At 46.7% G+C, this 72,089-nt stretch overlaps 2 protein-coding genes across 5 annotated transcripts in view; one reads left to right on the top strand and one right to left on the bottom strand.

Moving 5' to 3' along the window:
• Positions 1 to 8,624: 8,624 nt before the first annotated feature.
• On the bottom strand, positions 8,625 to 30,044 carry EMSY (EMSY transcriptional repressor, BRCA2 interacting). Of its 4 annotated transcripts, none has more exons than XM_069969545.1 (19): positions 29,748 to 30,044; positions 27,918 to 28,017; positions 27,627 to 27,701; positions 26,420 to 26,595; positions 25,959 to 26,111; positions 25,005 to 25,264; positions 24,051 to 24,312; positions 22,601 to 22,852; positions 22,347 to 22,496; positions 21,986 to 22,156; positions 20,789 to 20,925; positions 20,342 to 20,515; positions 19,526 to 19,712; positions 19,037 to 19,201; positions 17,449 to 17,601; positions 15,508 to 15,737; positions 14,705 to 15,250; positions 13,623 to 14,156; positions 8,625 to 12,634 (listed from the first exon to the last, which is right to left on the bottom strand). In XM_069969545.1, exons 1-19 carry the CDS (start codon positions 29,815 to 29,817, stop codon positions 12,443 to 12,445), a joined length of 3,987 nt encoding a protein of 1,328 aa, XP_069825646.1. In that variant the 5' UTR covers positions 29,818 to 30,044; the 3' UTR covers positions 8,625 to 12,442. The 4 variants fall into 4 exon arrangements, with proteins under 4 accessions (XP_069825646.1, XP_069825645.1, XP_069825644.1 ...); XM_069969544.1 differs by having other exon boundaries at positions 14,717 to 15,250; positions 19,505 to 19,712; XM_069969543.1 differs by having other exon boundaries at positions 19,505 to 19,712.
• Positions 30,045 to 54,836: 24,792 nt separating this feature from the next.
• The window catches only part of THAP12 (THAP domain containing 12), a 17,547-nt gene continuing 294 nt past the window's right edge, over positions 54,837 to 72,089 (top strand). The window contains exons 1-5 of the mRNA XM_069969547.1: positions 54,837 to 55,083; positions 55,597 to 55,717; positions 58,639 to 58,743; positions 59,288 to 59,324; positions 69,958 to 72,089. The exon at positions 69,958 to 72,089 is cut by the window's right edge and continues 294 nt beyond it. Coding sequence (XP_069825648.1) covers positions 54,995 to 55,083; positions 55,597 to 55,717; positions 58,639 to 58,743; positions 59,288 to 59,324; positions 69,958 to 71,882 — 2,277 coding nt within the window. The 5' untranslated portion in view covers positions 54,837 to 54,994 and the 3' untranslated portion in view covers positions 71,883 to 72,089. The remainder of the gene's footprint in view (positions 55,084 to 55,596; positions 55,718 to 58,638; positions 58,744 to 59,287; positions 59,325 to 69,957) is intronic.

The following is a 72,089-nucleotide window of genomic DNA, read 5'->3' on the forward strand; positions in this document are numbered from 1 at the left end:
CTCCTATTCAAACCCTTTGTAAAAGTCTGTACTTTTGTGTGGTCTTATTGCAGCTACAGTATTATTAAAGATGACCACTAGATGTCGCTGTATTGTAAAACTAAAGTGTGGAAGCTACACGGCTGAAGTGTCTCAAAAGGTTATTGTATGTGTGTGTGTACCAGATTCTGTTAGGCAGTAGGATCTTTCCTTTCTTCTGTCCTATCACCTCTCCCCTTTCCACTCTTCTATTGCACTCTTTCCACCCAACCACAGTGCACCTCACACGTTGGACAGGAAGGGGAGGAGTTCAAAAGTTGTAGTCACAGTCAATATCCTGCACGGGTAGGACGCAGGACAGAGCCCGCTTACAAACCTCTTTCTTAAAGCCTCAAACATGCTGTATGATGCGCTGCTAAACCCTTCCAGAGAGGACTAACCAACAGGTCACCTCAACCCACACCATGGACTAGCAGTAACTGCAGTGCAGGACAGTATGCCTAAAAGAGTTAAAGAGCTAGAAACTGATCCAGGTGGAGCAAAGTTACGGAAAAGGTCTATGAACTACATCTTGCAGCACTGGTGTACTGAAAATTCTGACAATTCCGCTCATCCAAGGTAACAAGGTCTGGGGCCTGTGTCAACCATTGGTACGGTTCTACCAAAGCTAGTGGGCATTAGGTGGTGTGAAAACTATAGGAAAGGTCAATACACAGGCACAGGTTGTTTCTTCTTCTTCTACAAGTATTCTTCTATACCCTCCAACCTCCCGGCAGAGCACATTGCTACATGGGTTGAGACTCTCACGGCACTCTCCTCTCTACTACGCTACCTCAGTACAACTCTACCGACTCCACTATATCCTACGCAGCACTTATCCCACAGATCTGGTGGTTCTATGTTCGAGTATTTATTGGAACTGTATCAAGTGTATATTAAGATCCGTTGTATTACCTGCTGCACATTTACAAGTAGTAACCAAGTAAACGTTATCAGCTGAGCCTGTGATTATTCACTACCACCTGCACAGCATATACACCGCAATCTTGGGACATCTCCCCTTTCTGTGAGTGCTGGGGGGAGGAGTAGGTAGGGTGGGAGGGCTGTGCATTTTGGGGATTGTAGTACTGAGCAACTACTCATCCAGAAAGTACTAAAGTGAATGTTTGTGGTTTCAGACCTGGGGCAGACAGGTAAGCAATGCTATATACTCCTGCATTATTTTCAGTTTTTTACCTGATGTTGGAGTACCCCTTTAAGGGAATATTTGCTGAACATCTATGATCAGCTCCTCCAGAGCAATGGATCAGCTGTGAGGCAATTACAAGCAACTTCCCCAAACAGAAAGGTGCCCTATGGATATCAGTGAGATAGTGACAATCCAGGGACGTTATTGGGCACTGTATGATAGTGACCATAGTCCGGCTCTATCTGTACAGTAAGGAATGGCAGCGCCCCCGTGTGGTAGACCTCACCTACTGCGCTCGTCCTGGAGAATTACTTTACCAAAAAAAAAATCTATTCTAATGGATTCCAGATGCCTGTGTGTACAGAAGGGAGGTCTCCGAAGGCCCAGACCGGGGTCCTGCCTAATCCACTGCAATGTGACAGGTCAGTTGGTCACCTCTCCCGTCTATGGTCAGATGGTGGAGGGTGGGGTCAGCAGAGTCATCACATTATCATTAGAGGGCGGGGTCAGCAGGGTCATCTCATTATTATTAGAGGGCAGGGTCAGCAGTGTCATCTCATTATTATTAGAGGGCGGGGTCAGCAGTGTCATCTCATTATCATTAGAGGGCGGGGTCAGCAGTGTCATCTCATTATCATTAGAGGGCGGGGTCAGCAGTGTCATCTCATTATCATTAGAGGGCGGGGTCAGCAGTCATCTCATATCATTAGAGGGCGGAGGAGTGGTCTCATTATCATTAGAGAGCGGGGTCAGCAGAGTCATCTCATTATTATTAGAGGGCGGGTCCGCAGGGTCATCTCATTATCATTAGAGGGCAGGGTCAGCAGTGTCATCTCATTATCATTAGAGGGCGGGGTCAGCAGTGTCATCTCATTATCATTAGAGGGCGGAGGAGTGGTCTCATTATCATTAGAGAGCGGGGTCAGCAGAGTCATCTCATTATTATTAGAGGGCGGGTCCGCAGGGTCATCTCATTATCATTAGAGGGCAGGGTCAGCAGTGTCATCTAATTATTATTAGAGGGCGGGGTCAGCGGAGTCATCTCATTATCATTAGAGAGCGGGGTCAGCAGAGTCATCTCATTATTATTAGAGGGCGGGTCCGCAGGGTCATCTCATTATCATTAGAGGGCGGGGTCAGCAGTAATCTCATTATCATTAGAGGGAGGGGTCAGCAGTGTCATCTCATTATCATTAGAGGGTGGGGTCAGCAGAGTCATCTCATTATCATTAGAGGGCGGGGTCAGCAGAGTCATCTCATTATCATTAGAGGGCGGAGGAGTGGTCTCATTATCATTAGAGGGCGGGGTCAGCAGTCATCTCATTATCATTAGAGGGCGGAGGAGTGGTCTCATTATCATTAGAGGGCGGGGTCAGCAGTCATCTCATTATCATTAGAGGGCGGGGTCAGCAGGGTCATCTCATTATCATTAGAGGGCGGGGTCAGCAGTCATCTCATTATCATTAGAGGGCGAAAGAGTGGTCTCATTATCATTAGAGGGCGGGGTCAGCAGTCATCTCATTATCATTAGAGGGCGGAGGAGTGGTCTCATTATCATTAGAGGGCGGAGGAGTGGTCTCATTATCATTAGAGGGCGGGGTCAGCACTCATCTCATCTTTCATGCCCCCAGTGTTGTTCTCTTGTCATCTCCTTGATCATCATCACATACATGAACAGGTAATTTCCCCTTCCATCCTGAAATACTCTGTGCTGCTGGGGGACCTGCTCTCTCTTTTTTATTGTTCCTGTGCCTCAGCTGTTATGAGCGTCATAGTGGTCACTACCCCTATAAGACCAGCACACTCCTCCTGAAACACTCTGTGCTGCTGTGATTATCCCCATGATCTGGCTATTATTCATCCTCCTTATACAACTGTATAATATAATAATGAGAGGCCAGATCTATGACTCTGTATTCCTGGGGGGTATGACATACATCCTTATTGCCTCAGTCCGGGGGTCCACATGCCGGACCGCTGACTCCAGAGCGCTGACCTATACAGAATGTGAATAATTAAAGGGAAAAGTGAAGAGAAATGAAGAAATCTCCGCAGAATGTGAATCATTGCCGTCAGAATCCCGACTGCTGGAGGAGGCCGACTCCTCATCACTAACACAATTACATTAACTGCTTCCATATGATGGGACCATGTGTCCGCCATAGAGAGGAGAAGCCGAATGTAAGAGGTCACCGGGGTCACCCAACAGATCCAGCCGGCCGTGCTCTATTATCTCAGCTTATATGTATGAGGAGGCCAAAGCAAGTCACCACCACTTACATGTGATATACACCATCCCTATGGCACTCTCACAGAGCACGGCCCTCCAAGAGCTAAACAGCCCCGACCCCAGACGGATACATTGTACATAGCTAGTCCTGCTCCCAGCTGTATCCAGTGTAGACAATGCTCTGTGAGCTCTACAGCCTGGACCCCAGACTGATACATTCTACATAGCTAGTCCTGCTCCCAGCTGTATCCAGTGTAGACAATGCTCTGTGAGCTCTACAGCCTGGACCCCAGACTGATACATTGTACATAGCTAGTCCTGCTCTCAGCTGTATCCAGTGTAGACAATGCTCTGTGAGCTCTACAGCCTGGACCCCAGACTGATACATTGTACACAGCTAGTCCTGCTCCCAGCTGTATCCAGTGTAGACAATGCTCTGTGAGCTCCATATCCTGGACTCCAGACTGATACATTGTACACAGCTAGTCCTGCTCTCAGCTGTATCCAGTGTAGACAATGCTCTGTGAGCTCCAGACTGATACATTGTACATAGCTAGTCCTGCTCTGAGCTGTATCCAGTGTAGACAATGCTCTGTGAGCTCCAGACTGATACATTGTACATAGCTAGTCCTGCTCTCAGCTGTATCCAGTGCAGACAATGCTCTGTGAGCTAAATGCAGCATCACCTGTACTGGATGTTTCTCCATAGTGAGGAGAAGCCAGGGCTGTAATGGAGTCACATGCTGTGGTTTAGTTACCTATGCAGGATCAGCAATGATGCTGCGGCAGCTTACTGCCCTCTAGTGGGGAGAATAGCAAACTACATTTAACAAACCTGATAAACGATTCTGACATTATTGCACAGAAGCTTTTTTTTTAATTATTTTTGTTTCTTAATAAAATATGTCAGAACTTTGTAGATCGTCTCCACTTACACTGTCCTACCATACTGCTGCTGTAGATGCCTGTGTAACCCCTCCACATAACTGGCTGCCCTGCTGCTTCTCACATAGATCTGAAGAGATCAGTCTGTCAGCACAAGGTGTGGTGTCCCACTGTTAAAGGGGTTATCCAGCGCTACAAAAACATGGCCACTTTCCCCCTACTGTTGTCTCCAGTTTGGGTGGGGTTTTGAAACTCATTTCCATTAAAGTAAATGGAGCTTAATTGCAAACTGCACCTGAACTGGAGACAACAGTAGGGGGGAAAGTGGCCATGTTTTTGTAGTGCTGGATAACCCCTTTAAGTGCCTTAGGCACCTGTCCTAAAGTTCTCACTCCAGGTTAAGAGGATGAGGGTAGTATTCTATAGTTTCACCACTATATGTCAGTGTTCTTTATACACCTCTGTTCTTGGTTGCACAGCTGAAGTTAGCAATGGGATAATGTTATTGTTGTATCAGGTGTCCTGTGATAGCCAATAGGAGATACTCTCTTTTCTTCTACCTATCCTTGCTCTCCACACACACAGCCTAGTAGGAGTTAGCTCTGTGGGGAAGTCAGTTCAGTTCAGTCTGGAGTAGTCTAATCTAAGACACATGTGTATACAAATGCAACTAGAGACAACCAGTTCTTTCAGTACTCATATTATTTCTACTATGCAGTGCTAAACACTACAAAGGGAGAAGAGTCTGGGAACATCCTAGCCGACGCCGCAAACCAGTCTAAGAAGTTCAGGCCAGTATCCTGATACACAAAGAGGAACTAGCCTGGATAGGACAAAGCTACCACAGGGTCTACGTATCCTATCGCGCAGTGCAGGTAACTGGGACACCCCTGAGAGCTTAGCTTCACCCAGGTAGCCACGACTGGGGCTTGTATCACCCTAGGAGGACAAGTCACTCCACACTGTAGGGCAGAAGGTGGTCAGACCAAAGTCTATGCACAGGTACAAGCTTATTACAGTATATTTCTTTTAAGTTCCGTCAGAGTACATGGCTACATTGGGTTAGGACTCCCTCCACCAACTCTTCTCCTCTATGCTACTCTACTCTCAACTCTTCAAGCACTGCTACAACTACCTCTCTTCTACTCCTTCAAGTATCTCCTCAACACAAAGATTTATCTATTTTTGCAAAAGTGTATTGTATTCCTAAGAGACTGCACAGTAAAGCTGTTATATTTTTATATCACTGGGACTCGGTCATCCTCTCCTCCGCACCAGCACCTATACACACTAGCCGCACACCTTGGGTTATTTTTCTTCTTTCTGTGGGTGGCGGTATCAATAGTCCGAGAGGGTCAGTTGCCGCTCAGGACTACCGTGACAAGTGCCCAAGGTGCCCACTACAGTCCGGTAGGTCACCGACCATTTTGGGGAGTACAGCCAGCCACCACATAAAGCAGGTACTACCACCATACCTGTGTGCTGCACTAGCACTGGTGTCACAACTATACCACCTCTGGCTGATACCATCCATCAGTGCCCACCACACAAGGGGGAGGAGATGACTCCCAGAGATGAGGATGAGCAGACACAGGAGAGCTGGCAGAGGCGGCAGCATTGTTCTCTATCATTGCCCTGTGTACAGTGATGTCTCTAGGCCTCAGCAGTGATGTAGCAGAGCTGTGCGTGCGCTGGCACTGAGGTTACGATGTGTAATTGAGGAATGCCTCCTCCGTATCACATCCCCAGCATGGAAGTCACCAGACACTACATCGGAAGGCGTCACATCTGTTTTCCCAGAGTAACATTCATTCCTGAACATTTTTTCCCAGAAAACAATGTCTGACGCTCGCCATACTCTTCCCGTCATATTTTCACTTTAACATATTCCAGATTATTGTTCGGTTATGTGTTGTGATACATATATGTAGCTACTACATGGGCAAAAGTATGTGAAACACCCCCCCCCCGTTAGTGAGCCCAGCCTGACAGGTGCACCCAGCTCTATACTCCCCATAGACATAGTAGGAATGGGTATATTCCCCTAGAGCGCCCCCCCATACCTCCAGGACAGCGCCCCTCACTGGTCAGTATGCACACAGCTCTTCATGATCCCTATCTCAGTAAATTTAGGAAAAGATATAGAGGTCTTGGAGAAGATCATGTCCGTGGCTTGTAGCCAGCAGAATCTGTGAGAAAATGCGTGACCCACGACCCCAGGACACCCGTCCTAACATAAACAAGGTCATCTCTAAAGACGAGCAGTGATTTCCCACAGAAAACCTCAGATACGTCCCCCATTACTATTAACCCTTTCATCTAGCGTAACCATAAATGTAATATGTATATTGTATACATCATCTTTACTGAGCCCATGATAACCGGCAATGTTCAGATTAGAGATGTACATGGTACATAGGCATAAAGGGGTACTACAACCCCCAATATGACCAGACGAGTGGACATGACCAAAAAAAAAACTATATTATTATTGATATAATGCACGGAAAGCAACTAGAACAAGCAAGACCCGACCACTAGAGATGAGCGCAACTCCAGCCTGATCATTTGGCACTTGTGCCAGAGATTTGTAAATTACTTCTAAAATTGTTTTTCCAGTCTTCCAGTACTTATCAGCTGCTGTATGTCATGCAGGAAGTGATGTATTCTTTCTAGACTGACACATTGCTCTCTGCTGCCACCTCAGTCCATGTCAGGAACTGTCCAGAGCAGCAGCAAATCCCCATAGAAAACCTCTCCTGCTCTCCAGACAGCAGGACACCACTTCCTGCAGGACATACAGTAGCTGTACTGTAATAGAAGTAAATTTCTGGCACCAGTTGATTTAAAAGAAAAACATTTTTTGGTGAACAATCCCTTTAAGAACAAGTATACCTTTGACCCACGTCGATAGCACTACAACAGGCAATATGACACATCTGGACCGTGCGTCTATAGGAATGGTAGATTCTGTAGGAAAACAAGCTGGTGATCTGCCGTGTAGATCAGTGATGATCCTCAGGATAGAGTAAAGATGGTGGCAGGGAATCAGAACATGTCAGATTGTAACATAAAGGGGCATCATGTATCATTGCTTGCCTGATATGGAGTTTTTGCGCATGTATATTTTTTCATGTAAAATTTTTCTCAAAATTTTTTCTGTGCTATTTTTGAGCAGTTTGCACCAGCTGTGCCTTTTTAAAAAAAAAGTTACATGCAGAGGGGGCGCACTTTCCTGTTAGCTACTTTTAGACAGTTTTATAATGTGTGAATTTTTTTGCTCAAAAACAATGCACAGCAGTACTCCACTAGTTTTTTAGCCAAGCTGTTTAGCCAAAAAATTGCGCAAAAATTGTGCAAGATTCCTCAAAGCCAGTGCTGCTAATGAGAATTTTTTCGTTCCACATAAAAAAGTGCGCAGTTGCTAAATGTGCTCCAAAAAGTTCATCTGTCATCAGTTGTTCATGTCTGGTTTTGTGGAATGATACATTGTATCAACTGGAATATTACGGAGATTCCATGGTCTTCACCTCCTGTCAATCACAGGGCTCCAGGATGCGGAGATACGAGGAGCTGTTTGTTGTAATTCTACAGTTCTACAAATGGATATCCTCCTAATAAACAGAATGAAACCATCCATACTTTACACTGCAGGCTGCCTGCAAACTGATTTAGGTAAAATCCCTTTAAGAATCATGGGAACATGCACAATGTCCTGAAAACCAGGTAACGTGTGTGTGTGAGCCAGGAAACCATTTATTTTGGCAGCAAATGATAAATATCTTAGTGTCTGATTCATATACGTGTAAGAAATTGGGGAGGGGTCATGGAGTCTCTGAGGATCGGGGCTGAGGTCAGGCTTCAAGTAACATCTATACAATGAGTCACAAGGGACCCCACAGGGTGAAGCCTGTAACCTCCCGTCCCCCATACCATAGACTAGTGGTGGGGAACCAGCAAAACTACAACTCCCATCATGCCCGGACAGTCACAGCAAAGCTCAATGGGAATTGTAGCTTTGCAGCAGCTGAAGGGCCGCAGTTTCTTCATTCCTGGAATATATTGTATATGCAGGAAGACCCATTGCTGCTCTGGGGCGTCACATAGCCCCTCCACAAGTGTTGGTAGCCACATACACTGGATGTTGTAGGCTCTTGATATACTCCACACCATCCCTCCTCCTCGCTGTCAATATAGTGGTGGCAGGGTGCAGTTGTCATGGTAACACTAATGTCCTCCTTTCTCCCATTTCACTGAAACGAGCCAAAGCCCCGCCCCCGAGGAGCGACCAACAGGCCAGAGACCCAGATTACTCACAGACAGAGAACGAGAAGCAGCAAGTTTGATGACGGATCTTTAATAACCTGGCAGCCCGTCTATTATCTGAACCCACATTAGTTGTCTGGGGGTCGGGAAGCCATGATGGATTCTACAATATGGTGTTCAGCAGATATGGGGCGCAGGTAGCAGGGAGGAGAGGATACGGCCATGAGCCATACAGGAAGAGCACCAGAGTTATATACACATTATATACAATACACAGCGAGTGATCAGGAAACCGTTATTTATAATCTCTGTACAAAAGCCGCTGCAGAAACCGCAGTCCTTATACATACTATGTACACGCTCGCTAAAAACACCATTAAATAGTCGCATCTCCTTCGGGGGTTTTTTAGCTTTTTTTTTTTTTTTAAAAAAGTCTCAAAGTTCTGAGAAATCTCAGCAAGTTCTCACAAAGTCCTTGAAGTCTCCGACAGTCCGTGTATATACAGTGGCGTCCATGTGCTTCCTTGCTGTACACTCCGCAACTGAAACCGACCGTATACGCAGCACTGGTAGCCAATCAGCTAAGCCGTCAAATTCATATAAACCCCACCATATCATCAAGTTACTTATGTTAATAAAAATGCTGGGTTATTCCAATATGGCTAACACATCACCCAGCTTTCCTAGCATCCTGAATGGCACGTTTCCTTGCAGTGTGATGCCATAACTAGGTGTGGCATTGCAAGCAAGAAGCTAGGGAAGGATGGATGGGTCTTTGTCATTCAGCAAGTGAGGACAGCTCGGTGGGTGACACTTCATAGACCCACTCAGCTGTCCCAGGCTCCTGATTGTAATGTCGCCATATTATGGAATTATACTGGAAAGGAGCAAGTATGACATTCAGGACACTGTAAAAGCTGGGTGACTGAATTCAAATGAGCTTTTCTTTGTAATATTTTATAACCAGGCAGCATTGCTAGAAGCAGTCATCCAGGGAAAGCTGAGTCTTTGAATCATCATTCACCCAGCTTTCCTTCCCAATACTGCTAATAACGAGGCAGCTTTGCTTCCAGTAAAACTAAGTCTTTGCCATTCAGGGCACTAGGAAAGCTGGGTTTCATGGCATCCTCTCTGCAGAACAAGGCACTGTCACAACCACTAGGGTACTTTTCTTTGAAAACCACCAAGCTTTCCACATGTCTTGAACGGCAATCCACCTTTAGCCACCTCCAACACAAGGTGGTCTAGGAAAGCCATGTTCTTGTTACAGTAGATATAAAAACTGCGTGTACACAATGGGAACATGCGCCATAGCGCGTACCACGATTTACACTGTACGCAGCTGGTGTTTGGCAAAAGGATCGGTGTCAGTGATCGAGGCTGAGCTGCTTCCAAAAACACGGCGGACGGGGATGGAGAGATTTCTGCTGTACATTCACTTCCCAATTTTCTGCGTCAGAAGAACACACCACAGCAACATATCCATAAAAAAAATTAACAAAAAAAGAAAAACATTGTGTAACTCCCAAAAACTAGGATACAAGTGGAGCAGTAACCCAGTAGCGCCACCACGGGAGGTTGTACAGACATGGTGGATCCTCGAGATAAATCAGCTCACAGTCATAGTTTAAGAAGCTTTAAAAAAATTTTTTTAAAAAGCTCCACCCCTGTCCACAGGTTTGGTGGTGTATTGCAGCTCAACCCTATTCTCTTCCACGGCATGAAACTGCAATACAAAAAGCAACCTATGGGCAGGGGTGGTGCTATTTTGAATAGAATACAGCCATGTTTATGTCAAAGCTACAAGACAGGACTAATAACCAGCGCCCTTGGTCACGAGGGGTGGGTGCGTATATACGGCCGGCTTCAGTATGCAAAAGTCATCTTATACTTGATTGTGAAGCAATAAAAACAGGATTGGCAAATCTCATGTGAAGGCTGGGAGTGAAGACGAGCAATCTCACCGATTTTACAAGCCATCTACATAAGAGAGTGGTCACTGCTAAAACATGGCCGCCTATTTAAAGCACAACATGTGGGTTATGTCTGGTACAGCAGCTAAGGGCCCTATTTCACAGGACAATTATCGCTCAGATTATCGTTAAATCGTTCGAATCTAAACAATAATCGTTCGGTTGAATAGCAGTTAATGACTTAATGCGTAATCGTTGATCGTTTAATAAAACCTGGACCTATTTTTATCGTTGCTCGTTTGCAAATCTTTCGCATTGAATAAGACGTCGATCGATCGTTCGCAGTAGTGACGAACACAATAGCGACAACAAGACGACCGCAAGAACGATCATAAGTAACGATTATCTTTCCATGTAAATGGGTGAACGATTTCAGGTCTTTCGCAATAGCGGTCGTTTGGATAGTTTATCGTTAACGATTATGCAAACGATAATCGCGCCGTGGAATAGGGCCCTAAACCTCTTCAGTCCTATAGTGCCAAACCTGACCACAGGTTGAGGCTAGTATTGCATCTCTGCTCTAATGTAGCGAAGGAGGCTTAGCTGCAATACCACATCCAACCTGGGCTGAGGGGTGGCACTATTTGTGTTATTACAAACACTAACAAACAATGTGTTCTGGGACAACATTAATAAAGTTAATTGAAACCTTCACAGGACACGCTCGTGCTTTATAGTATGTGTATCTCGATTATATAAAAGTCTATGTAGACATAACAGCATACATCACTCCCCCTCAGAAAAGGATCCATATTGAGGAGCGTAACAAAAAACGAGCGTGTCTAGTGTCAGCATCAAAACTTTATTATTTGTTGTGATCATTCATTTCTTTATGCTGGGACCATTCATTTCTTTATGCTGGGACATGTAGTACACACTGACAGTTCTGATATATTATATGTAAGTAAGCCTTTGTTCACACTGGAGCTGGTCTCATAAAGTTAGTGTCAAATCTACATGATTATGTGGCGTTCACTGCCAGCTAGGCTCCATACTGGAATCCTAGGCCTCGTTGTCCATAGCAACCAACCAGAAAAAAGCTTTTACCTTCTAAACTGAAGTCTGATTGGTTCAACAGAAAATGAAACTGAACTCTTAATGGTTGCTATGGACAACCAGGCCTTGAGATGGCTGACAGTTCTTTTACACAAGGCCTAGAGGCTGCCTTCTTACATATAGTAGCGCCATGTTGCTTTTTTCATCAGGAGTGTAATATGAACTACATTAATGTCTATGTTGTGCAGTTACTACTCCCCACATGCCCTGAAGGCCACAGGCTGTCAGGGCATGCTGGGAGTTGTAGTTGCACAACAACAGCAAATTAAAAGGTGTCATACAGGATTAGAAATACAGCTGCTTTCTTCCAAAAACAGTGCCACCCCCTGTCCTTAGGTTGTGTGTGGTATTACAACTCTGCTCTTATGCAATCAAATGAACTAAGCTGCAATACTGCGCCCAAACTGAGGACAAGAGTGGCGCTGTTTTTATAATCTTGATTAATCCCTTTAACTCTTTCTGTTCAGTTTTTTTGCTTCTGGTCTCATACTGGATTATTAGATGCCAGATTAAAGAAATTATACCATATATAGATGAACACTAAAAGAAATCATCATCATCTCCCAATCTGAAATGTAACATAAGAGATCCCATGTTATTCACTCCCAGCCTCCACATGTATTGGTGGTAATGTCTGTGTGGATTGGAGATGGCCATATTGGAATTTCACAGGAAAACCTTAATCCTCCAAAATGTGGCGATCCTGAAGTCGTTCCATGATTAGTCGTATACAACGTCTTGGTCTAAGATTTCCACTACTGGCATAAAAACAAAATAAAATACAAAAAAATAAAAATACTGTGCTCATAGAGAAAACGGTTCACCATCTTGGTCTCAAAGTCCATAAAACATTTCCCATGGCCGCTATGCATGCTCAATATTGAGCGATGGTTTACACTGTGTCCTCTCATCCGTAGTGATGTCGCCATCGTGAATGATCACCGTGTCCTCATCCCCGAGCCGCTGACTGGTAAAGTTATTCATCTCTAGGAGGCCGCTGGGCTCCACCACCACGTTGGAGCTGGAGTGACAGGGGATCGGATACTGCGGGATGGTCTGAGGAAAGAGAGACAGTAAGGTACCGTCATGTCTGCCACACATCTCATAGTAATCATACACCTGACAACAGTATTATATTCTTGTATATAGGAGCAGTATTATAGTAGTTACATTCCTGTATATAGGGAGCAGTATTATAGTAGTTATATTCTTGTATATAGGAGCAGTATTATAGTAGTTATATTCTTGTATATAGGAGCAGTATTATAGTAGTTATATTCCTGTATATAGGGAGCAGTATTATAGTAGTTATATTCTTGTATATAGGAGGCAGTATTATAGTAGTTATTTTCTTGTATATAGGAGGCAGTATTATAGTAGTTATACAACATGGAGAGAAAGGAGCGGCTGCACATCCCACCTATGGCTGATATTAATGCTGCTAGGCCTATTTTAAAGACCAACGCCAGGATGTTGGTATATAATTTGATCAAACCATATTGCCCCGTGTGCCAACGTGCCAGTCCCCTGGTTCACACGGGTCCCTACGCTAACTCCACACTGTGTCGGTCAGCATTAACATCAGCCATAGGTGGGATGTGCAGCCGCTCCTTTCTCTCCATGTAGTATCTTATAGTAGTTATATTCTTGTATATAGGAGGCAGTATTACATTAGTTATATTCTTATAATACTGCTCCTATATACAAGAATATAACTGCTATAATACTGCTCATATATACAGTAGTTATATTCCTGTATATAGGAGCAGTATTGTAGTAGTTATTGTCCTGTATATAGGAGCAGTATTATAGTAGTTATATTCCTGTATATAGGGGGCAGTATTATAGTAGTTATATTCCTGTATATAGGGGGCAGTATTATAGTAGTTATATTCCTGTATATAGGGGGCAGTATTATAGTAGTTATATTCCTGTATATAGGGGACAGTATTATGGTAGCTACATTCTTGTATATAGGGACAACATTATAGTAGTTATATTTTTGTATATAGTAGGCAGTATTATAGTAGTGGTCAGGGCTTACCTGTATAATAATTTCAGAAGGCATTTCTTCCGTTCTCTTTGGAGCTTGTGGGACATTCTGGATCTGAATAATCTGACTGGCAACAGGAACATCTACTTTTCTGGTAAGTGGAGGTGGTGGTGGCAATGGTACTGGCAGCGCAGTGGAAGAGGTTGCAGTAATGATGGGGGCTGGGAAGCATTTAGGAGGTGGCGGTACAGTAGTGGTCACTGCACTTGGTGTAGATAGCCTCTGCACCTGAGGAGGTATGGCCGCCTCCGTTAACACTGGCATAGGTTTAATTATAGGAGTAACTTTACATGGGGCATCCACAATCATGGGTTCAACATTCGGATCTATATCGGCTTCCATCATTGACATCTTCAGTATATCCGCAACGGATGCCTTGTCTGCCAATGACATGCTGGGGAGGATACTGGCTATAGCAGGGGTGAGCTTTGGTAGACAATCGCTTACTGTTGCTTTCGAAACAGTAGGCGGATGATGTCCCTCAAACGTGATCTTCGTAACCGCAGAACCCTGTGATACTATGGGCTGCAGGAGAACAGGGAGTATCATAAGTCACAGGGCATGCAACAAACAAAAGCACACACAGTTACACAGCATAATAAACATTACTAATCCTGAGTTACATCCTGTATTATACTCCAGAGCTGTGCTCACTATTCGGCTGGTGGGGTCACTGTGTACATACATGACATTACTGATCCTGGATTACATTCTGTATTATACACAAGAGCTGCGCTCACTATTTTGCTGGTGGGGTCACTGTGCACATACATTACTGATCCTGAGTTACATCTTGTATTATACTCCAGATCTGTACTCACTATTCTGCTGGCAAGGTCACTGTGTACATACATTACATTACTGATCCTGAGTTACATCCTGTATTATACCCCAGAGCTGTACTCACTATTCTGCTGGTGAGTTCACTGTGTACATACATTACTGATACTGAGTTACATCCTGTATTATACTCCAGAGCTGCACTCATTGTGCTTGGGGAATCCCTGTCTAGATATGGCTACACTGCGCATTTTGGGATCACTAACCCCCCGAATAATTGGCCCATACCTTACCCGGAAGATTACCTGACTGCTGGGCTGCTTCTCCGATGACATTGGGATCTGTACTGGGGTCTGGGATAGGTGTGACTGCATGTATATTTTCTGCTGGCCTGGCACCTGCTGCAGTTTCGGTAGCGGCTGGGTTGTTTTCACGGCCAGCACCTGCACCACAGTCTGCTGCGGCTGAGACACCAGTGAGGGGATGTGCCTCTCTTTGACCAGCATGTGGCGCTGTGTGTGCTGCTGGATGTGCTCCTGCTGCAGCGGGGTGATCTTCTGCTGTCGGATTGATAACTGGGCCGTCTGCTGAATCTTGTGCTGGATCTGCTCCGGCTGCAGCTGGATGATCTGCTTCTGCTTGGTCTGCAGCGACTGCACTGTCTTCACTTGGAGGTGCGCCCCCTCCTGGTGCAGGTGGATCTGTTTCTGCTGCCTCTGAGCCAGGGCGGATCTGTAGAAGAGACCGGTCTGAGGATCCAGCGTGTCCATTTCTTCCACTTCACCCTCCTCCGTCACAGTCTCTTCTGTCCTCTTGAAAGCGGTGTGACTGCTCAGCGCCTGCAGGATGATAGGAAGGGAAGTCTAATACACATATACAAAGTATTTGTAAGACCAGCACTTTGTGCTCCAGAGCTGCCCTTCCTGTGCAGAACTTAAAGGGATATTGCAGCAAAAATCTTTTTCTTTCAAATCAATTGGTTTCGGAAACATGTATGCTCGTCCAAAGGGAGATTACATGTATATAGGAGCTAAAGAAACGGCTGGTAACCCCACATATGCTGCAGTGATGGTGGGCTGAGCTCTGCTGATCATACCTGGTGCATTATATGTGTGATGGCTCCGCTGGAGGACGTGGGGAGCGACTTCACCAGCACAGACGTCTGGGCTGCGCTCTGAGACTGGGAGATGTGCTGGAGCAGCGTACGGGAGGACTGTGAGGTCTGCAGGTGGTGATGCTGTGACGGGTGGCTGACCTGAAGGAGCGAGGTGAGGGGGACGTCTCCAGAGCTCACTGTGGTGGTGGAGGCCACAGGTCTCGTCTTACCTGAAGGAAAAAGAACAGGATCGTGCCACTGCCCAAGGTAACTAAGAATGGTCCTATTCAATAACAGCAAGCATGTTAGGAGAGGGAAGCTGTACAGCTGAGTGAAGCATTACACAGTGACCATTCACATCAATGGGACCTCTGTGTAATACAGAAAAGGACGGGTCCTTGTAACCACCCTCTACTCCAAGAAAAGAGATCTGGGGGAAAAAAGAAAGCGCAAAACCTCCCATCTACTCCAATAAAAAACAGAAAGACGTGTCCCAATGATATGATAGTCACTAGTTATGAGGATATATGTATACCTGGAGAGGGGCGACAGGAACAGGTACAGAGTGGGGTCACAGCACAGGATTACTGGAAGTGGGCAGGTGATACGGGAACAGCTGTATCATCACACACATACATCACACCACTCTGGGAGGAGAACAACTACCGGAGGTGTCCTATACAAGTCTACATCACTATACACAGCCCAGAGATGTGTACCATACTGCAGAGCTGCGCTCACTATTCTGCTGGTGGGGTCACTGTGTACAATACATTACTGATTCTGAGTTACATCCTGTATTATACCCCAGAGCTGCACTCACTATTCTGCTGGTGGGGTCACTGTGTACATACATTACATTACTGATCCTGAGTTACATCCTGTATTATACTCCAGAGCTGCACTCACTATTCTGCTGGTGAGGTCACGCCAATCCAGGTGATGGTAAAGTAACAGATTAAGTAGGGATCAAACTTCTGACTCCGTGACACAAAAGACTTATTGTTATATCAGGGGAGAAGCCGCCCTTCTGACTATAGTGCTTCCTTTATGCTGCAGACAGCTCCACAGTGAGAAGACCCCAATACTAATCCCCTCAGCTCTCATCTTCCATAAAGGTACAGAGGGATGTTCACTGCTGTAACCTGGATCCAGGTTCCCCTGAAACCCTCAGAGGTCAGGGGCGTCCGTGTCCCTCTTTCCCCTGCTGGAAGCTGAGATATGAGGTGACGTTTGTATATACTGTATCATGGAGCTTACTCTAAGGAACTATGGACGCAGCTTACTATTGGAAACGACCACAGCAAATTGACCGGCATGGAGGGGATGACGCAGACAATAAGGGGGGGGGACCATGATGGGGATTCATGGCGGATGGGTGGGTCATGTTGGGGGTTGTTGTGTTATTTGTATAGAGTATGATATAGTTCTGAAAAGGGTTGTATGATGGGGATGGTAGTTTCCTATTTATACAGTAGAATATGATAGAATAAAGTTATGATGTATGATCTATGTATGCAGTATAATATCAGGTTATGATGGGAGTGGTAGTGTTCTCTGTATGCAGTATAATATAAGGTTATGATGGGGGTGATAGTGTTCTCTGTATGCAGTATAATATCTGGTTATGATGGGGGTGGTAGTTGTCTATGTATACAGTAATATAGAATTATATTATCTGATAGGGGTGGTAGTAATCTATGTACGCAGTATAATAAAAGGTTATGAGGGTGGTAGTGGTGTATGTATGCAGTAACTTGGATTCAGGATCAATGCTTGTTACAGGAGATTATTACAGCAGTGCCGGTCACTTATACGTTAGAGGGACACCTATCACAATCCAGGCAGGGTTTTCAGGGTCTCTACCTGACAATCTCAGCAGTGGTCCCAGGACTGGACGCCCTATTACAGGATCTTAAAATAATTGACTGCGCCCCCTACCTGTGGATATGTATTCTGCAACCAATTCTGACTCCACCACGGCGATGGCAGAACTCTCAGCCTGGTGTTTATGTGGGGCCATCTGGATGGGAACAGCCATCTGACTGAGGTCAATAGTCGGCTGGCGGGGCTTACAATCCGCTTTCTCTTTCACTGAAGAATAAAAGGGCAATTAGAAATGGAAGCGATGACGGAGCCCGATACTAGGAAGCCGAGCTCAGATCATTGCGTCTGGGGGGGGGGGCGGGGGGCACGGCGTATCAGTCCTGGGACTATAGGCTGGGGATTACACAGCTCTGAGAACCACTGCCCGATTGTCAACGATGAGAAGTGTATGAAACATGCACAGCGATGGATGGCGGCACTACCAGTCATGGATCTGACCATGAAACCTCAACCCACAATAACCTGAGGGAGTGAGAAGCCATAAAGAGAAGGATGGATTACGCACTAGTCACATCCAGTTGTTTGGGGACACACATCACACAGGTGGGGTAGGTCTGGGTGCTGAGACCACCACCAATTAGAAGTAAATAGAGGCAATCAGGGAGTGAAGAGCTCAGCCTGCACTTCGCCCAGCGCTGTCTAACAATCAGTGTACTTGTCAGTATGATTTGCAAGTGACCGGGACACTTAAAGGGGACGTGTCACCTAAATTTTCTTTTACTGATTAGAGTCAGATACTAAAACTTGTTCTTTTATTCTAATCTTTGTGTTTTCTGACTAATTTTTATTTTTTACCTTTTGTACATTGTTATGGGGGCGGCTATCTTTCCTGAGATGTTTTTAACGGCATTTAGTGACATGCTTTACAGCAAGACTCATGGACATAGAAGACAATAGACAGACTCTGTCCCCTTGAGATGAATGTGAAACATTACTGTGACCTGTGAAGGAGTCATTCCACAGGGAGCTGCTACTGTCTCCTCTATCTACTGGTGTCACATGACGCAGCAAAGCTGTACAGATAACTTTACAGCAGTCTCCTCTTATCACTACAGACACAACAGGAAGTATCAGCTTAGTTTTAGCCCCAGTGGTGAGAATGAAAACTGCAAGATATCAGGATTATTTTATAATATAGATAGAAAAATGGAAAATTAGAAAATAATGTCACCAGAAATTCCTAAAAATATATGTTTAACATAAAAAGGTTTATACTAGAAGTCATTTTCCCTTTAACTTCTATGGTTACCCATCGTTACTTCGAGGGCATCTCTTTAGTACAGAGCAGATATAATTTTTATATATATATATATATATATATATATATATATATATATATATATATTATATTAATTAGTATGTGGCATAAAACACTACAAGTCCCAGAATGCAAAGCAGCAGATCAAGTCCTGTACAGAAACTAGATTTACAGGAGGAAGCAGAGAAGGGTTGGCACAGAAACCTTACAGGGTGAATGGGGGAGGTGGGCTGCCTTTCCCATATATAAGGGGACAACTGGCCTTTGTTCTCAAGATCAGTGGGAGACCCCCCCATCGATCAGCTACTTGGCCCCCCTACCCTGTAGATTGGGAGATCCCCTTTAACACTGAGGCCCATGTTATTACACATGGCCTGCACTTACCGCTGGTTTGCTGCAGTTCCATCAGGGCTTTGATGGTGGACGTTGCAGACTGGGACTCCCCCGTGATGTCCTGGTAGATAATTGTGGGAGTGGTGTCCATGGCTATTTCATGCTCCGACCAGTCTTGGCCCCGAGAGGCGATCACGTGGACCACCGGCTGGGAATCTGACGGACAAAAGAAAGAAAATGTAAACGCCTGACAAAGCCCACACAGCCATCTGTTTACTGATCGTTTATACGGAGGATGGTAAACAGCATCTGTGGGAGGAAAAGGCACAACCAGAGCCTGTGCTACCAGCAGGCTGTGCAGCGATCACTGGATCTTGGGTGACGGGACAAACCATTCATGGATGGGGTGAGTGCAGGACAGGTGTGCTTAGGTATATAGTGGCGGTAATCTATTATTCGAGGGGGGGGGGGGGGGGAAGAGGCAAAATCTTTAACATGTGATTTGTTCCTTGGCTTAACTTGACATGTAGACATCGGCACCTTGGGAGCTCTGGGAGGATTCTGTGGATGAAGAGCTGCTCTCTGTGTCTTCTTTTACTTCTTGGATGGTGGCACTTGTGGTCTCCACCACCCGCGATGCCTGCTGCAGAGTCTCCGTGACCAGCTGCCGGGTCTGCTCACTCATCATAGTGGCCTGAAAGGTCACCGGCTTCGGCTTTATAAGAACCTAAAAGAAGAGGGAAAAATGTAGATCAGAATCCTAAAGGAACAAAACAGCGCCACATCTGTCCACAGGTTGTATGTGGCATGGCAGGTCAGCCCCATGCACTCTAGTCAGGCAGAGCACAATGAAATGTATGCACACAGTGACCCCACCAGCAGAATAGTGAGTGCAGCTCTGCAGTATAATACAGGATGTAACTCAGGATCAGTAAAGTAATGTATGTACACAGTGACCCCACCAGCAGAATAGTAAGTGCAGCTCTGGGGTATAATACAGGATGTAACTCAGGATCAGTAATGTAATGTATGTACACAGTGACCCCACCAGCAGAATAGTGAGTGCAGCTCTGGGGTATAATACAGGATGTAACTCAGGATCAGTAATGTAATGTATGTACATAGTGACCCCACCAGCAGAATAGTGAGTGCAGCTCTGGGGTATAATACAGGATGTAACTAAGGATCAGTAATGTAATGTATGTACACAGTGACCCCACCAGCAGAAAAGTGAGTGCAGCTCTGGAGAATAATACAGGATGTAACTCAGGATCAGTAATGTAATGTATGTACACAGTGACCCCACCAGCAGAAAAGTGAGTGCAGCTCTGGAGTATAGTGTAGGGCACCATGTACCTGTGTTTTTCCCTGCTGTCCGTACACTATTTTGGTGGGGATGATCTTGGTCGCCGGCTGCACTGCTGATCCTATGCCCTTAGGTTGTGTGACAATCATCTTGGTGATAGGCCGGGTGGCGGTGATGATCGCTGGCTTGGTGCCCGCTGGCATGGCCTGAAGAGCCTTATCACCCTGGAATAACATAACAATACAACATTATATTAGAGGAGTCATCACATCCGGCCTATAGATCTGTAGACTGGGAGAAATATTAATCCATTCCCAGCAGTTACATTAGGAAACTGAATGATACAGTATGGAGTTGGCACATATATGGTACACAGATACGGGAGCACAGACCTCTCTCCTTAGTATCACACTGATGGAATCCCCCTGACTAGACCCATGTATACCAAGCCTCTGCCCCATGCGGATGCCACGACCGTCAAGCCCCGCTGCACTTACCCCAGCGTTCAGCAGTGTGGTCACCACGTTCTTCCCCGGGATCCCCTGTATGGTTGTGCCTTTGCCGGTGGTTTTCTGCACCACAATGACGTTGGGTTTAGAGGTCATGGGGATGGTGGTGATCTTTGTGGTTGTACCTTTAAAGAGAACAGAAAGAAGTTACTAGGGCAAAAAATCCATAGACAGATCTGCAGGGTGCTCTGTAAGATGGAAAGGCTCACAGTGAAGATGGAGGCCACCAGCAGGAGAGTGTGGTCGACGTCAGAAGAGGAGCAGGGGGGGAGAGCGGTCGGCGTCAGAAGAGGAGCGGCGGGGGGGGGGGGGGAAAACGGTCAGCGTCAGGAGCGGAGCAGGGGGGAGAGCGGTCGGCGTCAGGAGAGGAGCAGGGGGGGGGAGCGGTCGGCGTCAGGAGAGGAGCGGGGGGTGGGGGGAGCGGTCGGCGTCAGCAGGAGAGGAGCGGGGGGGTGGGGGGAGCGGTCGGCGTCAGGAGAGGAGCGGGGGGTGGGGGGAGCGGTCGGCGTCAGGAGAGGAGCGGGGGGTGGGGGTGGGGGGGTGCGGTCAGCGTCAGGAGAGGAGCAGTAGATACCAGTCACAGAGGATGGTGGCCGCCCGAGCCCAACCCTACAACACTGCCTGGAGCCGGGGGGTCCCCCCCCCAATAGCCTGCCCTACAACACTGCCTAGAGCCGGCGGGTCCTCCAACACCTTGTAAGACAGACGAGACTGGAGCAAAACGCTTCAGCCAGAAAAGATCCGGCGTACAGATACATTTATAGACTGTAAAGTATCTAACAAACCAGAGGAAGTAGTCATTCTGTGTAATAAAGGAAGAAGATCTGGAAGAATGATCCCTCAGTATTCAGGACGTGTGCTGGCCGTCACTGACCTTATTGGCAGTCACTGGCCGTCACTGACATTATTTATCCTGGTTAGTCAGAATTAGGAAAACATAGCGGTTTCTTCCAAAAACAGCACCACCCCTGTCCTCAGGTTACGTTTGACATTACAGTTTGGCTCCATTCTTATCAATGAAACTAAGCTGTAATACCGCACCCGAACTGAGGACAAAAGTGGAGCTGTTATTGGAAGAAAGGGTCTATGATTTTCTAATCCTTGATATCCCCTTTAAATGTCACTGGAAACTCCTAATCCCAATAGGTCACCACACACGCACATTTACATGCCGCACATACTTACCAGATACAATGTTGCTACTGATGATCTTGCCTCCCAGTGTAGCCAGAGACTTTGGCACCACGGTGATAATACTTCCACTGGTGGTCTTCACATATGTAGCCCCTGGAGTGGCCGCCATACGAGCCCCGAGGGCAGAGCTGACAGCCGGACGGGTATATGACGCCTGCGTCCCTGCAGATAGAGGGAAAAAGTAACAGAATTAGAGAATATCCCCCAAACCTCCAGCAGCAGAATAGTGAGTGCAGCTCTGGAGTATAACACAGGATGTAACTCAGGATCAGTAATGTATGTACACAGTGACCCCAATAGCAGAATAGTGAGCGCAGCTCTGGGGTATAATACACATTAGCATGACACTTACCGCTGGGAGTGGTGACCAGCTTGGTGGTCATTATCGCCCCGTTGCTGCTGACCACCATGATTGGGGCGCTGCTGCTGTTTGGCAGAGATGCGGACATCGGTTTCGGAAGGATCTTACTCGGCTGAACTTGCTGTGTGATTATTTTGACACCTGAAATAAAATTAAATGGAAAATTTACAAACCCTGCTGAGTGGGTGGACTGGTGTGATAGAGTCCTATAACCAGTGTGTGTAACGCTATGGATCAGCACTCACCAGACTCCTGCTTGATCTGTATGGTGGGTTTGATCCCTTGGGGCATCTGTTGCTGTGGGGTAGAAGCGGGGTGAGACAAGGTGGGCGTCTGTGCCAGTGGCGTCGCCTGCTGTGATATCTGGTGGATCTGGTGTTTGGGCGACTGCTGGTATTGCTTGGGAAACTGCGCAAGGATCTGGCCGGGAGACGCCACCAGGCTCTTGGGAGAGGGCAGCCTGTTGGAGGCGGCTTTCACAGTCGATGTTGAGATACCTAACCCAGAAAGACAACAAGTCAGACCATACACACATATCTAGCACGTTACCCATCTGTCAAAGTTTCGGTCAGTCAGGTCCCACCCTGTAATGGGAAAGATGACTGTGACATGCTATGGCTGGTGAGAGGGGAGATAACATGAAGTAGTATCTGTATCCCACCCTGTGAGGAGAAAGCTGGCAGTGACATGCTATGGCTGGTGAGAGGGGGGATAACGAAGTAGTATCTGTATCCCACCCTGTGAGGAGAAAGCTGGCAGTGACATGCTATGGCTGGTGAGAGGGGGGGGGGGGGGGATAACGAAGTAGTATCTGTATCCCACCCTGTGAGGGGAGAGATGACTGTGACATGCTATGGCTGGTGAGGGGGGGGGGGATAACGAAGTAGTATCTATATCCCACCCTGTGAGGGGAGAGATGGCTGTGACATGCTATGGCTGGTGAGGGGGGGGGGGGGATAACGAAGTAGTATCTATATCCCACCCTGTGAGGGGAGAGATGGCTGTGACATGCTATGGTTGGTGAGGGGGGGGGATAACGAAGTGGTATCTATATCCCACCCTGTGAGGGGAGAGATGGCTGTGACATGCTATGGCTGGTGAGGGGGGGGGGGGGGGGGATAACGAAGTAGTATCTATATCCCACCCTGTGAGGGGAGAGATGGCTGTGACATGCTATGGTTGGTGAGGGGGGGGATAACGAGGTGGTATCTATATCCCACCCTGTGAGGGGAGAGATGACTGTGACATGCTATGGCTGGTGAGAGGGGAGATAACATGGAGAAGTATCTATATCCCACCCTGTGAGGGGAGAGATGACTGTGACATGCTACGGCTGGTGAGAGGGGGGATAACATGGAGAAGTATCTGTATCCCACCCTGTGAGGGGAGAGATGACTGTGACATGCTATGGCTGGTGAGAGGGGAGATAACATGGAGAAGTATCTATATCCCACCCTGTCAGGGGAGAGATGACTGTGACATGCTATGGCTGGTGAGAGGGGGGATAACATGGAGAAGTATCTGTATCCCACCCTGTCAGGGGAGAGATGACTATGACAAGCTATGGCTGGGGAGAGGGGGGATAACATGAAGAAGTATCTGTATCCCACCCTGTGAGGGGAGAGATGACTGTGACATGCTATGGCTGGGGAGAGGGGGGATAACATGGAGGAAAGACCCTATAACATCTCTTACTTTGCGCCACTGTGGACATCACGAGGGATGGTGTTGAGGACACCACGGTGGTGACGGCGATACTTCCCGTGGACACTGGCGTAGCGGTGCCGCTGATGGTGACAGCAGAGGACTGGGCTGAGGTGGCCACCACTGGGGGCTTCTGGGTAGTAGAAGTGATGACAGACGTGGGGACCAGCTTGGTGACCGCTGCATAGTTATGAGACTTGGATAAAATGTTCGGGACAAACGTGGAGCTGGGAGAAGTTGTAACAATTATAACCTGTAAAGATTCAGAAAAGGAAACCATCAGCGTGGCACAAAGTTAGGGGGAAACCATCAGCACATAAATTCTGTAACTTTATATATACATAGCACATATCACTTATTAAAGATGGAAGCTTTCCTCCAACAACAGCACCACCCCTGTCCTCAGGATATCTGAGGTCTTACAACTCAGTTCCATCCACTTTAATGGAACCAAATTGCAACACCCCACACAAACTGGGAGAACAGTGGCGCTGTTTTTGAAAGAAATCATTTAAGTTTTTTGAATCTAGATCTAAATCTCCAGTACTTATCAGCTGCTGTATGTCCTGCAGGAAGTGGTGTATTCTTTCCAGTCTGACACAGTGCTCTCTGCTGCCACCTGTGTCCATGTCAGGAACTGTCCAGAGCAGGAGAGGTTTTCTATGGGAATTTGCTGCTGCTCTGGACAATCCCTGACATGGACAGAGGTGGCAGCAGAGAGCACTGTGTCAGACTGGAGAGAATACACCACTCCCTGTAGGACATACGGCAGCTGATAAGTCCTGGAAGACAAAAAAAAGGACAAAGGATGATTTCAATGTGGTCGTCCATACAGCCATCCTCGGCTCTAAACATTACGTGGATCACAGCTGCTGCCCTCTGATGTGTACAGGGCCCTGGTGATCTCCGCACTGATGCTGCATGTGCTGCGGCCGTGTCGCTCACCTTCTGCGTGGACGTGTTTGTGGTCTGGGTGGTGGGCTTGGTGAAGGTGATCTTCACCGGTGACATGTGGGGAGGTAAGGAGTTGGCGATGCTCTGCATGATGTTGCTCATTTTGGGGGTGCTGGCCACCGGCACTGCGATGGTCTTGGAGACTGGCGTGGTGGGTTTGGGGACATCTTTTAGGACCACGGGGGAGGAGCTGCTGGAGTTGGTCCGTCGTCTCTTTCGGGGCTTCTCATCATCGTCTGAACAGTTGACACCTGAACAGAAAGACAAGTGTTTATAATGTGACTCCACCATCGCCATGATGGGGGTGAGTACAATGGTCAGGTAGGTGGTCGGTGTCACAGTAACACATGATGCCAGGACACAAGGCGGGAGATTTATCAAACATGGTGTAACGAGAAACTGGCTCAGTTGCCCCTAGAAACCAATCAGATTCCACCTTTCATTTTCCAAAGAGTCTGTGAGGTGGAATCTGATTGGTTGCTAGGGGCAACTGAGCCAGTTTCACTTTACACCATGTTTGATAAATCTCCCCCAAGGTCTCCAGCAGAACATTGCCCATCACACTGCCCCCGCCATCTTGTCTTCTTCCCATGGGGCATCCTGGCGCCACCTGCTTCCCCAGGTAAGTGACGCCTATGCACCCAGCCGTCCACATGGTGTAACGTGATCCCTCAGACCTGGCGCTTCCTCCATTGCTCCATGTATGATGACCATTGTAGACACTTTCCGGGATGGATAGGGTCACATGACCAGTCTGCAGGGCCCCATACATGAACTGTAGGACCTAACTCCTTTCTATTATAGACAGCAGGAAGTTTTTCAGTAGTTTGCTTTATGGCAGACATCAGTGATAACCCTGTCCCTGGTCACTGATCAGAGCAGCACTTCTCTTTCCCATACACGGACATGAAAGTAAAAAACTGTCCCTAGTCGGACATCACTTACTTTTCACATAGACTGTGCTGCCACTGGGCAGGACGACCACATTGGAGGCAGGACTGGCAGGTCGGGGGGACTTGACGGCAGCCACACTACCACTAGGGACAGGAGTGGATGTGGGTGTGGAGGTTGTACTGGTGTAAGAGTAGCACACCACCACTAGGAGACACAAGGATAAACCAATCAGTGACTACAGAGACCCCCGAGGCCCGGACGCTGCTTTACTAGAAAGAAACAAATGGCAGCCGTATATATAAGGCTTAAAACCACAGGAAACGTTTTCCCTGAAACAGCACCCCTCCTGTCGTCAGTTTGGGTGCGGGGTTGCAGCTCAGTTCCACTGAAGTAAAAGGAGCTGAATTGTAATACCACACACAACCTGAGGGCAGGGGTGGCGCTGTGTTTGCATGAAAGCAGCTGTTATCTATACCTAAATAACCCCCTTTAACCGCATCCCCCGCACTGACCTTCCTTGTTTCCAGTCTCCGCCGGGTCAGGCAGGGAGGAGTTGTGTTGTCCTGCAGAGTTTGCTATGGCATTGGCGGCAGCTGTGAAAGCCGTCTGAGGGACCAGACGCGGCATCAGGGGGATCAGCCTCCGCCCTTCAATGGACCACTCAGAGGAACTGTTCGGACCCGACATACTGCAACAAGAGTAAAGAAAGGTTATCATACTTATAATGTAATGTACTTACACAGTGACCCCACCAACAGAATAGTGAGTGCAGCTCTGGAGTATAATACAGGATGTAACTCAGGATCAGTACAGGATCAGTAATGTAATTATGTACATAGTGACCTCACTAGCAGAATAGTGAGTGCAGCTCTGGAGTATAATACAGGATGTAACTCAGGATCAGTAATGTATGTACACAGTGACCCCACCAGCAGAATAGTGAGTGCAGCTCTGGAGTATAATACAGGATGTAACTCAGGATCAGTAATGTATGTACACAGTGACCCCACCAGCAGAATAGTGAGTGCAGCTCTGGAGTATAATACAGGATGTAACTCAGGATCAGTACAGGATCAGTAATGTAATTATGTACATAGTGACCTCACTAGCAGAATAGTGAGTGCAGCTCTGGAGTGTAATACAGGATGTTACTCAGGATCAGTAATGTAATTATGTACATAGTGACCTCACTAGCAGAATAGTGAGTGCAGCTCTGGAGAATAATACAGGATGTAACTCAGGATCAGTAATGTATGTACACAGTGACCCCACCAGCAGAATACAGGATGTAACTCAGGATCAGTAATGTATGTACACAGTGACCCCACCAGCAGAATAGTGAGTGCAGCTCTGGAGTATAATACAGGATGTAACTCAGGATCAGTAATGTATGTACACAGTGACCCCACCAGCAGAATACAGGATGTAACTCAGGATCAGTAATGTATGTACACAGTGACCCCACCAGCAGAATAGTGAGTGCAGCTCTGGAGTATAATAGGGGATGTAACTCAGGATCAGTACAGGATCAGTAATGTAATTATGTACATAGTGACCTCACTAGCAGAATAGCGAGTGCAGCTCTGGAGTATAATACAGGATGTAACTCAGGATCAGTAATGTATGTACACAGTGACCCCACCAGCAGAATAATGAGTGCAGCTCTGGAGCATAATACAGGATACCTAATGACATGTACATACACTTTATAATACTCACTTGTGGGCGATTGTAGTGAGACGCTCATCGTTCACCGCTCTGCGGACCTCCGCCCGATGCCGCTCTGTAGAAATGCTGTGGGGGGAGAATACAACATGACATGTCAGGAGTGTACAGATACTATATATAAGCATCTGTGTGTAATAGCAGCCATCCTCCACCAGGGGGAGTAGGGGATCAGTGATGTTGGGTCTAGACTGCACGCATCCATAGGCCACTCAGTGATCAGTCATTATTACTTATACAATCGATAGAGAAACCCCCGCAGCCGCCATGATGCAGATCACTCACCTCAGAACCTTAGAGAGCTCTCCGAGAAGGTCTTTCTTCTCCTTACTGAGGTCGCCCTGTGCACGGAGGGCGCTGATAACGCCCGCGTACGCCTCCAGCTCTGACAAAGAGAAAGGGAAACCATCAGGAGTGGAGGACACCAGCGGAACACTATGCATACTATGTGACCTCGTAGTAGAATTAAACTTCAGAGCTGAACTCAAAATTCTACTATTTGTTAAGAAGCTTGTTCTCAGAGTTCCTATGACACAGTTCAGAATGGAATGCTGGGAGATTTCAGCTCTGAAGCATAGTTAGTACAGCATTGGGGGGGGTGGCGGAGCGAGCGCCATCAGGGGCCTATGTCAATAGATGTCTGCTGAATAGATGACACTTCCCAGAATGCCAATCACCAGAGCCGCCCCTGTACAAACACTGAATCAGTAGCAGAGAAGGCTGGGAGATTTCAGCTCTGAAGCCTGAATAGTGAATGCAGCTATGGAGCATAAAACCTGCCATTGTCAGGGCATGGAGACCACCAGGTCAGTGTAATACTGAGAGCAACCACCTGGGGCAGTGATGGCTAACCTTGACACTCCAGCTGTTGCAAAACTACAACTCCCATCATGCCTAGGCAGCCAAAGCCATATCTTTGGTTGTTCAGGCATGATGGGAATTGTAGTTTTGCAACAGCTGGAGTGTCAAGGTTAGCCATCACTGACCTAGGGTAGAATGATCAGCAGCAGAAAGACAGGGGACAGCGGAACAACATGCAACAGCGCCACCCATCCCACAGGTCATATGTGGTACTGCAGCTCAGCCTCATTCAATACAATGGCACTTAGGGGATGTGGTGTACGGCGCCACCTGGTGTGGATATATTATATTTAACAGGTGCTCTCAGCTTTTATCACATTAACCCTTTCCTATTTAAAGGGACACTACATTTGAGCTTATTAGTTTACAACAGTGCAGAAGCACGCCGTCTCTGAAGGTTCCCATCTTAAAGGGGTTGTACTATGTGGATGTTTTTTCCAAAAGGACAAAAAAACTGCACCATGCCTGTTCTCAGGTTGTGTGTGGTATTACAGCTCAGCCCTATTCACATCATTGAAGCTGCAATACCAGATACAACCTGTGGACAGGGGTGGAGCCGTCTTCGGAAGACATCACCCTGTTTATAGCTGACCCCGCCTATCAGGAGGAGGCTTCATCAGGACTTCTGGCTGATAACAGGGAACAATGCAGAAAATACAGAAAAGATAAACCGTGAAGTGAATTTTTCTTTCCGGGGCTTGTACAGTATTAAAACAACATGCAACAGCGCCACCCATTCACAGGTCATATGTGGTACTGCAGTTCATCCTCATTCAATTCAATGGAGCAGAGCTGCAATACCAGACACGACCAGGTGTGTCACTGTTTATACAAAATAAAAATAGAACTAACTTTATTTACACCGCTGTGAACAAATGAACAGGACATAGATGGCAGCCATCAGAGTGGTAGCAGTAGGATGTATACATGGTTAGATGAAGGGATTCTGGATTGTCTCTAGACTATATTTGGCCCAAAAGTGAGAGATAAGTAATAGCAGACGGCTGATAACAGAGAACAGCAGCGAACACAGCAGAGACAATGTAACCAATCTGTACATTCCTCTATAGGACTGTGCACCAGCGCCACCTGGAGGCAGAGCGGCCGCGGCGCACGTGAAATGTTTACAGTCAGACAGGAGAGAGGGTGACGTCACGAAAGGGGGTGTGTCTCGCCAATTCACACACAAAAGCCAGCCGCGCATGCGCAGTGGCCATTAGAGTCGAATAACGGAGTAACGGAGGGAAAATTTACCCAGTTTCCGGAGGATCCTTTTGCATTCATCTCGGCTGAAATCCAGGAGAGTCGGCCACACCACTGGCATCCTGTCCCCTGCAATCACACAGCCCTGATGGGGAGAACACTAGAAGGCATCACTCCGTGCAGCCCCTCTCACGCTGTGAGGGGGCCCTGACGGCACCGAGGGGCTCCAGCCGGCCCTATCCCTGCCGACTTCCCCCCTGCAAAACGGTGAGGGCTCACGGAGCGCTCAGCCAGCACAGATCCGGTGGGTTTGACTGCAGCTCCCGCTGTCAAGATGGCGCGCCGGCAACATTGCGCATGCGCGGGGAACGCCGGGAGTTGTAGTCCTGGCTCCTGATTGGACGGTTCCGCAGATGAGGCGAGCGTATCGTAGACGAAGGAGGAGATTGCGCGAGATAAGATGCGGACGGAAGCCGCGAGCGGACAAACAGCGGAACTACAACAGCGACGCCTAGTGGTTACTGCAGCCCTGGAGGACTAAAATGTCTATAGACGAAAATCCCACGTAGCAGGCCAAGTCTGCATGACTCCGAGAACTCTGACTATGCGTCATATCCAACAGCGACAAATCAATGGGAAAGATTACAAAAAAATTTTGAGGTGGGGGTCTGACTCCAACATCTGCTGAGTGACGTGTCTAAGGGGTTCCCTTGATTGTTTACCAGACACAGCGCCATACTGTTGATAGTGGTTGTGCCTGGTACTGCAGCTCAATGATATTCGGGCGGAAGGAGCTATGCTGCAGTACTAAGTACGGCCACTATCCAGAGTATGGCGCTGTTCCAACTAGAATCAATCTGATTAGAATACCCTATCTTTATGATGGGCCATCAATAGTATAGTCAGAACACTAGGTTATATTGGTATATATTGGTATGTTATACAATATATTCTCCATACTGTGTGATGTTATACTAGGGATCTATACAGAACCTGACAGAAATAACCTCTGTTCGACACTAATACCATATACCGCCATATAGACAACTATGGCTCCTGTGTTATGGTTCTATAGAGGCCACTATACACCTGGGAGCATCAGCTGTGATATAGAGAGACCTGCATACCATCTGTATATATATATATATATATATATATATATATATATATATATATATATATATATACATATATTAGGATGGGTTAGCTCAGGGTTTATAATTTCTGGATTGATAACTATGATGCATCTGATCCTTCTCTTTACTGTAAGAAGCTTCTAGACTAATATTCCGGAACAGCCTAGAATCACATTGCCAGGAATAATCCTGCCCGAACCGCAGGAGCCGCATGGGGAGAGGTGTATGGAAAGAGCAGGGTCAGAGACGAGCGGTGTAATATCCTGCAGTATCCCTGTCTGGTGACCCTGCAGGGTGGGAAACACTCCAGTCTGGGGGATCTGGGCAGGATCCCAGACCATCAGGGGTTAAAGTGACACTGTCACCCCCAATAATCATTTTTCAATCTTTATAGGTGTGTGTAACCCGCCTATATCTCTCTGCGTACCTGTAATTGTTTTTCTGTTTCATGAGGTGGCTTTGCCTGAAATTGTAACTTTGCCGAGTATCTTCTAGCGCCACTGGGCGGGGCTTGGTCCCTGAAGCGCCACATAGCCCCACCCATTACAGCGCTGTTGACCCCGCCCCCTTGGGCACGTCATATGTCCCGGCCGCCGCTCCCTGTTTTGAGGCCTCCTTGCGCGCAGAAGGTGACCGCCGGGTCACCCACAGCCGATTACACCGGCCGCACCGTCCTTTGTTGTTTGAGACTCTCCGGAGGCCTTGCTGCGGCTGTGAAACCCTCCTCACAGCTAGCAGCGACTGCGCATGCGCCGAAAAGGACCGCCGCAGCGCGCCTGCGCACTATGTATGCGCCTTGCTGCTGGCTGTGAGGAGGGTTTCACAGCCGCAGCGAGGCCTCCGGAGAGTCTCAAACAACAAAGGACGGTGCGGCCTGTGTAATCGGCTGTGGGTGACCCGGCGGTCACCTTCTGCGCCTGCGCGCCACATGACGCTCCCGCACGCGGAAGACGGCGGGGGATGTGGACACGCACGTCACCGACGTCAAGGAGGCCTCAAAACAGGGAGCGGCGGCCGGGACATATGACGTGCCCAAGGGGGCGGGGTCAACGGCGCTGTAATGGGTGGGGCTATGTGGCGCTTCAGGGACCAAGCCCCGCCCAGTGGCGCTAGAAGATACTCAGCAAAGTTACAATTTCAGGCAAAGCCACCTCATGAAACAGAAAAACAATTACAGGTATGCAGAGAGATATAGGCGGGTTACGCACACCTATAAAGATTGACAAATGATTATTGGGGGTGACAGTGTCACTTTAAGGAGCAATTACTTTAAAATGAAAGACAGAAATATGTTTCTCTGTTGTATGATGTCGCCTCTTCTCATCTGACTCAGTCAGTCTCCTGAAAGGGAAAGTCCTGCAAAAAAAAAATTCTTTCAAATCAACTGGTGCCAAAAAATGCCAGAGATTTATAATTTAATACAGTACTATTAAAAAAAAATTTCCAGTCTTCCAGTACTTATCAGCTGCTGTATGTCTAGCAGGAAGTGGTGTATTCTTTCCAGTCTGACACATAGTAAACAATGAGATCCATGTTTTTCCTGGATATGACATCCATGTACATCTGTGATCTGTGCAAACCACGGATTTAAACTAGTACTCTACAAATTTAACTAGTCCGTGAACAACACGGACACGAATGCAAAATAGAGGTGGCTAGCGGACTACATGCACGGAGCAGGAAAAACACTGAACATGTGAAGGCAGCCTTACTCCGTGATCTGGGAAGCATGGTCCGGATCTGCATCAGAAACTTTTTATAAAAAATAAAGTTAACTAGTTTGCTTTGATCCACACTTTTCACGGACGTCATGGATCACATGGTGATGTCACTTCCTGGATAACATGGTGATGTCACTTCCTGGATAACATGGTGATGTCACTTCCTGGATAGAATGGTGATGTCACTTCCTGGATCACATGCTGATGTCACTTCCTGGATAACATGGTGTTGTCACTTCCTGGATAACATGGTGATGTCACTTCCTGGATAGAATGGTGATGTCACTTCCTGGATAACATGGTGTTGTCACTTCCTGGATAACATGGTGATGTCACTTCCTGGATAACATGGTGATTTTTTACACTTTTTATGTCCCCTAGGGCACTTTTACATTACTACATTAGATCAGTTACACTGATCCCTGCTATGCCATAGCATAGCAGGGATCAGTGTTATCTGTGATCTTGTGATACAGCCTGACTGTGGCCTGTGCCAGACTCCATCAGAAGAGTGAAAACCTGACTGCACGGAGGAAGGTAAGAGCATGCAGTCAGGCCATGCGATCAGGACCCTCGCAGACACACTGCGGGGATCCCGATCGGAAAGTGACCGGAGATGCTCCTGTCACTTACACTTAAATGCCTCAACGGTTGCGGTGCAGTAGCAGCCGGTCCTCACCCACTATGGGGCGGGCTCAGCTCATGAGTCCGCTCCATAGCCCGGGACTGAGCCAGGGCGTACATTTACGCCCTCCTGTGTTAAGGCCCAGGCAGTGGGGGCGTAAATGTATGCCCACAGTCGTTAAGGGGTTAAAGAAATGATCAGCCAATGATGGTTGCCTTTATTACACGGAGTGATAACCAGTGGAATCTGCCTGATTTGGACGATTATTGCTCTGTGTAATACAGGCTTCGCTCTGGCTGTCCAGGCCTGATGGGAATTGCAGTTTTGCAACAGCTGGAGGGCGGAAGGTTCCCTGGTGTAATAGGGCCCTAAGTCCATTCTTCTATCAATCTAAAGGTGTCACGTGTCGCACTCTGGGATGATGGATGCATTTCCGCACCATCACCACTTGGTGTCTCACTCTCCTGTGCCTGCTGGCTCATTCCTCCCTGCCGCACCTGCACCCGCACACTGTACTCCCCTTACAAAGCCCAGTGCCAGTGGGTCCGGGGGTGGGTAACGCCGCTCCTGGCCACCGTGACAAGTGCCTATCCAATAAACACCAACTAGCCCCCTGCTGTTACCACCTAGCTGCCCCCGGTATGGGAGACTTCAGGGGATTTACTGCAGTGACCCCCCCCCCCCCCAGGGTGAAGCCATCATCTGTACAACCTTCATAAACTCTGAAGAAGTGACGGAAACATTTGGCATTCTCTGTCAAAATAGAACATTTTCACTCTTTCTTTTGTCCCCAGCCGTATCGTGTTTTCTCAATAAAAGCGGGAAAAAAAAAGAGAAAAATCTGGAGCCCTGTCTGCTAATCATTTAGCGTCCGGCAAGGTGAGATCCAATAAGGATCTGCTTCCTGGGCAATAAAACTGGTAACGTTCAGGGGGGATGTCACCCAAATGGAATGTCGTAAATCCACAGCAACACTTTTCCGCTTGTCTGCAGGTACCGAGACATCCAGCTGTTTCTGACATTCACGGCCGCTCAGCCAACAAAGCGTCCGAGTGTGGCTTACCGTGTGGATATAGGAGTTAGGGGGCGCGCTGACACAGGTGATGGCAAACGGTGCACAAACGTTGCATCATGGCTAATGCAAGAAGATTAAAAGCATATATATATATATACTATGATGCCGCTCAAGTCCCACCAAAGGCTATATATGTATATATATATATATATATATATATATATATATATATATATATCTGTGCATAACAGCAAGCCCCATGAACCATGCAGATAAATAGGAAAGGCTTCGGAGCATGCTTAGCTGACCTGTACAGAGGTCATTCTACCGGGAGGGGGACACTGGGTTGTGAGCAACAGCTATAGTGTGTACCCCTGTTATCTATATATTGGTGTCATCTGTCACTGTACTCCTGTTTGTGTTATCTCTATACTGGTGTCATCTGTCACTGTACTCCTGTCTGTGTTATCTATATACTGGTGTCATCTGTCACTGTACTCCTGTCTGTGTTATCTATATACTGGTGTCACCTGTCACTGTACTCCTGTCTATGTTATCTATATACTGGTGTCACCTGTCACTGTACTCCTGTCTGTTATCTATATACTGGTGTCACCTGTCACTGTACTCCTGTCTGTTATCTATATACTGGTGTCACCTGTCACTAAACTCCTGTCTATGTTATCTATATACTGGTGTCACCTGTCACTGTACTCCTGTCTATGTTATCTATATACTGGTATCACCTGTCACTGTACTCCTGTCTGTTATCTATATACTGGTGTCACCTGTCACTGTACTCCTGTCTGTTATCTATATACTGGTATCACCTGTCACTGTACTCCTGTCTATGTTATCTATATACTGGTATCACCTGTCACTGTACTCCTGTCTATGTTATCTATATGCTGGTATCACCTGTCACTGTACTCCTGTCTGTGTTCTCTATATACTGGTGTCACTGCCCTCCTGTGTTATCTATATATTGGTGTCACTGTACTCCTGTCTGTGTTATCTATATACTGGTATCACCTGTCACTGTACTCCTGTCTATGTTATCTATATGCTGGTATCACCTGTCACTAAACTCCTGTCTGTGTTCTCTATATACTGGTGTCACTGCCCTCCTGTGTTATCTATATATTGGTGTCACTGTACTCCCGCCTGTGTTATCTATACGCTGGTGTCACCTGTCACTGTACTCCTGTCTATGTTATCTATATACTGGTGTCACTTTACTCCTGTCTGTGTTATCTATATACTGGTGTCACCTATCACTGTACTCCTGTCTGAGTTATCTATATACTGGTGTCACTGTATTCCTGTCTGCGTTATCTATATACTGGTGTCACTGTACTCCTGTCTGGGTTATCTATATACTGGTGTCACTGTACTGCTGTCTGTATTATCTATATACTGGTGTCATGTACTAATAGAAGAGTCTGTTTTCTAGTATGTATCTAGTCCAGAAAATCTTATAGTGGTGGCCTAGCTGTTCAGAATTCTGGGAAAGCTGGGTGACCCCCTATGGGAATCACTGTAATGGCTGACAACTCCATGAATTATATACGGGGATTGTCGGGGGAAAGCTCCTCAGTGTGACACATATATACCAGTCTTGGCGCGGACCCAGAGCGGCTGTGCGAGTGTTTATGACAGTGAAGCTCTCATGGCTGCGGCCCTAAGCCCGGCCACATTACTCCGCGCTCCGGGAGCCGCCGATTTACGACTCTACAGATTGAGAAAAAGTGGGATCAGTGTGGTGAAAAGGTGGAGACCCTGGAAAGATCATTATACTCCGCCGTGTGATTCCACCGCCATCTGGATGGAGATTATAAACCTGAGAGCGTCGAAAGAAGCCACAACGGCCGCACACTGACCGACCTGCCATATATACAGTATAGGCTCCATCTATACAGTATACAGCGGCCGCAGACTGACCACCCTGCCATATATACAGTATAGGCTCCATCTATAGAAGCCACAACGGCCGCACACTGACCGACCTGCCATATATACAGTATAGGCTCCATCTATAGAAGCCACAACGGCCGCACACTGACCGCCCTGCCATATATACAGTATAGGCTCCATCTATACAGGATACAGCAGCCGCACACTGACCGTCCTGCCATATATACAGTATAGGCTCCATCTATACAGGATACAGCAGCCGCACACTGACCGCCCTGCCATATATACAGTATAGGCTCCATCTATACAGGATACAGCAGCCGCACACTGACCGCCTTGCCATATATACAGTATAGGCTCCCATCTATACAGGATACAGCGTCCGCACACTGACCGCCCTGCCATATATACAGTATAGGCTTCATCTATACAGGATACAGCGTCCGCACACTGACCGCCCTGCCATATATACAGTAAAGGCTCCATCTATACAGTATACAGCGTCCGCACACTGACCGCCCTGCCATATATACAGTATAGGCTCCCATCTATACAGTATACAGCGGCCGCTTACTGACCGTCCTGCCATATATACAGTATAGGCTCCATCTATACAGGATACAGCGGCCGCTTACTGACCGTCCTGCCATATATACAGTATAGGCTCCATCTATAGAAGCCACACCAGCCGCACACTGACCGCCCTGCTATATATACAGTATAGGCTCCATCTATACAGGATACAGCGGCCGCACACTGACCGCCCTGCTATATATACAGTATAGGCTCCATCTATAGAAGCCACACCAGCCGCACACTGACCGCCCTGCTATATATACAGTATAGGCTCCATCTATACAGGATACAGCGGCCGCACACTGACCGCCCTGCCATATATACAGTATAGGCTCCCATCTATACAGTATACAGCATCCGCACACTGACCGCCCTGCCATATATACAGTATAGGCTCCATCTATACAGGATACAACGTCCGCCCACTGACCGCCCTGCTATATATACAGTATAGGCTTCATCTATACAGGATACAGCGGCCGCACACTGACCGCCCTGCTATATATACAGTATAGGCTCCCATCTATACAGTATACAGCGCCCGCTTACTGACCGTCCTGCCATATATACAGTATAGGCTCCATCTATACAGGTTACAGTGGCCGCACACTGACCGTCCTGCCATATATACAGTATAGGCTCCATCTATACAGGATACAGCGTCCGCACACTGACCGCCCTGCCATATATACAGTATAGGCTTCATCTATACAGGATACAGCGTCCGCACACTGACCGCCCTGCCATATATACAGTAAAGGCTCCATCTATACAGTATACAGCGTCCGCACACTGACCGCCCTGCCATATATACAGTATAGGCTCCCATCTATACAGTATACAGCGGCCGCTTACTGACCGTCCTGCCATATATACAGTATAGGCTCCATCTATACAGGATACAGCGGCCGCTTACTGACCGTCCTGCCATATATACAGTATAGGCTCCATCTATAGAAGCCACACCAGCCGCACACTGACCGCCCTGCTATATATACAGTATAGGCTCCATCTATACAGGATACAGCGGCCGCACACTGACCGCCCTGCTATATGTACAGTATAGGCTCCATCTATAGAAGCCACACCAGCCGCACACTGACCGCCCTGCTATATATACAGTATAGGCTCCATCTATACAGGATACAGCGGCCGCACACTGACCGCCCTGCTATATATACAGTATAGGCTCCCATCTATACAGTATACAGCATCCGCACACTGACCGCCCTGCCATATATACAGTATAGGCTCCATCTATACAGGATACAACGTCCGCCCACTGACCGCCCTGCTATATATACAGTATAGGCTTCATCTATACAGGATACAGCGGCCGCACACTGACCGCCCTGCTATATATACAGTATAGGCTCCCATCTATACAGTATACAGCGCCCGCTTACTGACCGTCCTGCCATATATACAGTATAGGCTCCATCTATACAGGTTACAGTGGCCGCACACTGACCGTCCTGCCATATATACAGTATAGGCTCCATCTATAGTATTCTATACAGTATACAGCGTCCGCACACTGACCGCCCTGCCATATATACAGTATAGGCTTCATCTATACAGTATACAGCGTCCGCACACTGACCGCCCTGCAATATATAGAGTATAGGCTTCATCTTTTCAGTATACAGCGTCCGCACACTGACCGTCCTGCCATATATACAGTATAGGCTCCATCTATACAGGATACAGCAGCCGCACACTGACCGCCCTGCCATATATACAGTATAGGCTCCCATCTATACAGTATACAGCGTCCGCACACTGACCGCCCTGCTATATATACAGTATAGGCTTCATCTATACAGTATACAGCGTCCGCACACTGACCGCCCTGCCATATATACAGTATAGGCTTCATCTATACAGTATACAGCGTCCGCACACTGACCGCCCTGCCATGTATACAGTATAGGCTTCATCTATTCAGTATACAGCGTCCGCACACTGACCGCCCTGCCATATATACAGTATAGGCTTCATCTATACAGTATACAGCGTCCGCACACTGACCGCCCTGCCATATATACAGTATAGGCTTCATCTATACAGTATACAGCGTCCGCACACTGACCGCCCTGCCATATATACAGTATAGGCTTCATCTATACAGGATACAGCATCCGCAAACTGACCGCCCTGCCATATATACAGTATAGGCTCCATCTATACAGTATACAGCGTCCGCACACTGACCGTCCTGCCATATATACAGTATAGGCTCCATCTATACAGGATACAGCGTCCGCACACTGACCACCCTGCCATATATACAGTATAGGCTTCATCTATACAGTATACAGCGTCCGCACACTGACCGCCCTGCAATATATACAGTATAGGCTTCATCTATACAGTATACAGCGTCCGCACACTGACCGCCCTGCAATATATACAGTATAGGCTTCATCTATACAGTATACAGCGTCCGCACACTGACCGCCCTGCAATATATACAGTATAGGCTTCATCTATACAGTATACAGCGTCCGCACACTGACCGCCCTGCAATATATACAGTATAGGCTCCCATCTATACAGTATACAGAAGCCGCACACTGACCGCCCTGCCATATATACAGTATAGGCTTCATCTATACAGTATACAGCATCCGCACACTGACCGCCCTGCAATATATACAGTATAGGCTTCATCTATACAGTATACAGCGTCCGCACACTGACCGCCCTGCAATATATACAGTATAGGCTCCCATCTATACAGTATACAGAAGCCGCACACTGACCGCCCTGCCATATATACAGTATAGGCTCCATCTACACAGTATACAGCGTCCGCACACTGACCGCCCTGCAATATATACAGTATAGGCTCCCATCTATACAGTATACAGCGTCCGTACACTGACCGCCCTGCTATATATACAGTATAGGCTCCCATTAGAGATGAGCGAACGTGCTCGCGATACTCGAGGAAATATCATCATCCGTTTCCTGTAAGTTTGGGCGCTTTTTCGCAGCCAATAAACATGCAGGAGACTGTTTGGTACATCCTGCGATCACGTGGGACCCATACATGTCGATAGCAGCGATAGGTTGGCCAGATCAGATGACCCTGCCATATAAAACTCGGCGTCGGCAGTGCTCGCTTCAGACGCATGCTGTGAGAGATCAGGGACAGAGCTGCTGCTGGTCAGGGAGAGCGTCGGTGTAGGATTTAGCGTTCCAGTAGGCAGGGTATATACTAGCAATACAAACAAACAGACCTTTTCAGGGCTTAAAAGCTTTTATTAATACTATTACTACAGACTGCTGGCTGGGACTTGCAGTGCTGCTACCCCGATTTAACCAGCACACTGTGGTGACCGGCTGCTGGCAGAAAGGGGGCATTAGGTGTTGCATACACATCTCTAAGAAGTGCTCAGTGTGCTCCTTTTTGATTTTTGGGCTGGTGGTCCTGGTGTACTGCACTGTATAGCTGGGATTTGTAGTGCATCCTGCATAGAACTTACTTCACTGCTCATTGTATTGGGGTGACAAAGTGTGTACAGTTGTTGCCCATACCAGATAGCACCATCAAGCCCCCCCTAAACTAGTGGGCACTACACTGTATTGCTTCTGTATCACTTCTAATGGTTCTCTGTGTCCTCACTGCCATGCTTTGACGCCACACTACGTCTGCAGAGGAGCGGGACTGGTTGTCGGGGGCCCGCCAATCGCGCCTCCGCCAACTATCCAGCTGTTTTATTTTATTTTTTTGGTTTAGCCGTGGTTTAGTCGAGAGGCATCAAGTGTACTCTTGATGGTGAGTGGTGAGTGAGAGCAGGCCTAGCCAGTTAGCTGTCCCGGGTTCATGTCCACTACATATCCCAGCCCCTGGACTCACTCCAATTTTTGGGTGGGCTCACTTGCTTCCTCACTCACTTGTAATGGCTCTCTGTGTGCTGAATGCCATGCAGTGTCTGGCCTAGTTTTGGGAGCCTCACTTGCTTCCTCACTCACTTGTAATGTTGAGAAAATTGCCAGATCCTCAAGGATCAAAGTCAATTTCTAAATCAAAAAAGCAGTGGGGGGAGAGGTGGTGAGTGACATTATGCAGGGAATGTTACTTCAACTGCTACATTCAAATTGAAAATCGAAAGGGTGGTGGGGGTAGGAGTGGGGAGTCACGTAATGCAGGGAATGTTACCCCAACTGCTACAGGAGCGGGACTGGTTGCCGGGGGCCAACCAATCGTGCCCCAGCCAACCAGCCAGCTGTTTTATTTTATTTTTTCTTGTCTAGCCGTGGGCGGGGCCTCACCATTCCCGGTCGAGAGGCATCAGGTGTACCCTTGATGGTGACTGACAGCTGGCCTAGCCAGTTAGCTTACAGCACCCGGGTTCGTGTGTAATTAGCAGTGAGCTTGGTTGCGTGTGACAAGGGGCGGAACCTGGTGGCGGCTCTGCAACTTGGCAGCCTCACACATGTACCATGCCTGGCCCACGTCTTCAACCTAATGTTGCTGCGGTTCCTTAAAACTTACCCCAATGTGGCTGACTTGCTCAACAAGGTGCACCGCATCTGTGCGCACTTCCGCAAGTCAACTGGCATCCATGTTGACTACTGCTGACTACTGGTGTGCCTGCCCTTGCCTCCATGTTGGCCACTGCTTGGCCTTAACTGACATCCATGTTGGCTACTGCTGGGCCTTAACTGACCTCCGTGTTGACTATTGCTGGGCCTTAACTGGCATCCATGTTGGCTACTGCTGGGCCTTAACTGGCATCCATGTTGACTACTGCTGGGCCTTAACTGGCATCCATGTTGACTACTGGTGTACCTGCCCTTGCATCCTTGTTGCTGGGCCTTAACTGGCATCCATGTTGACTACTGGTGTGCCTGCCTTCGCATCCTTGTTGCTGGGCCCTAACTGGCATCCATGTTGACTACTGCTGGGCCTGCTGGGCACCCGCCTGTCCACTGACAGCGCTGACAGGCTGACGTTTATAAAAATAAACAAAGCCTGGATTTCACCTGAATTCAGCTGTCCACCCGGGAAAAGCTGCTGAACATGAAGATTCTTGATATCTCCTCTCCTTCTCCTCCTCCTCCTCTTCCTACAATTCTCAGCCAACTGCCAAGTCTTCTTCCGCCATGCAGGGTCTGGCCTAATTATTGGGAGGCTCAATTGCTTCCTCACTCCTAATGGTTCTCTGTGTCCTCACTGCCATGCTCTGACTTCACACTACGTCTACGGAGGAGCGGGACTGGTTGCCGGGGACCCGCCAATCGCCCCCCCGCCAACCAGCCTGCTGTTTTTTTGTTTTTTTTTTGTGTGGCCGGGGCCTCACCACCCCCGGTCGAGAGGCATCAATTGTACCTTGATGGTGAGTGCTGACTGTCAACTGGCCTAGCCAGTTAGCTGTCAGCACCCGGGTTCATGTCCATTACATATCCCAGCCCCTGGACTCACTCCAATTTTTGGGTGGGCTCACTTGATTCCTCACTCACTTGTAATGGCTCTCTGTGTGCTGAATGCCATGCAGTGTCTGGCCTAGTTTTTGGGAGGCTCACTAGCTTCCTCATTCACTTGTAATGGTTCTCTGTGTGCTGAATGCCATGCTGTGTCTGGCCTAGTTTTGGGGAGCCTCACTAGCTTCCTCACTCACTTGTAATGGTTCTCTGTGTGCTGAATGCCATGCTGTGTCTGGCCTAGTTTTGGGGAGCCTCACTAGCTTTCTCACTTACTTGTAATGGCTCTCTGTGTGTTCAAGGCCCTGCAGTGTCTGGCCTAGTTTTGGGTAGCCTCACTAGGTGTGCCTGCCCTTGCCTCGTTTTTAACTGGCATCCATGTTGACTACTGCTGGGCGTTTACTGGCATCCATGTTGACTACTGGTGGGCCTGCCCTTGCCTCCTTTTTGCTAGGCCTTAAATGGCATCCATGTTGACTATTGCTGGGCCTTTACTGGCATCCATGTTGGCTACTGCTGGGCCTTAACTGGTTGGGCCTGTGTTCTCAATGCCATGCTGTGTCAGGCTGAGTTTTTGGGTGGTCCCTATGCCTACCTCTGTTGCACAGAATTAGGCATAATGGTGCCATTAGGCAGCCTCAGAGGCATGCATACATGCTGCTCCTGCTGTTTCCTGTCCATTTCCGTTGTGTTTCCATCAATTTCTGAGGTTGACAGGTTTTCACACGACCTTCCCTCTATCGAACTTGGGTCCCCTCAAAAAATGCTCGAGTCTCCCATTGACTTCAATGGGGTTCGTTCCTCGAAACGAGCACTCGAGTATCGGGAAATATTCGGCTCGAGTAACGAACACCCGAGCATTTTAGTACTCGCTCATCACTAGCTCCCATCTATAGAAGCCACAACGGCCGCACACTAACCGCCCTGCCATATATACAGTATAGGCTCCCATCTATAAAAACCACATCGGCGACACACTGACCGCCCTGCCATATATACAGTATAGGCTCCCATCTATAGAAGCCACAACGGCCGCACACTGACCCCCCTGCCATATATACAGTATAGGCTCCCATCTATACAGGATACAGCGGCCGCACACTGACCACCCTGCCATATATACAGTATGGGCTCCAATCTATACAGGATACAACAGCCGCACACTGACCGCCCTGCCATATATACAGTATAGGCTCCATCTATACAGGATACAGCAGCCGCACACTGACCACCCTGCCATATATACAGTATAGGCTCCCATCTATACAGGATACAGCAGCCGCAGACTGACCGCCCTGCCATATATACAGTATAGGCTCCCATCTATACAGGATACAGCGGCCGCACACTGACCGTCCTGCCATATATAAAGTATAGGCTCCCATCTATACAGGATACAGCGGCCGCACACTGACCGTCCTGCCATATATAAAGTATAGGCTCCCATCTATACAGTATACAGCGGCCGCACACTGACTGCCCTGCCATACATACAGTATAGGCTCCCATTTATACAGGATACAGCAGCACACAGATTATATATATGTATGTTACAGTGAAATTATAGAATCAGGGATTTGATCAAATCCCGGGAAATGATTGGATGGCCGAGCCCTTCCATCATTTCCCTGAAGAAAGTCAGTGGTTTGATCAAATCCCCGACCCCTTTCAGGGAAATGATGGAATGAACCAGTCAGGAGTCGCCCGGCTCTATACCCCTGTCAGGGAAATTTGGTCCGTTGTAGCTGAAGTAGCAGTGCTACTTTAAATTGTTCAATGACTGAGATAGCTTCTTCCATCCTTTCACGGGTCTATAGAGGTTTCTCTTTATCATGACGCCCGTAGAAAAACATCCGGACGGTTTCATTAAACTGTTCTTCAGACACAAATTCGGTCGGCTTTTGATTTCTTTCTATCTCAGAAGCCATTTTTCTACAGTAGGCAATGGCCAAAACTCAAAATATAGAAAACAACAATAAAAACGCCTGAAACCTTCCTCGGGTAATCTTTGGGCGCTACAGCGCGCGTCACGTCAGGTAAAATGAGGGATATAATGTGTACTGTCTAAAATTTAACCTTTAATAGAACCATTAAAAGACACAAATATATCCAAAAAACATTTTTTCAAAAGGGATAACCATGCCACTAAGCGGCATTTATCAGGTCTGTGTCGAGGGACAAACAGAAAAAATATATAGGGGATGTACTCACAGTTTGGTGTCTTCAGGGCTAGCCAGCCCTAAAATAAGAGACACTAAGGGAATAAAAAATCCCACAGTATTAGAAATTCTATACTGTACCTCAAAAATTAAAAGGCACTTGATAGCTGGGACAATGCCCTAGAACTTCCTGCCTAACAACACATTAACCCTATTCTGTCCCTTTCCCAAGACACAAGGCCGTCAAAAAAAAAAAAAGGTGCACAATTCACACCATGCGTATTGCCTAAAAAGTGTGCGCAATTCACACCATGCGTAATGCCTCTACGCGTTTCCCTCCTCATAAGATGATTAGTGAGGAGTTCATCAGGAGGCTTCTGATAACCGTCCTGGGGGTAACGATAATACCCAAACAGGACGCTGGCGCCATTGATGGAAGACAGCCGTCTTCCATCAATGGCGCCAGCGTCCTGTTTGGGTATTATCGTTACCCCCAGGACGGTTATCAGAAGCCTCCTGATGAACTCCTCACTAATCATCTTATGAGGAGGGAAACGCGTAGAGGCATTACGCATGGTGTGAATTGCGCACACTTTTTAGGCAATACGCATGGTGTGAATTGTGCACCTTTTTTTTTTTTTGACGGCCTTGTGTCTTGGGAAAGGGACAGAATAGGGTTAATGTGTTGTTAGGCAGGAAGTTCTAGGGCATTGTCCCAGCTATCAAGTGCCTTTTAATTTTTGAGGTACAGTATAGAATTTCTAATACTGTGGGATTTTTTATTCCCTTAGTGTCTCTTATTTTAGGGCTGGCTAGCCCTGAAGACACCAAACTGTGAGTACATCCCCTATATATTTTTTCTGTTTGTCCCTCGACACAGACCTGATAAATGCCGCTTAGTGGCATGGTTATCCCTTTTGAAAAAATGTTTTTTGGATATATTTGTGTCTTTTAATGGTTCTATTAAAGGTTAAATTTTAGACAGTACACATTATATTTCTTTGCAGTGATATTCTTTTGATTAGGTGTATTTTTCTCATTTGATTTTTTCTTGCTGTGATATTTTTTTTTTAAAATGAGGGATAGTAGCGTTGAGTTAAAACTTGCTTGATGGCCGTACAGGCGCTGGACAGGAGCGGTTAGGCATATGAAGGAGGGCAGTGATGAGATAAACATTTGTTTTATGATGGCATGGACACCAGAGGACTGGTAACTTACAGGAGCTATGAGGTAAAATGATGGAGGGTGTGGGCGTGGTCTATGAGCATCACATATGAGCAGACACAGGAAAGCATTTTAGTAACCATAGTAACCTGTTACCAAAGGCCAGGCCCAGCAGCGGGGAGCAGGAGGGGTGCTGCACGGGAAATGGTCTCGTGTGCTGTGTGATAATGCCTCCTGCTCCCTAAAAAACTTGATGATTTATTAACCCTTAGAGGACCGGGCCAATTTCAATTTTTGCGTTTTCGTTTTTCCCTCCTTGTGCTTAAAAGGCCATAGCACTTGCATTTTTTTCACCTAGAAACCCACATAAGCCCTTATTTTTTGCACATTACCAAACCAACAAAGAGCAACAGGGGTATATAATTAGCGTAAGGCACATCCCAAATGGTTTTAGAAAAATACAAAAAATTCTTTATTCACATGATTGAAATTACAAAAAAAAACACATGAAAAAACATATGGCCACAAAGCCCCCTAACATTTAAAAACAATTAAAATTACACAATAAGGGACCTATAAAATATAAAGGTACCCTAAGACTCAACAACCTGTATAAGATATATGCCCCGGATGCAAACAATGATCAATAGAAAAATACAAAAGGTCAAAAAAAGGGTGAACATGTGCAAGTGTGAAGTGATACTACTGAAGTGTATCAAACAAACGACTGATCGAATTCAAAAATAGACAACCACCTAACAAATGAAACACATCACTGTAAACACAAATAAACCACACTTCACCATATCAGGAAAAAATAAGCAACCGGAGCAACAGGGTTGGAGTCCATGACCCTACGCGTTACGTTCCCTACTGGAACTTCGTCAGGGATTGTTAATACGGAGGCAAGTACCCATATTTATATGCAAGTCAATAATATACATATTATGCACATGTGATACCTGTTTATTGATGCGTGACGGCCCGGCGCCATGAGTCCATGTTCGACATACAAAAGATGGCCACGGCGTTCTAAAGAATGCAATGCGCAGGCGCAGATGGAAGGATGTGTGTCGCGTCATCACGTATGCGCAAACGCAGTGCTAATAAGGGCAAAATCGCTCATACAACAAATGAAAGTAAGGTACGAGGTGGTGCAGAATCCATCCCCCTTTATTGTACCCTTATTTTTTTGCGCCACTAATTGTACTTTGCAATCACAGGCTGAATTTTTTTCATAAAGTAAACTGCGAAACCAGAAAAAAATTCAATGTGTGGTGAAATTGAAAAAACAAAACAAAACGCATTTCTTTTATTTGTAGGGTATTTTTTTACGCCATTCGCCCTGGGGTAAAACTGACTTGTTATATACACTACCGTTCAAAAGTTTGGGGTCACATTGAAATGTCCTTATTTTTGAAGGAAAAGCACTGTACTTTTCAATGAAGATAACTTTAAACTAGTCCTAACTTTAAACAAATACACTCTATACATTGCTAATGTGGTAAATGACTATTCTAGCTGCAAATGTCTGGTTTTTGGTGCAATATCTACATAGGTGTATAGAGGCCCATTTCCAGCAACTATCACTCCAGTGTTCTAATGGTACAATGTGTTTGCTCATTGGCTCAGAAGGCTAATTGATGATTAGAAAACCTTTGTGCAATCATGTTCACACATCTGAAAACAGTCTAGCTCGTTACAGAAGCTTCAAAACTGACCTTCCTTTGAGCAGATTGTGTGTCTGGAGCATCACATTTGTGGGCTCAATTAAACGCTCAAAATGGCCAGAAAGAGAGAACTTTCATCTGAAACTCGACAGTCTATTCTTGTTCTTAGAAATGAAGGCTATTCCATGCGAGAAATTGCTAAGAAATTGAAGATTTCCTACAACGGTGTGTACTACTCCCTTCAGAGGACAGCACAAACAGGCTCTAACCAGAGTAGAAAAAGAGGTGGGAGGCCGCATTGCACAACTAAGCAAGAAGATAAGCACATTAGAGTCTCTAGTTTGTGAAACAGACGCCTCACAGGTCCCCAACTGGCATCTTCATTAAATAGTACCCGCAAAACACCATCTACAGGGAAGAGGCGGCTGCCGGATTTTGGGCTTCAGGGCAGAGTGGCAAAGAAAAAGCCATATCTGAGACTGGCCAATAAAAGAAAAAGATTAAGATGGGCCAAAGAACACAGACATTGGACAGAGGAAGACTGGAAAAAAGTGTTGTGGATGGATGAATCCAAGTTTGAGGTGTTTGGATCACAAAGAAGAAGGTTTGTGAGACGCAGAACAGATGAAAAGATGCTGGAAGAATGCCTGACGCCATCTGTTAAGCATGGTGGAGGTAATGTGATGGTCTGGGGTTGGTGCTGGTAAGGTGGGAGATTTGTACAGGGTAAAAGGGATTCTGAATAAGGAAGGCCATCACTCTGCACCGCCATGCCATACCCAGTGGACAGCGCTTGATTGGAGCCAATTTCATCCTACAACAGGACAATGACCCTAAACACACCTCCAAATTGTGCAAGAACTATTTACAGCAGAAGCAGCAGCTGGTATTTTATCATAGGTAATGGAGTGGCCAGCGCAGTCACCAGATCACCACCCCATTGAGCTGTTGTGGGAGCAGCTGGACCGTATGGTACGCCAGAAGTGCCCATCCAACCAATCCAACTTGTGGGAGCTGCTTCTAGAAGCGTGGGATGCAATTTCTCCAGCTTACCCCAACAGATTAATAGCTAGAATGCCAAAGGTGTGCAATGCTGGAACTGCTGCAAAAGGAGGATTCTGGGACGGAAGCAAAGTGTGATGTAAGAACAATGTTATTTCAAATACAAATCATTATTTCTAACCTTGTCATTGTCTTGACTCTATTTTCTATTCATTTCACAACGTATGGTGGTGAAGAAGTGTGACTTTTCATGGAAAACACAAAATTGAACGGTAGTGTTTGTTGCTCAAGTCGTTACGATTACAACGATATATAACATGTATAACTTTTCTTGTATCTGATGACTTGTAAAAAATTCAAACCATTGTTAACAAGAATGTGTTCCGTAAAATCGCTCCATTCCCAGGCTTATAGCGCTTTTATCCTTTGGTCTATGGGGCTGTGTGAGGTGTCATTTTTTTGCGCCATGATGTGTTCTTTCTATTGATACCTTGATTGCCCATATGCAACTTTTTGATCGCTTTTTATTACAATTTTTCTGGATTTGATGCGACCAAAAATGCGCAATTTTGCACTTTGGGATTTTGCCGTTTACCGTGTTCAGGAATGTGATAGATTAATAGTTTGGGCGATTACACATGTGGCGATACCAAACATGTTTGTTTATTTATTTATAATATGGGAAAAGGGGGTGATTCTAACTTTTTTAATTTCATAAATTGTTTATTTGTACATTTTTTAACAAAATCAATAAAAACAGACATTAAAAGGCATCACATGTTACAAAATTATTTGGCTATCCATAGAGGTAGTTTTACAAGAAACAACTGCTCACAGCCACAATTATGCATATTGCAGGGCAAGAAAGCAAGCGGCCCCATCGGTAGAGTGGCTTACAAACTATGTAGAATTAGAATCCGGATAGCTCCATGGGCCAAACCAGGCCGTAACTAAACAGCCCAACCAACAAACAAACAAAAAAACGTCTATCTAAGGGGGGGAAGACCAAGACAAGACAGACACACAAGGACTTAAACAGTGTACAGTGTGAGGTGTCAGCGAGTGGAGTGCGAGAGCTCATAATAACTGTCCCATGATGCCCAAACCTTATAAAATGTGTCTACCCTATTCTCCTGGGAGGCAGAGGTGTGTTCTAATCTCCTAATTTCCTAAATACGGTTAACGAGTTCAACCGCTGATGGGATGAGGCGCTGCTTCCAATACTTGGCCAGGAGACACTTTGAGGCCGTTAGGATGTATAGGAGTAGCCTTGCCTGGTGCTTCCTCATGGTTTTCGGAGGGACATTGAGGAGATAAGCAAGCAGGGCGAGGGGGACCACTTGGCCCAGAACAGTAGCTATCAGACCCTGGACCCCACTCCAAAATGGTTTCAGCAGTAGGCAGTCCCAGAAAATGTGTTGCAACGTACCCCTATCTGCAAGGCAGCTCCAACAGTCAGGAGACGTGGCGGGATACAGTCGATTCAGTAAGTCTGGGGTATGATACCAGAAATAGAGAATTTTATACTGATTTTCTTTGTACGAGATACATGATGAGGATTTGGCAGCTTGAGACCAAATGCACTGCCATAGACCCTGAGATATCGGTCGTTGCAGATATTCCTCCCACCTTCCCATGTACCTGTGTTGTGGTGTGGAGCCTGCAGGGGATGAGTTTATAAGGGAATATATTGTTGAGATCAACCCCTTCGTCGAGGGGGTACCTTTGCAGAGCTGCTCAAACATTGTTTGTTTCTTAAAAGAGTCGTAACCTGTAATCTGGGCTGCGTAATAAGAAATACGTTCATGATAAGCCGCCGCCCTCGGGGGGGTGATTCTAACTTTTATTAGGGGAGGGGGCTTTTTTATTAACACTTTTTTTTTCTTTTACACACATACTAGAAGCCCCCCTGGGGTTAGGGTTATTTCCCCTGCAGTTAGGGTTATTCCCCCTGGGGTTAGGGTTATTCCCCCTGCAGTTAGGGTTATTCCCCCTGGGGTTAGGGTTATTCCCCCTGCAGTTAGGGTTATTCCCCCTGGGGTAAGGGTTATTTCCCCTGGGGTAAGGGTTATTCCCCCTGGGGGACTTCTAGTATATGCACACTGATCTCTCATTGAGATCTATGCTGTATAGTTATACATGTGGCACCTGGGACTGCGGCGGTTCAAACCGCGGCCCTGCTCTGAACACCCATAGGCGGCCCTGGACGTACCTGTACGCCCAGGGTCGTTTAGGGGTTAATTGCATTTGGTAAAAATTATCAGCTTTGCTTCCTGTTTCCTTTTGTTAATTAGTTTTGAATAAATAATTTTCATTCCAATGACTATTGTCGTGTTACTTGAGAAATATATAGAGCCGGGCGACTCCTGACTGGTTCACCCCATCATTTCCCTGACAGGGGTCAGTGATTTGATCGAACCCGACTTTCTTCAGGGAAATGATGGAAGGCCTCGGCCATTCCATCATTTCATCCCGGATTCTATCATTTCACTGCAACAGACATACATTTCCATCTATACAGGATACAGCAACACACATCATATATACAGTATAGGCTTCCATCTATAGAGGATACAGCGGCACACAGATTATAGCCATGTTCACACAACGTAAGTTCCGCAGTAATCACGGCCATTGTTGCAATGGCCGTGATTAGTACGGAACTTACGTTGTACTGAGGGAATCGCGGTTGGAGTGTATACACGATATATATGTACATACACATGGTATACACTGTGGACGGGATCCCTAGCGGTGCCACGAGAAACTGACGTCAGTTTTCTGCAGCTGTCAGTCAATGAATATCGGCAGCAGAAAACCCTGTCAGTGCACACAATGGAGCGTGCGGCTTCTTCATGGTTCGGACTGTGTTTTTGGGGTTGTTCTCATCATTCTTCCTCTAAACTCAATTTGTGCAGTCGATGCCAGAAAGTTGGATTTTGGTCCCATCTGACCACATGACTTTCTCCCATGTCTCCTCGGGATCATCCATGGGCCTGGCCATGTTCTGGTGTTAGCAGGGGGACCTGGTGTCCCTGCAGGATTATAATACATGACAGTGTAGCGTGTTACTAATGGTAATCTTATAGGGGTACTCCAGCGGGGGGCACTTCTTTCCTGGGACCGAGGAGGAGGTGGCTGAGGGAAACGACGTCCACTCACCTCCCCAGTTCCAGCAGCGGGTCCTGCATCGCGGCACTCCAGTCCCCGGCCGCTTCCTGGTGTCTGACGCGGGCCAGAGACATGACGTCTCAGGTCCGCTCAGCCAGTCAGTGACGGAGGCGGGATCCGTTTCAAGTCCGCTCAGACTCGTCTCGGGCCCGCGTCAGACACAGGAAGCGGCCGGGAACCAGGAACCGGAGCGTCGCGATGCGGGACCCGCCGCTGGAACCGGGGAGGTGAGTGGACCCAGGAAAAAAAATTCCCCCCCCCCCCGCTGGAGTACCCCTTTAATATGGTGGTTTTGGTGGTTTCCTTACAGGAGCCACCCCTTGGCTAGGTCCTTCCAAGAGGGATATCTGGCTAGTCCTGTGTTTTCAGAGTCTTAAATGAGGCTCCTCCTGTGTAGTCCTGGGCTGATTTCTGAACTTTTTCAGCCTCATCCTTACCCTAAGAAGCAAGATCTTGCATGGAAGTCCAGCTCAAGGGATTGACAGGCATCTTGTGTTTCTTCAATTTTCTAATAATTGCACCAACTGTTGTCGCCTCTTCACCAAGCTACTTACCTATTGTCCTGTAGCCCATCCCAGCCTTGTGTAGGTCTACAGTTTTGTCCCTGGTTTCCTAAGACAGATCTTTGGTCTTGGCCATGGTGGAAAGGTGGGAGTGTGACTAAGTGTGTGAACAGGTGATTATTATAAAGGTAACAAGATCAAACAGATGCAATAATCAAGGATAATGAGCACTTATGTCATTACAGTATGTACTGGCATGATTCCTCGTTTTTTGTTTTTGTTTTTTTTTTAGAGGTGGTAGAACGGTTATTAATGGAATTAAATACAAAATGTACGTGAAATAGAGAAACAAGAAAAAGATGTTGTCAAATACAGTGGTGTCTTGGATTACAAGCATAATTTGTTCCGGGATCCAAATCCACTCTTAAACCAAATCAAGTTTTCCCATAAGAAATAATTGAAATGCAGACAATTGGTTCCACCCCCCAAACATAATGATTTTTTGAAAATTCTGAACAGGTAGAACAAATGAAACAAAGATTTAGAAACAGCTGAATGTGTCATATTATGTTGCTATACAGCATAGCAATCAGCATGTGGAGTATAATGTATACTATGGGGAGAGATTTATCAAACATGGTGGAAAGTGAAACTGGCTCAGTTGCCCCTAGCAACCAATCAGATTCCACCTTTCATTCCTCACAGACTCTTTGGAAAATGAAAGGTGGAATCTGATTGGTTGCTAGGGGCAACTGACCCAGTGGCACTTTACACCATGTTTGATAAGTCTCCCCCTTTGTGCATAAACCTGATAACACAGCCGCAGTTTGTAGATACAGGATGGAAGTGCAGATCCCCATAATGCAGTAGCGTAGTACAACAGGCTAGAATAGAGAAGCAGGGCTGCTGCCAGAAGTCTGTGTGGTCACATGACAGCAATGGGGAAAGGGGTGTGTGTTTGGCACGGACCAATCAGGAAGTGAGAATAACAGATCTGTGCAGGAGGACAGTGACAGACACTTCTCTATACAGCAGCGTTAATGGCTGAGTGCAGGCACAATATAGCAGTGTGTATAGCTGAGTGTGAGTGCAGGCACATTATAGCAGTGTGTATAGCTGAGTGTGAGTGCAGGCACATTATAGCAGAAATGGAGAGGATGGGAAACACAAGGGCTGACAAAGAGGGAGCATGGAGGAATGAGCAGGGCAGATGTGGGCACAGTATAGCAGCACTCTCAGTCCTGGGAGAGAGGGGTTGCAGCTATGGAGAGATTACCTCCACAGTCCTGTCCCCTGGTGTAAGCCCCAGCCTGAAGTGGATCTGCTATGATTTGGAAGGTGAGGGAGACTTCCTGGGTCAGAGTACAGGGCTGTAGACCAGTGCTTCTCAATTTTAGTCCTCAGGCCTCACCAACAGGTCATGTTTTGAGTATTTCCTTAGTATTTCACAGGTGATATAATTATACTCAGTGCATCAGGTATTATCACAGGTGTCCTTTGTATGGGAAATCCTCAAAACACGACCTGTTGGTGAGGCCTGAGGACTGGAACTGAGAAGCATTGCTGTAGTCCCACTTTGCAGGATCACACATTACAGGCTTAGATACAAAGCTCACTTGATAATACAACTAAACTTGCTTATAGTAGACAGTATCGTATGCTAGGTTTAGATACACACCTAAGCAGGCAGTATCATATGATTGTTTTAGATACACAGCTATGTAGACAGTATCACACACGATAGGTTTAGATACACAGCAAAGAAAGAAGTATCACACATGATAGGTGATAGGTTTAGATACACAGCTAAGCAGGCAGTATCGTATGCTAGGTTTAGATACACAGCTTAGCAGGCAGTATCATATGCTAGGTTTAGATACACAGCTTAGCAGGCAGTATCATATGCTAGGTTTAGATACACAGCTTAGCAGGCAGTATCGTATGATATCACACAATACAGTCAGCAAACAGTGTCACACAATAGGCTTAGATACACAGCAGCAGCATACAAGAGACTAAGCTACATGGACTCGGCAGCCAGTATCGCACGCTCTCGGCTTAGATACACCTTCTCCTCAGCACACTGGGCTTAGATACACCTCCTTCTCCTCAGCACACTGGGTTTAGATACACCTCCTCAGCACACTGGGCTTAGATACACCGCCTCCTCCTCAGCACACTGGGCTTAGATACACCTCCTCCTCAGCACACTGGGCTTAGATACACCTCTTCCTCCTCAGCACACTGGGCTTAGATACACCTCTTCCTCCTCAGCAGCACACTGGGCTTAGATACACCTCCTCAGCACACTGGGCTTAGATACACCTCTTCCTCCTCAGCACACTGGGCTTAGATACACCTCTTCCTCCTCAGCACACTGGGCTTAGATACACCTCTTCCTCCTCAGCACACTGGGCTTAGATACACCTCCTCCTCAGCACACTGGGCTTAGATACACCTCCTCCTCCTCAGCACACTGGGCTTAGATACACCTCCTCCTACTCAGCAGCACACTGGGCTTAGATACACCTCCTCAGCACACTGGGCTTAGATACACCTCCTCCTACTCAGCAGCACACTGGGCTTAGATACACCTCCTCCTCAGCACACTGGGCTTAGATACACCTCCTCCTCAGCACACTGGGCTTAGATACACCTCCTCCTCCTCAGCACACTGGGCTTAGATACACCTCCTCCTCCTCAGCACACTGGGCTTAGATACACCTCCTCCTCCTCAGCACACTGGGCTTAGATACACCTCCTCCTCCTCCTCAGCACACTGGGCTTAGATACACCTCCTCCTCCTCAGCACACTGGGCTTAGATACACCTCCTCCTCCTCAGCACACTGGGCTTAGATACACCTCCTCCTCCTCCTCAGCACACTGTGCGCTCGGAGATGATAGCACTTGTATTAATTTTACAGACATCGTCGGGTCCTCCCACCACACGCCGCTCTATCCCTCCCTGCACTCATCTCTATGGTTTAGGGCCTTCTCTCAGCGCTGACTGTGCGGCGCACCATAGAGCGGTGTGTGTGGTGAGAGCGGCCGCGCGGTGCCTGCTGGGATGCGTGTGTGACTCCTCCAGGCCGCGCACAGCAGTGTGGAGCCGCGGCGGCCTCTCTGTCCTCCCGGTAGTCAGCGCGCCCCCTGGTGAGGGGAGGATTCGGGGTCATCCCGGTGCTTCCCCTCCGGTTAAATAAGGAAAATGCCGAATTTCTGCGCAGCCCCGAACTGCACCCGGAAGAGCACACAGTCCGACCTGGCGTTCTTCAGGTTCCCCCGGGACCCGAGCCGGTGAGAGCCGCCGCTGACTGTAGGGGGCGCTACTCCTACTATGTGTATAGCTGGGCGGGGATACCCCGGTATATACACTGAGGAGGCCAGGGCGCTCAGCCTGCAGTACTAGGCCTGGCCACAGCTGGATGGACGGCGCTGTGAGGCCTCTCCATAGAGCTATGGTAACGGATGAAAACCGCATCGCAGCACTGCACCGTATCTTGGTTATGTGTGTGCGGCTAATCCGCAGGAGGCTGTAATACCCTCACAGCACGCTAGATGGCGCTGCTACTTATCATGGTTATCTATGTGCGGCTAATCCGCAGGAGGCTGTAATACCCTCACAGCACGCTAGATGGCGCTGCTCCTTATCCCGGGGCCTCTCCAGCTGTGGCAGACAGGCCTGATGGGAGTTGTAGTATAGTAACAGCAGCAGATTGGGGAGCACTGCTATAGAGACCCAGTCAGAGGAGCAGCCCAATCAGCTTGCTGACAGTTTCCGCCTCTTATCTCCCTGTTATATCTCTGTAGATGCCAGAAGTGGGTGGAGAACTGTCGCCGATACGACCTGGAAGACAAGACCCCCGACCAGCTGAACAAGCACTACAGGCTGTGCGCCCAGCACTTCGAGGACTCCATGATCTGCAGGAGTGTGAGTATCTGTGCTAGAGACTACAATGCCCAGCATGCCCTGATGGACTAATCATAGCCTGCTGGGAGTTGTAGTTTAAATAGGAGCTGTCATAAAAAAATAAAATTATATATATATATATATATATATATATATATATATATATATACAGTGGTACCTTGGTTAAAGAGTACCTTGGTTTCAGAGCGTTTTGGTTTAAGAGCGCACAGTTTTTCAAAATTGTGACTTGTTGTAAGAGCGTTGCTTTGGTGTAAGAGCTCCCTGTACTGGGTAGGAGTGCGAGTGGAGGAGGGGCATGGCCTGTATAGCGGGGTCTACAGCCCTGTACTCTGACCCAGGAAGTCTCCCTCACCTTCCATAGCAGATACACCTCAGACTGGGGCTTACATCAGGGGACAGGACTGTGGAGGTAATCTCTCCATAGCTGTAACCCCTCTCTCCCCGGACAGAGAGTGCTGCATGTATGTGCCCACATCTGCCCTGCTGATCCCTTCATGCTCCCTGCAGTCTCTGTCCGTCCTTGTGTTTCCCATCCTCTCCATTACTGTACAGTAACTTATAATATCACAGATTCTGCTGTTTCTGAATGTTTCATCTGTTTTATATGTTATTCAGAATAATAAATCATTATATTTGGGGTGTGGAACCAATTGTCTGTATTTCTATGATTTCTTATGGGAAAATTTGCTTTGGTGTAAGAGTGGATTTGGATTACAAGCGCGGTCCTGGAACAAATTATACTCATAATCCACGGCACCACTGTGTGTGTGTATATGTGTATATATATATATATATATATATATATAGGGTCACATGCTTCTCTCCCTGCTCACATTATAAGAGCAGCCGGAGAGCCCCAGACTGCAGACCATTACATTATATAGCTTTGGGGTATTATTAGATCCGCTGACCCCTCCCCTTGTCGCTAGTGAGTTGTGTTCTTGTATTTAACTGCACCATTCTGCAAGGGGTCTGGAGGAGGAGGAGCATATAGAGGGGTGTGGAGGAGGAGGAGCATATAGAGGGGTGTGGAGGAGGAGGAGGGGCATATGGAGGGGTCTGGAGGAGGAGGAGGAGCATATGGAGGGGTCTGGAAGAGGAGGAGGAGCATATGGAGGGATCTGGAGGAGGAAGAGCATGTAGAGGGGTGAGGAGGAGGAGCATATAGAGGAGTCTGGAGGAGGAGCAGTAACATATAGAGGGGTCTGGAGGAGGAGGAGAATGTAGAGGGGTCTAGAGAAAGAGGATGCTATAGAGGGGTCTGGAGGAAGAGGGGACAGAGGGGTGTGGTCTATTGGCTGTGCCCTCTGTAACACTTTGTATACCCTGTTGATCTTAAAGGGGTTGTTCACAAAAAAAAAAATTTCTTTTAAATTAACTGGTTCCAGAGATTTGTAATTTACAGCTATTACAAAATCTCCAGTCCTCCAGTACTTATCAGCTGCTGTGTGTCGTGCAGGAAGTGGTGTATTCTCTCCACTCTGACAGCGCTCTCTGCTGCCAGCTCTGTCCATGTCAGGAACTGTCCAGAGCAGCAGCAAATCCCCATAGAAAACCTCTCCTGCTCTGGACAGTTCCTGACATGGACAGAGGTGGCAGCAGAGAGCACTGTGTCAGACTGGAGAGAATACACCACTTCCTGCAGGACTTCAGCAGCTGATAAGTACTGGAGGTATTTTAACAGAAGTAATTTACAGATTTCTGACACCAGTTCATTTGAAAGAAAATGCGGAAAAGAAACGAGTCCAGCTCCCGGCAAGGTGGAATCAAGTGCGTTGTTTATTGTATCTCCGTCACCGTACACACGTGCGGCATGCCCCCAACTGAAGCCTACGCGTTTCGGCTGCTACACCGCAGCCTTAATCATGGCTATCCTCCACTAAGTTAGATCACAATAAATAGTTACCAGCCGGCGGGGGGGCAGGGCAGTGAACCGCCCACCTCTCTGACTGCATCTGCATCACCGCACAGCTGAGAACTAAATAAGTGCGATCAGCTTGTGGAGACAAAAGACTAGTGATTCATAATAGCAAAATACATCATAAAACACAGATCACACTAGTGTATGTGTAATATATACACCTTTGCCCCAAATGCCATACATGCTCAACATATGAGCACAAGACCATACTTATGCTAGGGGTGAGACAGGAATTCACACTGGTATAGCAGTGCTGAAAGCTAAACAGCTGAGCAGGTAGACAGGAATTCACACTAGCATGTATGGCATTTGGGGCAAAGGTGTATATATTACACATACACTAGTGTGATCTGTGTTTTATGATGTATTTTGCTATTATGAATCACTAGTCTTTTGTCTCCACAAGCTGATCGCACTTATTTAGTTCTCAGCTGTGCGGTGATGCAGATGCAGTCAGAGAGGTGGGCGGTTCACTGCCCTGCCCCCCCGCCGGCTGGTAACTATTTATTGTGATCTAACTTAGTGGAGGATAGCCATGATTAAGGCTGCGGTGTAGCAGCCGAAACGCGTAGGCTTCAGTTGGGGGCATGCCGCACGTGTGTACGGTGACGGAGATACAATAAACAACGCACTTGATTCCACCTTGCCGGGAGCTGGACTCGTTTCTTTTCCTCATCTACTCAGGATACCTGTTGGAGTGTGAGCCCGTGCTGTGAAGCTCGGTGGATGGGGTAAGCTGGCTTTTTTCCGTTTATGACATTTGAAAGAAAAACATTTTTTGGTGAACAACCCCTTTAATGACCACAATTTTGAGTTCAAGTAAAACAGGCACACACGCTCGATCCTTATGATCCTGTTGTGACATTTTGCCAGCATATCGCCCTGATGTGACCCCAGCCTGAGGATCAGCTGATCTTCACTGTGTAACCTCCATTACATTAGATAGAACCTGCAGTCAGTCCTCCCTCATAGAACACTAATGTCTTCTCTCTCTCCTCAGAGTCCATACAGGACGGTACTCCGGGAGAACGCCATCCCCACCATATTTGACCTCACCAGTCACCTGGGCAACCCCGGCCGGCGCAGGAAGAGGATAAAGGAGCTGGTAAGGCACAAAGGCGGATCTGCCCTTCTGTGATGCAGAATCTTACAGGCAATGCATGATGGGAAAGTATATAGCTCACAGACTCCTACAGAGGCTCGTCTGGTGGTGCTGATGTCTCTCGTCATGTTGAGGGACTGGACGTTGCCTTACAGGGTAACAGCCTATAGGTGGTGCTAGAGAAACATTTGTCTTCCTGTGGAGAAGAGCCAATCTGCATACTTCTCTCCCATGATGCATTGCCTGTGGATCTCCATACCTCAGCCTGATCTCATCAGTGATGTACCGTACCCCTGGACATGACACATCTGGGTTAGATTGCGTGGGGGGCTTTGGGTTCATGACCCTATGAATCGGCTTCTATTGGATTGTTTCTGGTCTTGTGAACCGCTCGTCCTTAAACACCTGCGAAGCAACAATGTGGGATCGTGGCCGAGCGCGTCTAGTAAACTGAGGCAGGAGCCGTCCTCTCCCATCTGTAGTCCATTACTAGCTTGTACCGTCTTCATGCTTCTCCCCCCATTGATCTTATTCCTTCTCTCCTCAGAGCGAAGATGAAATACGGACATTAAAGGAACGGAAACGTAAGTTATTTCTCTCCTATTCATCAGTACTTAGATGGGACCGGGAGCCTCACCGCTAATGGTTACCAGCGTAATAGTCCTGTACACCGGCTATTGGTATACACTGTGTATATAACATGTACACTGGCTATTGGTATACACTGTGTATATAACATGTACACTGGCTATTGGTATACACTGTGTATATAACATGTACACTGGCTATTGGTATACACTGTGTATATAACCCCGGCTATTGGTATACACTGTGTATATAACATGTACACCGGCTATTGGTATACACTGTGTATATAACCCCGGCTATTGGTATACACTGTGTATATAACATGTACACTGGCTATTGGTATACACTGTGTATATAACATGTACACTGGCTATTGGTATACACTGTGTATATAACATGTACACTGGCTATTGGTATACACTGTGTATATAACATGTACACTGGCTATTGGTATACACTGTGTATATAACATGTACACTGGCTATTGGTATACACTGTGTATATAACATGTACACCGGCTATTGGTATACTGTGTATATAACCCCGGCTATTGGTATACACTGTGTATATAACATGTACACCGGCTATTGGTATACACTGTGTATATAACACCGGCTATTGGTATACACTGTGTATATAACATGTACACCGGCTATTGGTTTACACTGTGTATATAACTCTGGCTATTGGTTTACACTGTGTATATAACTCCGGCTATTGGTTTACACTGTGTATATAACACCGGCTATTGGTTTACACTGTGTATATAACTCTGGCTATTGGTTTACACTGTGTATATAACTCCGGCTATTGGTTTACACTGTGTATATAACTCCGGCTATTGGTTTACACTGTGTATATAACTCCGGCTATTGGTTTACACTGTGTATATAACTCCGGCTATTGGTTTACACTGTGTATATAACTCTGGCTATTGGTTTACACTGTGTATATAACTCCGGCTATTCGTATACACTGTATATATAACATTTACAGCACCAGGCACACTTTTTCAGCATAATAAATGGACAAAGGTCAAAGTCATAGTAAAATAATAACACATGGAAGGAAATCTAATAGTCATGGATCCGATAGAGTCTAGTATCTGGTGCGGCTCTTTCTTTCTTACAGTGACTGGCTGGACCCCCAGTTGTCAGACTTTGATGGTATATGTTAGCGATATATACCACCAGTGTCATTGGTGAGACGACCTCTTTGATGCACAGCACACACAGTCCCAATGGTCATAGACACGTCATGTGACCCCGGACTGTAGAGCTCTTCCCCCTGCTACCATCCTGTGTATATATGGTCCCCATTCTGTCTTGTATGTATGGTGGTCTGGGATCGGGCATGTTAGATTTCAGCTGCCCGATCTTTCTGTTCTCATAGAGATAAGCCGTCACCAGAGGAGTCTGGCATCTCCATCCTGAACACTGGTCCAAGCAGAAAATGTTTATGTCTATAGGAGGAGACGCTGATCCATACGTATAGTGTAAGAACCTGTGAAAGCTAGACAACGCCCTCACTGCCCCGGGTAGGACTATACGGAGAGCAATAAGGCATCCGTATGGGGGTGAGAAAAAATAACAGACTAAAATAACAGGCTTGGGTAATAGACTAAATGATAGGCAGTGTGTGGCTGGAGGTGCTGCGATCTGCCCGCACCCATATGCTTATCAACGAAGGGGTGGGACTCTGCACCCCCTTCCCGCGACCGACTGGCCCATCCCTTCTAATGATAATCAATGGAGGAGACCGGCCTGCGGGTGGACCAGATCCGTGCTCCACGCCGATCCACCTACCCCCTTAATGCTCCCCAGTGCTCCTCACAGCTTACCGGGCACAACTAACAACATGGGAACAGTGCTGAGGATAAGGGTGAGAGCCATACCTTCCTCCTCAGCTCTCCGTGCCCACTAGGGAACTACCCTGTTTCCCGGAAAATAAGACATCCTCCGAAAATAAGGCAAAGTGGAGGATTTGCATGATAGCTTAAAATAAAGCATCCCTCTGAAAATAAGACATGCCGAGGTCCGGTTGGCTGTATACATTCCTTGCACAGACATTATATTGCAGACATGTGAATGGCCCCCGATGGGGACGCTTTATCAACCATTGTGACGTCCAGTGATATCTGATATTGATGTCCTATCCTAATGACTGTAGTGCTGGAGAACCCCTTTAACATGTCTCCCCGTACCGTCCTCTTTACATCATTGCTCAAATTAAAAAAACTTTATTAAAACTAACGCTTCTCAGTACGCAACTAAAACGCATCGGAAAACCTAAGTAAGATGGGTTTTATTGCCGCACTCGCACCTATTTCCTGTTTATACAGGAACGGATATGGTATTTGGATTACACCACAGTGTCCTCATGGCGTCAAAATCATTCCTTGATATTGAGCTCCTGATAGCGCTGGTACGTCTGCACCCTGAACTGTACGACCCCCAGCACCGCGCCTATAATGACTCAGGGAAGAGAAGCAAGATATGGAACCAGATCTCCTCCCAAATCTTCATGGACTGGAAGGACCTGAACCCGCAGCAGAGATCTATGAAAGGTGGGTGCAACATGGCCACTTATAATACTGCAGAACCTTGTGCTCTAGTCGCATCCAAAGCTGCACAGAGAAATTTTTTCTTTGTTTACTAAGATCTGTAGTGTTACTGGAATCCTATCAGGCCGCCTGTGGCCCAACTGATATTAAAGGGGTTGTTCACCAAAACTTTTTTTCTGGTCCCAGCAAGTGCCAGAAATGTTTTATTTACTGCTATAAAAAAATCTTAATTCTCCAAGTACTCATCAGCTGCTGTATGTCCTGCAGGAAGTGGTGTATTGTTTCCAGTCTGACACAGTGCTCTCTGCTGCCACCTCTGTCCATGTCAGGAACTGTCCAGAGCAGCAGCAAATCCCCATAGAAAACCTGTCCTGCTCTGGACAGTTCCTGACATGGACAGAGGTGGCAGCAGAGAGCACTGTGTCAGACTGGAGAGAATACACCACTTCCTGCAGGGCATACAGCAGCTGATAGGTACTGGAAGACTGGAGATTTTTTAATAGAAGTAAATTAGAAATCTCTGGCACTTGTTGGCACCAATTGATCTGAAAGAATTTTTTGTGCGTTGTATAGCAACACCATAGCACTATTGCTTTTCACGTCATCAGAGCATTTCTGTACTGAGGATTGCAGCTCTGGAGGTAACTAGAGCACAGGATGTGGTTGCAAAGCTAAAAAAAAAAACCCTGAAATCTCTAAACAAAAATTCATAAACCCTTGTCTTTATGTTTTAGTCCGGGAGGTGCAAACCAAATGGCAATCGCTGAAGGAGATTCCGGCTGGAACTTTATAAACAGATAAGTCAAGAATTGTCGCCCCCTGGTGCTGAGAAAGCGGTGTTCCCCCACTTCCAGGAGTTGCTATTCCTTCAGCCGGTCATGGTGCTGGATGAGTACGTCTAACCAGAGTTTCTCATTCTCTTATATGACCGGATATAGGAATAATGTGAATATGTTATTCTAGGAATGACGTCCAGCGGCGGACGCCAAAGAGTAAGAACAAGGGAATGGAGGAGGAGGAGGATCTGGGGGAGGAGAAGAAAGATGTACGGATCGTGTGTGTCAAGGAAGAGCCGCCCTCCACTCCAGACTACATAGAGATGCAGCCTGAAGCCGTCCTGCCTGCTCCTTATATGACCGACTCCGATCAGGGAACGGGTCACAGTATAGACGGACTGGAAATAGAGGAAGAAGAGCAGGACAGAGAAGACAGTCACATGGACTTTGCCCAAAGTCTTGTCCCATACTTGGCTCAGGTGCCCAACAGCCACCAAGCAAGCCTTAGAACGGCCATCACAAATGTAATCTTCTGTTATATCGAGAACACTCGAGGACACGTCCCCACAATCAGCCCGGAACTGATGCCATACGTCTCCGAACAAGACCACCCCTCACCCTGAACACCAGACCAGTGGTCTCCAACTGTTCAGAGGAGGAGAGGTTTTCTGGTTCAATGTTTTTATTAGTTTTTTTTAAGAACAAATTACAAAAGAGAAAATCTATAAGCACTGACTTTATTTGCTGCTGCTCTGGACAGTTCCTGATCTGGACAGAGGTGGCAGCAGAGAGCACTGTGTCAGACTGGAAAGAATACACCACTTCCTGTAGGACATACAGCAGCTGATAAGTACTGGAAGACTGGATAAATAGAAGTAAATTACAAATCTATATAACTTTCTGAAACTAGATGATTTGAAAGAAAAAAAGAATTGCTGGAGTACCCCTTTAAAGGGATTCTTGGGTCTGATCATATTACATACCAGTCACTGAAATGAATGGCACCTTGATCCTGTATCCTGCTTGAAAAAAAGGACTCACAAGAGTGGTACCCCCTTCTGTGAACTGCATATGCTTTAATAGAGTCTATGGGCAGTAATTGTCTTTATAGGACAGCCCCTTTAATCCACCTATTAAAGGGGTAGTGCGGCGGTAAACATTTTATTCACAAAATAGCACACATTACAAAGTTATACAACTTTGTAATGTATGTGAATGGCCCCATTGACAGCCCCCCCCCCTACACCCACCCACGCTAGACCCGGAAGTGTTAGTGCATTATACTTACCACATTCATGTCAACCCCCGGCCACCATCTTGTGACAATGACGTAGTCTTCGGGAGGACGGCAGAACCGCTCCATCCGTCCCTCATGCCGGCCCCCCTCTGCCGCGTCACCAGCTGCGATTGGCTGAGCACAATTATGCTCAGCCAATCGCGGCTGAGCTGCTGATGACGCGGCAGAGGGGGGCCGGCATGAGGGACGGATGGAGCGGTTCTGCCGTCCTCCCGAAGACTACGTCATTGTCACAAGATGGTGGCCGGGGGTCAACGCGAATGCGGTAAGTATAATGCACCACACTTCTGGGTCTAGCGTGGGTGAGGGGAAACACGGGGAAGGGGGCCATTCACATACATAACATACATTACAAAGTTGTGATTTTGTGAATAAATGTTTAGCGCCGCACTACCCCTTTAATGTAAAGTAGAATTCTTGGCGCCCCCTATAGGTAGATAACCTGTAAATTAATGTCCGGCACTTGGTTTGACCTGTATGGTAGATTCCTGTAGGTGGTAGCAGAGAGACAGTCGTTTTTTTCCACCTGAAGGTGAGCTAATTTGCATACTTTTCCCAGGGAGCATTACTGGACTAGTTGGGTCTCCTCAAGGGATATTGGTACTTACTAAAAAAATAAATAAATAAATATATATATATATATATATATATATATATATATATATATATACTTTTTTTTTCCATCTAGTGGAACAGGTTTCCATTGTTCAGAAAAAAATTCTATCTATTATAGCTACTAAAAGGGTCTCCTGACCCAGACCTTACAATATGTACCATAAGTCTGTCCAGTAGGGCCCCTGAAAGTGAGAAAGGGCCCCGGTTTCTTCCATATTTCTGATGACCAGTTGCCGTGCCTGTGTGGTTACTTCTCTGGAATGGGGTGCGGGCGCTACCATTTTACAGAGATGGGGAGGGGGCACCAGCAGTCACGTTTTTATTTTAGTAGTATTAGCCTGGTTCAGCTGGATATACGGCATCTGGCAGTAGGGTTCCCCTAGGTTGAACCTGATGGACTCTAGTCTTCTTTCAACCTTATTTACTATATTACATCGGTCTTGATGTATCCTGTATGTTACATGGTGGCACCAGTGTAAGGGTCCTATTACACGGAGCGATTTTTAACGACTATCGATAAGCGATCGCAAACGAGATTATCGTTAACCTGAAAGCGTTCACCATATTACACAGGACGATAGTCGTTGGTTACTATCGTTACTATGATCATTTATTCCTTCTGATCCCAGCAAAACAATGAACAATGTGCAATTACCCTGAACGATTAGTGAAAAAAATGCGGGATTACAGCGAACGTCTAGCAATAATTTTAGGTTCAGATCTAAATCAACGACACATGAACGGTTTTTCCATTGTTGCCTGCAATTACACAGAACGATTAATATTTAAATTCGAACAATTTTACGATTTTTTTTTGCACGATAATCGCCCCGTGTAATAGGGCCCCAAGTATGTGTCCTGCACAACGTCTGGTAGTCACTACGGACAAGATCCGCTCTCGTATTGTAGAAAATGAACCTTTTGTAAATTATTTCTTCTTTTATTTAGAAATAAAACCAAAACTCCACGTCCCCGAGTTGCTGCGATTTGTCGTTATTGTGTGTTGTTCTGGTGTACAGTGAGATGATGACCATTGCGGCTCGGGGTTTCTCTTCCTCAGCTTTGGCCGCAGTGTTGCAGGTTTTGCTCCAGTCCTTTGGATATGTTGTTGCCCTGGAGGAGAAAATAACCAGCATGTTTTTCTAAACTCTCCACGCTCCCCCGGTGTCCTCCTAGGGAACCTTTGGCCCTCCATCTGTTGCAGAACTACAACTCCCATCATGCATGGCAGCCAAAGCTGGTTGTCCACGCATGATGGGTAGTTTTGCAACAGCTGGAGGAGCATGGGTATCCCATCCATGTCCTATGCCTTCCGGCTGAAGGATGCCACTTCTAAGATGGACTCCCCTCGGCAGTGACGTCTCATCCAATCACTGGCCGTGATGCTGTCCCTGTCTCTCAGTGATTGGCTGAGTGGGCTGTCACTGATGAGATGAGTGGAGGTGAAGACCGTTTAGCCGGGAGTCGGGAGAAGCTGTAGGAGGATAGCAGGGAGAGAGGTAAGAAAAGCATGTTTGTTATGCTCTTTACCAGGGCAGCAACATATTAAAAGTTTTACAGGGCTGGAGTACCCCTTTAAAGGGATTGTTTACCAAAACGTTTTTCTTTAAGATCATCTGGTGCCAGAAAGTACCAGAGATTTGTAATTTACTTCTATAAAAAAAAAAAAATCTCCAGTCATCCAGTACTTATCAGCTGCTGTATGTCCTACAGGAAGTGGTGTATTCTTTCCAGTCTAACACAGTGCTCTCTGCTGCCACCTCTGTCCATATCAGGAACTGTCCGGAGCAGGAGGGGTTCTCTATGGGAATTTGCTGCTGCTCTGGACAGTTCCTGGCATGGACAGAGGTGGCAGCAGAGAGCACTGTGTCAGACTGGAGAGAATACACCACTTCCTGCAGAACATACAGCAGCTGATAAGTACTGGAAAACTTTTTTTTTACTAGAAGTAAATTACAAATCTCTGGCACTTTCTGGCACCAGTTCATTTGAAAGAAAAAACATTTTTGGAAACAATCCCTTTAACTCTTACAGATGAGAAAGGTGAAATCCACATCAGGATCTGCATATGGTGCCTGAATCTGTGGGTCTCCATAATCACACAATACCTTTTCTGGAGAATACATCACCATATAGTACATGGTTGTGCTAATCTAGAGCCATTATGGGAACCCTCTGTGGTGCCTCTCCACCAATGGACGTTCGGCTCTGGCACCCTTTCCTTCCATAGTAGGAGCTGGCTGTGGTAAGAGAGGTGCTAACCTCCAGCACGCTTTGGTTCCTCCAAACCTGATCGGGCAGCATTTGATTCCTAGTGGCTAAAGCAGTTGGATGGCGCCCTAGCGTCAGTCATTGATTGGCTGAGCGAGCTGTCACTGACAATGAGTCAACACAGAAGTGGCAGCGGTCTGTGGGGGAAAGTGAGCTGCCGCAGGGGCACATTGGGCTTAGTAAGGGGAGAATAGGCTCTTTATTATTTTCCTTATCGCTACATCACAGTATAAAAAGTTTTTAAGTGCCGGATAACCCACAAACCCCCTCCAGCCTCCCCACATCTACTATTAACCCTTACCTTGCCCCTTCCTCTGCCATCTCACATAAAGCGTTGTGTGCGCTGCTGCAGGGTAGAGGGAAGCTTCTACATCACTGCTGCACATGTTGGTATCCTATGGGTACATACAGCAGTAACGTGGACCTCCTGCCTGTCGGGATCTATGGGCTGCGGCAATATACGCTTGCACGCCAACTGTAGGAAACAGCTTGATTTTCTCAGTGGGCTTAATGCATCAGTGAGCCAGCTGTAGGAGATCACTGGATTTCTTTGGGCCAAAAATAGTGGCAGCCCTTGGGCAAGAGTCTGACAGGGCTGGGTTAGGCTGGGTTCACACTACGTTTTTGCAATCCATTTTTTTTCATCCGTTTTTTTTGTAAAAAACAACTGTGTGCATCCGTTTTTCCATTGACTTCCATTATTAAGAAAAAAGGATCAAAACAGATCAGTTTTTTTTTTATGGACACAAAAATGTTTTTTATCCATTAAAAAGAAAAAAAACTGATCCGTTTTGATCAGTTTTTTTTTGCATCTGTTTTTCATTCGTTTTTTGGAAAAAAAAAGAAAAAAAATGGATTGCAAAAGCGTAGTGTGAACTCAGCCTTAATCCAGACCCCCTCTGATCCCAAAAACGAGAAAAGCGTTTAGTGGCCCAATAGAGAATGTGTGGGTGAGCGCTCAGCTGCGCTCCATTCACTAAGGGGTGTTCTCAGGATTAGTGGGGTCCAGATGGATGAACCCTCAGCAATATTGGATCCCATAGTGGTCAAGTGCAGTACGGTCTTATTGCACGATGGTATCTAAAGAGACCCAAATTTCCGGCTTAGCAGGGGAACTCGCTGTAGACCTGTCTATGGGCTGACGTGACAGAATCACTTTAACAGGATTTTTAAACCGTATTGTAAGCAAAATCACAAACAAAAGCAGAGTCTCCTAGGAGTGAAGTCTTGTTGCATACAAGAGACCTCAGAGAGACCAGATTTATTGAGGAGAAATCAAACTCCATAGGCAGATTGCCTATCTCTACCCCTAGCACTTACCCCTAGCACTATCATAATACCTTTCTATTATAGAACTTCTCCAGCTACAGTGATGGAAAAGCGAAAAAAAAAAAAAAACACTGAAGGAAGTCTGTTGTCCGGGTACTTAATAATTGGTGAATTTCCTAAAAGTAAAGCGGCCTGGAAGGGAAACACCTGGTTTCAAAATAAACCATTCAGCTGGTAACAAGTGACCTATTGTCTGTCTACTGTGGCCTCTGAATGCCAATCATTCCTGAACTCTGTAGGGCCATTAAAAAAATAAAATATATATATATATTATAAAATCTACTTGCACAAAGGCTGCAGCACTCCGATAGGTAGTGAAAAATCTCACTACCTATCGGAGTGCTGCAGCCTTTGTGCAAGTATATACGCTTTTGCCTGGTGGACCCCCGGCATGCTTGCTTGCACCCGGCTTTTCACATTACATTCTTACTCCTGTGTGCCGTGTACTTTTTTTTTGTGTGTGTGTATAATATATAAATATAACTTTTTTTTGTGGGGGGAATCAGTATACTTGTCTTCTGCAGCCCCAATAATGAGGCCTCTCTGGTCACTTGACCGATTCCTGCTGTTTTAGCTCCGGCGATGGGGGTCCAAAAATCAATATATTGCGACCAGCTGGTGAACCTAGGGAATCTGGCTACAGGGGCAGCATAATACTGGGAATCTGTAATGTATTCAGAAATCCCGTAGACTTGGGGGACAAGAGACCTCTGTTCTTGTGATTGGCGGGGGTCCTCACCGAGCAGCATGGTTATAACCTCTGTTTAGAATAATTCCTGTAATCTACATGTCCGTGCACACACTTGTAATACATATCTTTGTGTCGCCCTTTTTTATTTATTTTTTTGCTTATGCTTAAGACCCAAAGTTGGGCTCCTCTTCTGGCAAAAGCCACCATAGGACACCTGTATACTGCTAATAGTGCCATCCGAGTAGGTGGGTGACAGCTCCTCTATAATGAGGTGTTCAGTAGGGATGGTCCGAACCCTCCAAGGTTCGGCATCAGATTCCCGCTGTCTGCCCGCTCCGTGCAGCGGGCGGATACAGCGGGAGGACCGCCTGGAAAACTGGGATACAGCCTATGGCTATATCCCAGTTTTCCAGACGGTCCTCCCGCTGGATCCGCCCGCTGCACGGAGCGGGCAGACAGCGGGAATCATTACTGAGAGTTCAGGTTCGTACGAACCCGAACCGAACTTGGTTCGGACCATCCCTAGTGTTCAGGAACTGTTACAGGAGTGGGGATTCTCTTCATAATGACTGAAATCTCCCTTCTAAACAGGTGTTCCCCACAGCGGAGGCAGAGAAAAAGGCAGGAGCGGCCAACAGTTTGAACTTGCCGTGCTGCCTTTGCTTCTCCACGATGCAAGGAAAAGCCCTGGCTGCCCTCCCCACAGCTGATCCTGCAGCCACTGAACAATGTTTTCCCGGGGCTGCTCCAGGTTCCGCCACCTATCTCCGGACTGTTAGCGGCCTGGAGATGGGTGCCAGCATCTTGGGTAGGCTGGAGGAGCTGTTCCCCGTGGCGGGAAGAAACAGCTGCAATCTGGGGAAAGTGTCGGCCGGCAGTTGCAGGATCAGCTGTGGCCCGGAGGAGGGTCCACGAAGCTGGGGAAGGAGTGTAAATACCAATTAAAACACACAAAGACTAGTATGTTGAGTCTTATGTTGCTTGAGTTTTGAAAGACAAAAATATTCACAAAGGTGTACTCAAAATTTACTCATTTATCATGTGTAATTTCTGTGTAGTAAAGCAAGTTTTTTCTTTTTGTTTTTAGTGGAAGCCGCCGCCGTCCCTTTGCAAGAAAACCATCAATCCAATAACAACGATGTGGAAATTCAGATCGAAATCGACGATTCTGAGGAGAGTGCAGCCATGACTGATGAAGAGAGGTATACAAAGGACTACATCAAGTCCCTGTTTGAGATTGTGCTACTGATGGGGAAGCAGAATGTTTCATTGGAAGGACGTAACGTAAAAGATCAGGATGGAGTTTACTTCCCAGACAACTTCCAGGCTCTTCTCGAGTATCGAATCAATTCCGGGGACGAAGTTCTGAGGAGGAGATTTGAAATGCTTGCCGTCAATGAGGAATACTGCCCTCGGTTTCAGCAGGAACAGATCCTGGAAGTTTGCGAAAGCTGCATAAGAGAGGAGGTCATGCGGGACATACGGAACTCCCAGTTCTTTTCCATTATTGTGGAAGACGCGGTTGACTTGGCCGGAGAAGAACACATGCCCATTTTCATCCGGCACATAGACGACGCCAACAACCTCCACGAAGAGTTTGTTGGTTTTCTTCCTTGCGAGGAGGAGGCAGAAATCATAGCCATGAACTTCATAACAACTATCACAGAAAAGTGGAAACTAAATCTAGAATATTGCCGCGGGCAGTCCTATATTGCTTCTAGTAGACTCTCTCCTAAAATGAAAGTGGTAGCGTCGCGGCTGTTACAGAAGTGTCCACAGGCTACTTATACTCTGTGTTCTTCATGTTCCTTGAATATATGGTTGGCCAAATCCATACCCATCAGTGGAGTTTCAGTAGTATTAGGTACCTTGGAAGACATTTATTTATTCTTTAGTAAGTCACCCAGCTCACAGTATGAGCTGGATAATACCATCACTAGTCTTTACATGGACAATATTGAGAAAGGCAATGAACTCAAGGAAATCTTGAGGTCGGAGTGGACAAGCAGACACGACACCTTTGAGATTGTAGTGACCCTCCTTCACGCGTTGGTTATCTGCTTGGATAAAATAGCCTGTGATAACTCCTTTCGATGGAATACAAGAATAACCGGCCGTGCTTTTGTACTGTCAAGTGCCTTGACGGATTTTGACTTTGTTGCCACCGTTGTCATACTGAAAAATGCCCTCTCGTTTACTCGAGCTTTCGGAAAGAACTTACAAGGATTGACCTCCGATGTATTTTCTGCAGCCAACAGCTTGACGGCAGTCTTACACGCCTTGAATGAAGTCATGGAGAACATCGAAGTCTATCATGAGTTTTGGTTCGAGGAGGCAACCAACCTTGCAGCTAAGATTGATATCCCTGTAAAGCTTCCTGGTCGGTTCCGTAGAATGCAGCAAATGAACTTGCAGCCGGACCTAACTTCGGAAAACTTTTATAAAGAAGCCCTTAGCGTGCCAACTATCCAGCACATTATTCAAGGTCTGAAGGATGTCTTTTCTGAACAGCATCTGAAAGCCCTCAAATGCTTATCTCTTGTTCCGTCTGTCATGGGTCAGCTCAAATTCAGCACCAGTGAAGAACATAATACAGACTTATATAAATACGACCTCCCCAGCCCCGAAACACTCTCCGCAGAACTTCACTGTTGGCGTGTCAAATGGAAACACAGAAGCAAAGATGTTGAGCTCCCATCCAATATCTTCGAGTCTCTTCACCTTCCAGATATCAAATTCTTTCCCAACGTTTACGCCCTTCTTAAGGTTTTGTGCATTTTACCCGATTTTAAAGTCGAAAACGAGAAATTAGAAAGCGGACGAAAGCGCCTGAAGTGCTATTTGGAGAGCACACCCGTGGAGCAAAGGTCCAGTCAGCTGGCCTTGGTCAATATAAGCTATGACTCCAAACACGATTTGGATGTAATGGTGGACATGTACATGAAGATGGTCGTAAATGACGTTAAGTTCCAGTCCGTGTCTCCACGTTCAGAAATCGCGGAAGACGTTTGATGCCATTTTGTTTATAGGTCCAATACATTTGTTGTAAATGGTCAATGGTTTTTCATATGGTTTCGGCACTGCCCTTACATGACGTTTTTCAGAATGTAAAATATGCATTAATATTAATGTGTGAAAAAATTGGATTTCTACAAAGGTTTGGTAGAAGGAAGGATGATCAGTATTTTAACATGAAGAACGTGCATGAAATAAATGAGA

This window comes from Dendropsophus ebraccatus, chromosome 5, assembly GCF_027789765.1.
Source record: "Dendropsophus ebraccatus isolate aDenEbr1 chromosome 5, aDenEbr1.pat, whole genome shotgun sequence".
Taxonomy (NCBI): Eukaryota; Metazoa; Chordata; class Amphibia; order Anura; family Hylidae; genus Dendropsophus; species Dendropsophus ebraccatus.

Coding starts and splice junctions, on each gene's coding strand:
- EMSY (XM_069969543.1), bottom strand. CDS start 29,817: ATGCCAGTGGTGTGGCCGACTCTCCTGGATTTCAGCCGAGATGAATGC. Junction 25,265..25,958: donor CAGCACAGTCTATGTGAAAA/GTAAGTGATGTC, acceptor CTTTCTGTTCAG/GTGTCAACTGTTCAGACGAT. Junction 22,853..24,050: donor GATGTCCACAGTGGCGCAAA/GTAAGAGATGTT, acceptor TTTCTGGGTTAG/GTATCTCAACATCGACTGTG.